Source organism: Glycine soja, chromosome 6, assembly GCF_004193775.1.
Source record: "Glycine soja cultivar W05 chromosome 6, ASM419377v2, whole genome shotgun sequence".
In the NCBI taxonomy this organism is placed as follows: Eukaryota; Viridiplantae; Streptophyta; class Magnoliopsida; order Fabales; family Fabaceae; genus Glycine; species Glycine soja.
The window spans coordinates 4337886-4401947 of record NC_041007.1 but is presented as its reverse complement, the minus strand read 5'-3'; the positions used below and the strand labels follow the sequence as shown (position 1 = coordinate 4401947).

Below are 64062 nucleotides of genomic sequence, written 5' to 3'. Positions count from 1 at the left end.
AACTTATTATAAAAAAACACTAAAACAAAATATTAAAAAAAAAACTTTTTTTATAAAGAGAGTCCGTGAGTTTTCAATCAGGCCCAATACAAAAGTGCCAACAATATTTTTGTCCTTAACAGCTCAAGGAGCAGTTGAATCGTGAACATAACAATAATTTTGCATCAGGTTGTTAAAAAGAAAAATTGGATGACTTCTAAATCTAATTAATGATTATATTAAAATTAAAGTATTAATATATTTATGAACAGTTAAATATGTATAAAGTGATCTAATTCAATATATTAATGTCCCTTTTAATAAAAAAGCCATATAATTCACATCTATTATCATTATCCATTGTTATGGATAAAGTGATAAATATGTCCGATCCATTCATTTAAATAACATTATATTTATTTTGAAAAATATTATTTTTAAAATAAATTTCAATACTTATACATATTTTTGTACACAAACACCGTAGAGTTCAGGATCCATTCCTTAAAGATTTATGCTTAACCAATGAACTTTGGATTATTTGGTCCAATAAATTACAAATTATATTAGATAGTTTAGTATCCATCCAATAACAAATTAGAATCCAATGTAATCAGGCCATTAAATTTTATTTTTATAATTTGATGAATTAGTATATCTTTTTTATAAAAAAGCCACATATAAAAATGAGTATATCTTTTTTATAAACACGAGTCAAAAATCAAACTCATGATCACGTGCAAAATAAAATTATTTACCAATCATGTTATGTCATTATTGATTAAATAGATTACATTATCACCTCTAATTTACAAGAGATTGTTACATTCCACAAATGATATCTAGGTTTTGCTGGGGAATAATGGCCAAATATACTGGTCTAAAAATTTAAAATAAAAATATTTAATAAAAAATAAGGTTTCTAATACACCGAAAACTTAACAGGATATTTTTGTTTGGAAGAATAGAACTTAACAAGTTTTATCTTTACTTTTAAAAAAACTACTAGAAACAATACTTTTTCAAGTATATATCATTACTCAAAAAGTAATTGGTGTATAATTGTTCTCTATTTATCGAGGATATATAACCGTAACCAAAAAGGACGGTCTAGGAGAACAATGACTCCCAGTACATTTATTCAAAATTGACACATTGCAACTAATTAAATCTGGTATTAATGTATAGTATATGTTAATTAAGGGACATGCAAGCGAATGGTGATGAAACTCCTAATTAATCAAGCCATTTTAAGTATTTTATTTTGTAAATAATCTATTTTAAGTATTTTAGTATAACTCGTATAAGTATTCAAATTTAACAAAAAAATAAAATAATGGTTTGGCCAAGAACGTACACTCGACTTGTCATGTGAAATATATTACACAAGCAGGTCCAACACAGACATATTTAAGAAGTTGATGCAACAAACATTGTCTTCTAAAAGAAGGGGTAAGGCAGATACGATACTAATGATTTGGGGATACATCCATCCATCTACCTTGAAGAAACACTAATCTTCTTTCATATATATCAACTTTGATAGTGACAGACAGCTTGATGAACATATGGCGGATAATCAAAGATAATTAATTTAATTATAAATAAGAAAATAATGATATTTGAAAATATTTTATTATATATAATATTAACTAAATAAAATATTTAAAACTTCTATTTAGTTTTCAATAATATTTTTTAAAAAATTAAAATTATTTTATTAAGATAAAGTTATATAATCCCGGCCCTAACTAAAAAGTGAGGCTGGTTATGAAAATCATGAATTGCTATACTACTGGATAGCACACTAGCAAGGCACGTGTTAACATTTGCTACAACAATAGCAGCTACGAACCAGCATTGAAGCATGTTATAAAAAAATTAATTAAAATATTAATAATTATGGATGTTGGGATTCGAAAGTGGCTAAAAAAAAAACTCTGCTTAAGCTGTTAAGCCATAAAAAGATTCTTAAGTTAGCTTTCTTTTAAGCTCTTTTAAGTCATTTTTTTTTTCAGAACAAAAAGAGCTACTTATTAATTTACGAACTTAGTTTAAAATCTGTTTTGCCCAACTTCTGTTTTAAGAAGTTAAACTAAAAATAAATTGGATCAAACATACTCTTAAGGAACAATTTTTTGGCCGTTAAAAAAACATACTCTAAATGTTTAACACACTATAATGGATTGAATGACCCCCTCGGGTTGCAGACAATTGTTGTAAGGTAAAAATTAAAGAAAATGAAAGCTTAATATATGATAAAAGGTTAAGGATTGAGGATAGTCAATTATTGATGTTTCATCATGTTATGGGATGAGCTTGTCCATTATAAGCTTTTGTAAATAATATAATCAACATTACTATTTAAGATAGACATCTATTTTAACAATGTTATTCTAGTGTAATACTTTATTTGACTTAAGGGTCAAATGTTCATTTTGCTTATAACTCTTCACTTAAGTGCTTCAGCCACAATGGAATTCCTTCCGAAATGGGAGAGCCCAGACATCAAACAACAACCAAAATAAAGTAGTTTAAAAAAAATAAGTGTACTATTTTATAAAATCAATTTGGTTAACTGAATTATTTATACAAAATCACTTCGATTAACCAAACTGATTTTTATTTAAATCCGATCGACTATTTAAATATAAAATTGAACTGATTAAAACAATTCAAAATTAATTTAGTTTAGTTTGTTACTGAATTAGTTTTTGTACATCCCTACAAGTTAGGATGAGTTAGCACTCTAGTATGATCATTCATCCTCTAATCCACCGTAGACACCACCTATTAACATAAATATTCAAACCTAAAATGGCAAATCATGTCTCTCTTGAAAAGGCAAAAACTTACATTACTTAACATACAAGCTCAAAATATAAACAGCCAATGAGTGAGTTTAACAAAAGCACATCAGATAATATGCATAAAACAACTCGTATACTATATATATGTCCGTGAAAACAAGAAATTATTAGATGGTTTAAGATGAATATTTGTTTATAAACTCAATCATTATTTATGTGACATATTAAAAAATTTAATTTACGAGAAAAAAATAAAAACAATCAAGATGACCTAATAATTTCTCTATAAACACATCACTGGCTACTCACAGAATGTATGAATTCATTTGATATAATATCAACAAACTACTGATGATGATGATGCAACCATTCACTTCTAGATGGGATCATTCTTTTGGATCAAGTTTCTTTACCTTTAAAGTAGTTAAATTTTATGATGAAGATGTATCTATTCGTTCTCTGTAATGTTTTACTCCACACTTAATCTTCAGTCAAACCTGTACTAACATGTGTTTTAGTTAATTTTATTATATATGCCCAAACCAAATGCCTATATAATCTTTTATGGAATAAAACTTGATGCGAGATCATGTTTGGCTATTATAGTACTTTATAACATGTTACGTTCAGAAAACACATTACCCCACATTCAAAATGTCACAGGTTTTCGAAACATCAACACCATACAGGCTACTCTACTTTTGAGATTTACTTAGCGATGAAAGTAGGAAAAAAAAAGAAGCAATCCTCAAAATTTGATTGACATTAAGATGTACAATTTCACCTTCCGCTGAGACCTTTTGAAGTTTAAATTGAAAAAATTATATCTATGGTAAAATTGATATGCATAGGTAATTAATCTCTCCAATATCCGTTTGAGAAACGTCTCCAAGTAAAAAAAAAATTAAAAAAATTATCGTAATCCAAGGCAAGGCATTCAATTCACATGCAAAGTTCCCCACTTGAAAATAACTCTGGATCAAACCATCATGAGTTCATGACCATTTATTTTTCAATGAGCTCGAGACCATTGAAAAACTAAACCTTTTCATCAACCACCAATTACCCATCACCATCACCAACCCAACCTGGGCACGACACTACTTAGACCAGAAACAAGAGAACAACATTAACAAGAATTTGCCAAGGTTCGAAGGCGTTGCTAACAGTAACAGATGAAGTAAGGCCAGAACCAACGTTATTGGGCCTTGGCCTTCAATTGCTGCGTTAGGCCTGGAGTATAAAATAATTTTAAAATGAGTAATTAAAAGGCTTGAGATAAAATATAAATCTTTAATATAAGAAGTTAAAATTATTAAAGTTAAGATTTAAGAATTAAAAAGCTTAAATTTAGAGAAAAATTATACGTAAATGAATTAAACATAAATATAAATTTTAAAAATAAATAATAATTGAAAATTTGGTAAGAGAAAAATAAGTGTTAAATAACAATAAAATTACATGTTATAAAAAGAAAAAAATAGTATAACATACATTTTTGTTTTAAAAATGAAAACTTAAATTTATAATAGATAACTTATACAAATATAATAAATGAATTAATTAAAACCAAGTTGGTAGCTATTGGAATTGCAAATTATATAAACAAATGCATGTTTTCTTTTTTACAATGTTATACCTGTAAAATATCCATCAAATTTATTAATAACTAATTTTTGTCAAAAATCTAATTGATCCGCCTATAATGAATCTTTCCTCCCAACCATGTTTTATAAAAGATTTAAATAAATGAATGTTTGATTAAGCTTTTCATTTTATATTTGTATAATAACTTCCTTTATTTATATGTTTCTCCCATCTTAAGCTTAAAGAGCCTATTAAATTACTGTACTTATTCAGAAAAAAATCTAAATCGAATGTGTTGTCCACTTAAACCTAAGGCTATCATATATTATTTAGCTGTGCGAGCACTCTTTGGTCTAATTTATAATTAAAAAAATTCTAAGAAATATAATAATAATTTGCGGGATTCGGCTAAACCTACAAAATAATATTATGGTTATTCTTACGTTGAAAATATTTTTAAATATGCACTACTAAGTCTATTTGAAGATGATTAATAAGAGACTACTAAGTCTCTTTGAAGATAATTAATAAGTGATAGTGAAATAAAGTGACATGATTCAAATTATAAATATTAGAAGTATATATGGTCCAACAACAAGTTTTATCCAATGGTTAGTTTGATTATTTTTGCATGTCTTTCTTAAACTCTCAGCTCGTGTCTTTTATTTTGCATAATTCTTTGTGATCCTGAAGTTGTATCTTTGTCATTTCACATGTGTTCTTCATAAGAATATTAAACTCTTTCAAATCTTTATATATATATATATATATATATATATATATATATATATATATATATATATATATATATATATAAAATTTAGATGAATTGTGCCCAGAGATTCATCAGGATCAAGGGCAAGTTTTTAAGTTAAAAAAATGCTTAGATACTTATATATTATTTATCAACGAATTTCTCATATCGATAACAAAAATTAAATCCACATCTTTTTGTGTGTTAAGGGTTCATTCCTTATCAATTAGACCAATCTTTGTTGGTTTCAAATCTCTCTCTTAATTAGACTTAAGTCTCCTTAAGACATTTGTATTCTTATAATATCATCAATTTTTTCATCAATGAATTTTGTGTTGTCTTAATTAATCTCCATTTCGTCATTTTTGTTCGCATCCAGGCAAAATAGGTTATGTTTGGTTAAATTTGTAAATTGTTGTGTACTCGATGAAAATGGTTATATGTACACCTCTAAAGTAGATATATTTGTTCTTTTTAAAAAACCTACGGCTCACTCTAAATTCTATTTAGGATTAACTTAATCGCCTCGAGTAAATAAAGTTGAATGCTTATTGCTTTATCTTGATTAAAACTGGAAAATGCATAATTCATAACATCATTCTTGAAGTTCTCACTTTTCTTTTTTTAACAAATGTGTATGAATATTATAAATCTTTTGTGTTGAATATCTACTAATAAAAAAATTATTATATTTTTCTTTTGTTAATTAGATTTTAGTGCACTCATCAATTATTCCTCTCTCATTTATGATCGTAATGTTGATTATAGTTGTATTTGATCATTGATAATATATTATAGTATTTATCTTTTGTCAACCTTGATAATTAGTTCCTTTAAAACATTCAATCATGATTAAATGAGTAGTGTATCTTTCTTTATTGTGAAAAATTATTTATAATTCACTAACCGTTAAATATGCTATCTTCTTTTATTAAACAAAAAAAGTCAATCTAAAATTATAAGTATTGATTTTCACACAAAATACTCATCATAATTATTTTGTGTTTTGTAAAATAATTATGTGTTTTAAACTGGTAGAAATGCTTTAAAATTTTGCAACTGTGAAATACTTTAAAAATATTATTCCAAAAATATAACTATATATATATATATATATATATATTAATCATCATGGATTAGACTTTACTTATATTTCAATTAAATTTAGAATTAATAAAAAAAATATCTTCTAATAAATCAGAAGATTAAGAGAAAAAGAAGTCTCCGAAGTAAAGTAAGAAAAAAGCATCAATTATACTCTTAGGCAACCTATCAATAATTAGTAGGTCCGTATGAAACTGCTCTCAGTGTCAAACATTGTATATTTACTATAATTGCTCAATGGACCAACAGCAACTAAGGTGTGTTTGGAATTTAGAATTATTCTAATAAGGCAAAAACAGATATTTGACACCGTACCGGTGCAGAAAGCATGATGTGACCGGCGAGGTTATCTGGTTAACAGCGTAGATGGAGGTCGGAGGACTTGCCAAATCATATGTATGACATATTTTAAAATTACAAAATCAAAATTAACTTGTAAATAAGTGCTGAGAAAGAATATAAAATATATACAATAGCAGATAAATATGTGGTATATCGGTGGACTAATCTTTATGAAAAAAAAATAAGTAAAATTATGTTTGAGATAGCTAAAATAGTTAAATTACTTAAATAATCAATTATTATTAAAAAGATATAATCAGAATTCATTTTTGTTTGAAAAAGTAAATTGAAATGTAATTTTAAGATGATTAGTTTTGTTTGAAATTTTGAATGCAACAAAAAATTTAATTTTTTCATAGTAAAAGAATATGAAAACAGCTGCCAGAAAAAAAATTATTAGAAAATAATCATAAGCTATAAATTTCTTATTAAAAAAATAATTGATTTTTTCATAAAAATCTTCTTACAATATTAAGTTATTTTCGTAAAACACACAACTTATTTTCCATCTGTCTTACAACAAAAATAGCTAAAATCTTCCTCCTTCCATTCAATAATAATCGTCATATAACAAAATAATTTTATTTTAAAATAATTAGTATTTTAATTTTTTAGTGTAATATTAATTATTTTTTATGTCTCTTATAATATTAATAATTAATAATATGAACTAAAAAAATAAATTAATAATGATAAAATTAATTTTATGAAATTATTATTATTTTATTTCTTATTAAAAAAAAATTCCGTAAAATAATCTAAGACAATAATTATAATAATAATGAGAAAAATTTAGTAAAAAATATTTTTTCAAACATGCTCTAGAAAGATAAAATTTATGATGCATTAGTGGACTAGTCTAATTCTTATGATGTCCATCACCGTAAGTGCCACTTAAAGAAGGCCGGTGAAGATCGAGAAGTCTCAAAAAAGAAAATGCAGGATACATGTTTAATAATTACTTTATCTGTAGTTGTTTTCATTGCGCTAGATTATTGATCACTTCCAATCATATGATATGTATTGACAGAAATTATATATGGGAACTAAAAGATTGTGTTTTTTATACAATTAAGAATCTTCAGTTATTGGAGGCGCCATGTGGTCGGATATATACGTCGCAGTCCTAGAATGAAATTTATCTTTTTTTTTCCTGCCTCTTCTAGTCTTCATGATGGAAAGTCAAGTATTACCAAAAATATTCTGATTAGGTCATCTGTGATATCAACTCGAAATAATTTTTAAAAGCAACTTTTAGCCTTAAATTATTAATCAGGATTAGCAATTATGGACTGATTATTTAGTTTTTATTTATTTATTATTTCGAAAAAGTAGTTGTTCATTTATGTTCAATATTAATTTCCATTTAAAAAATGCATCCTTAATTATAAAATACTTACATTTTTCATCTATAAGAATAAACAAATAAGTACTAGAAAGTTTATAATAAAATAAAATAATTACATTAGCAAATAGGTTATTAAGCGATGACTATTTTCGTAAAAAAATGCTAATTTTTAAATTCATATATTGCTCCCTTATATCCAACTAGTATTTTATTTTATACAATTATTTTTTTTTTTTCGTTTTGAGTGTCGCTTTTGATGTTGTGCAAGTTGAATTCATGTTTTCTCACCGCGTGCCTACCTTTTGACTTATATTTTTCCTATGCTATACATAACTAGGGGCAGAGCCACTTGTCATGATTTATCAAAAGAATTTTTTTAACAAAATCACGAAAAAAATCTAATCAAATACATAATCTGCTTTGTTTGTTTTAATTTATATACCATTGTAATAGTTGAGGAAACTTATATAACTTTGTAATTTATCATGAGAAATGTGTTAAATTGTGCCAATTCAACTGGTTCATTATGACTTCTTTTTTATGAGCTAAAAAATATAACCCCAACTTAATTCAACTTAATCCAACATGAGTTGTTAGATTAAGCGAGTTAATTCACTTAATTTAAAAAATAAAAGAAATTAAAAGATACAAGAGAAATATAAGAAAAATAAAAGAAGAATAAAAACATAAATACAAAAGGTCTTGTTTGGATAAAAGTTTGAATAAACACTTATAAGAGAAGAAAATAAGAAAGTAAAATAAATTAAATTTCTCTCATGTTAAAATTAGCTTATGCATAGATTAATAAAATATATTATCTCCTTTAACTTCTCACAAAGCCCTATAATTAAACTTTCAACATTTCTTACAACAAAAATTATATGCAACAAATGACAAAATTCATTATTTTTCTAAAGTTTAAGACTAACTTGATCAAAGTACATGAATTAATACCAAATTTTACCAAAAATACAGAAAATAAAAACATATGTTATCCTTATAATTGTCATTTGTATATCAAAGAAACTCATTATAAACCTAATGATTAAGTATTATTGTTGGAATTTAAGATGTAGGGTTATCCTTTTTAACATTTTGATAATTTATTCTTCTATTGGCTATTATCACATGCTACATTCTCACACCATATCACCATGCACTAATAGAATAATAATAATGTGGACATTGTTATGTATCATACAAGAAATTATAAAGTTAACTTATTATTAAAGAGAGTTATATAACATGAAAGGAAATAAATCGTGAACTTGAATTTCTATCACCAGCACTCTAACACAATAAATTATTAATATTTATCGATAAAAAAATATATACATTTAATTCTATTGAGTATTGACATATATATATATATATATATATATATATATATATATATATATATATATATATATATAAATTCTATTATATTTATACTTATCTTTGTTTTCTTTCGCTAGATGTTAATTTTAGATGGAATCGGCCAATATTTCTCCTGTGTATAATGTACACCTTAGAAAGTCTATACCATATTAGACCCCATTATAGGTCATCTATCAATCAGTGAAGCCATTTTATCATCTCATAAGGACCAAATTCGTGACACGATCGAAAAATAATTTAACAGAATGTTTTCATGACTTAGAATATTATTCCTTAATTTTTGAGTGTCGCTTTTTTTATGCTTGCATCTCGAATTCATGTTTTCTCACCACGTGCATACCTTTTGACTTTAATGTTTTTTCCTGTGCTATATTCATAAGTCATAACTAGGGGCAGAGCCATTTATTATGATTTTTCCAAAAACACTTTTTTTCTTCAGTGCTATTGTGATTTTTAAATTTTTTTTTTGGTTTAAATTAAGGATGTTTTTCATCTCGTTTTTGTCGTGTTATTTTTTCAACCATAACATATATGAAAAATTATTGTATTGTTCGAAACCGTATCACATATATTCACAATTCACAAAACAAACGTTAATGAAACTCATCTATCAACAGATGCCATAGAGACGTGGTCCGAGAAAGATACAATAATTTCTCCATACTATAGACGTGGATTACCTCTCATCACTTGTGCAACTCTTTATTTATTTACTTTTATACGACTGATCAATGGACCGGGAGCCATTTTCACTCTTCCAATATACACCGCCTCCTTTTGCCGTGAATCGTTTCCTTAATTTAATGATCTATAGAATGAGTGTGTATTTGGCACCATTAAACAAAGAAAAGTTCAGCGTTTGTACATAATATTGGGGAATGAATGTTCTTATGGAGATGGATTTGCTGTTTTGTGTCAAACCACACCTATACAAATCTCATCATGTTTAAACTTAATTATTCGATAATTAATATTACAATAAAGTAATTAATCTTTTATTTAGAAAGTATAAATCAGTTTATTCTCTCACTTTAGTTCTTATCATTTAATTTTTTTTATCATTCAGAAAGAGGCTTTAGTTATCATTTAATTTGATTCTTAATGTCAGAAGAGAAATTGACTAAATTGGCAGCGAAGGTGAGCATGTTGGGATGGGATGTTTTGCTATTAAGGCCACGGGTTGGTTTCTTGATGTGGCTGATCTTGGTGTTTATATGATGGGATATGCGTGTTCTGATGTATGTGCATGGGATTACAACTGTTTGATGTGGCCAAATTAGGGAAGGGTGACTCTTTTGTATGGGGTGTTTTAGTCCTCTCTTTGTAATCCTTTCTAAGTACTACTGGTACCAGTTTAATATATTTGTTTGGCTGATCTAAAAAAAGAAGAGAAGTTGAGTTATACTAATAATATATGTTCAATATAGACCTCTTGAATGAATTACGTGGGGGCGCACTATTTTCAACATGGTGCTTTGGGGCGTGGCATGGTCGTATGGGGAACAAAATCGGTGGCAGTGGTGTACATTGAGTGGGCGAATTATCAATAATATATATGTGCTTTGTGGAGGATATAGGTTCTTCATACAGCATGATAATGGCATTTTAGTGTTGCAACAATGATGCTCAACATTTAATTAGCACGGGTTATGTTGTTTTTTCTTATGAGGGTGATTCAAATTAACTTGCATGGAACTCGCTTGAGCCAATTAAAATATTCAAGTCAATATTATATTGGAAGCAGATGCGAAGTGCTGCATTTTCACGCTACGTACTTCTGTTAGGAATTTGGTTGAACTTAGCTTTTGGCTCGGATGTTAATTTGTAATCTTTTACAGCATGCTTTTCTAGATGATTCTTGTTTCCTGCTAATCTTATTCAACACATGTCATCCGGACCTTGTTTTCTAGCCTTATCGAGTTTTTTTTGTTTAGAAATATATTAAAGAACCTAGAAACCTCTAAAAAAAAGAAAGTAAATACGTGCAGCCATCAACCATTCAACCCTTAAGAAGAAACTACATACCTAGAACGAGTATTAAGAGAAATACCAAATTAAGTATTGGCATCAATATTCAATACTGTCATTTTATTGTTGTTGATACTTTTGCTGGTGTTATAGAATAAACACTCGATTCTCCTTTCAATATTGTGTCATTTGTCACATGTTTCCAAATGCCAATTTATTTAATTTTCATGTTGTCAGTTAATTGGTAAAATTTATTCTAATCCCAATATTGAAACTATTTACTTTAAACGTTAATTTTGCTATATATATAATTATGAAATTGCTTTCATAAATTGTTTTCAAAATGTGAGCAGTATAGTACTGTACAGATTACTTATATGACACATGATTCAGGAAGAAACTTAATTCTGATCTTACTATGTTGTAGGATACTAGGATACTAACATATAATAAATATGATGTTATAGCATAAACTAGTTCAAGAGAGATCAACAAAAAAATTAATTAGTGGATCAGGACGTCATTTTCATGCTATAGCTATAGCTACACTAGTTTATTTTGTAAGACATTAATTTCGTAGAATTTAAGATAGAATAAAGCAGTGTACGTACCTTTTTAGAAGGCCCCGGCCCGAACTCCAAATAGAGAAACTCAGCAATCCTTAAATTTGACATGTGAACATATTATCAGTGACAACGTATACGGCAATATATTAGTAACATGTTATGCATCTAATGCAACATCATTAAAATATTGGTGATGAACACATGTCTAAAACATTTAATAGGAATTACTAATCATCATTCGTATATAGAACTCGATTTACTACACGTTTGTCTGTTAGTTTATCACTTGCCACTGGTGACCTTTATTTGGGGCACATGTCTAGATTTCTCTGTTAGTGATTTTTGATATGTTGGTATCACCGAGATATGGAGATTAACAATATTGGCTGGAAGTCAGCATAAGTTTGGACATACTTTTGTTGTCTCGATCAATCAAAATTAACAAATCATGAATTTAGCGAATATATATCCAATGATAAAAGAGTGATGGAACTATAGCAAAAGCGGCGATACCTTTTCTCCTAGAATATATAGGATGTATATAGGTGGAAGGTGAACAAATTAAGAAGGATAAGAAGGCACTACATGCGGAAGTGTTCCTTTATTTAGGGAAAATTATATACACCACTTAAAATTTTCACAATACTTTTTTAAGTGAGAAAGTATTATGAGATTGTTAAGTACTTAAGTCAGAATATTAATATTGTAAAAAAATGCCTTGTTGATCACTCTTTAATAACATTTTTTTATCTATTTAAAAGCTTGTTGAATTATTACTACAAAATAACTGTTATATATATACTAACCAAAAAATTAATGTTAGTCCTTATATTTATCGTTGAGTGTGAGACTTTGTTCATGTAAATTAAATTATTCATAAAATTTAGCATAAGTTAATATATGCAATAAAAGTATAAAATCTTTTCACATTATCATTTACTACAAAATTGAAATATATTTGTTGATATTTACTTTAACTATCTTAAATTTTTTTTATCAATGTTGACTAAAATAAGTTAAAAAAACAAAATAAAATTCCTTTGTTATCATTTTTTTAATGATAAAATTTATAATTATCATTATCATCAACATAATAATAAAATGCACAAAAATAATAAAAAAATAATGATAAAATACATGAAAATTGAAAAATTTGATGATAAAATTTTAAAAAAAAAGTTTACAATTTGTTAAATAATGATAATGGATTGATAAAATATGTTATTAAGCCTAAAAAAATGTTGCTAGGTTGCTAGCACTCCTATATATAAAATCTTGAAAATATTTAATATATATATCTTAATTGGTTAAATAACCATTTTAGTCGGTTATCTTATTTATTTTGTTTAAAATGATCATTTTTTTTAAATAAATTATTTTGATCATTTATGTTATTTAAAAAGTTCAAAATAATTATTTATCTTTTAAAAAAGCTACTTTCGTATCTTATTTTATTTAAAATATTCAAGATGATCTTTCAATTATTTAAATATATTTAACTTTATTATTTGAATAACACTTAAGACAAATGAACATTATGAATATATTTAAATGATTGAAAGATTATTTTAAAATTTTTAAATAAGATGTGATACTAAAGCACATCCTTTAAATCATTTCGAATCTTTTAAACAAAATAAATGAATAAAATGAAATATCAAATTCAATAGAAAAAAGATAAAAAAAATCAAAATAATCATTTAATCTAAACTTTGTCATAAATATTTATAGAAAAAAATAAAAAGAAGAAACAAAATAAGATTCTTCATGAGTTAAAAATTAATCAATGCATGAGTTAGAAATCAATTATTGTGGGAAAGCTAAGTAAATATGAAAGAAATTTTACAAACTAACTTATTTTATTTTTACCTTAAAAAAATATTTCATTCTTATTTTATTCTCCAAAAAAATACTTACAAACAAGTTTATCGAAACAGATTTTATACTCACACTTTCTTTTGCGCTTTCTAGCTTTTACAATTCGATTTTACCTCGTTTTCATTTTCTATTTTTTTTCTTTTCTAATTATCACATGTATATTACTTTCTCAGACTAGCTTTTCTTCATTCTCCTCTTATTTCTTATTTCTATTCCAATTCAAAAAGTTTATCATTACTCTAAAATGTTTATGTCTAAAAGACTGCCAAGTTGTCGTAAGTGTTACGGGTTATCTTGTTTATTTTTTAATACAATCATATTACTTTTCATGACATTGTATGACTATTTAATTAAAAATATAACTCAAATATAAAATATGAATTAAAAATATTTAAGGAAGTATATATTAGTACTATCTGGTAGAAGATTCTTTTTATAATAAAAAATACAAAAATCAACATTTAAAATTCCAATTCTTAAAATTTGGTTTAATTGACAAAGCACCATTTTAATATTAATTTGTAAACAATTAATTATTAATAATGTTGGTAAAAAAAATTGAATATTAAATAAAAAATTCTTTGATTAAATAATTAACTAAAGAGAAAATATTAACTTAGTTTAATAAAGAAATTTAAAAATGATTTCACAGAAAAAAAAGAAGAAGAGAAACGCATGTGACAAAATAGCGTACATGTATAAAGACCGTAAACCACACAATTTTTGTTAGATGAATTCATTAAAATGATGAATCTAGTCATTAGATAGCACATATAGTGTGTGGGCATAAAGTATCCTTTCAAATTATGAATATAGTTTAATGTTTATGTCAATTATAAATTATCATTTGAAATATTTAAAAGTTAACAAATTTGTCTTTTTCTTTTCTATCTTATATGCTTAGACATGCTTATCAATATTTTATAAATTAATTATCACCTTACCCTTCATCATTTTCTTCTTCTTTTCTTTCTTGCTATAAATTCTTATTCTTTGCTATCAATTTTTTTTGTCAGTAGGATTAGGAATAGTAGAAGACACTATTAAGATTTATAATAATTTAGGTATTTTATTCCACCAATTGAATTAGACCCTTTATTATTGTTATCAATTTTATAACACCCTTAGTGATTTATGAATTATTATGAATTGAAACACTTTTATGTACAACGATAAATTTGTCAAGTGATAGTTTTTAATTATTAACATGTTTATATATAATATATGATTAGTTATTATCATATATATTATACATCCCATTATAAATTTAATGCTATAGTGATGGCAATATAAACACTTTTGTTCTAGATCATATTTATAAAAAAATTATCATTTTAAGTACAACAATAAAATAAAAGAATATTGAGCATTACTCAATTAAATTGGCCTTAAACCAAATAAAAAGAAAAGAAAATATTTTTTTTATCTGATAACTTCTGCAACTAAAATATAAAAAAAAAATCTCTATCTCCCGCACCCAAACCTCTATCCTCAACCAATCTGCCATCATAAATTCTGCATTATGTACTCCATGATCATTGTTGGGCGAACAAAAACTCAGTTTGGTCGATCAGTCACAAAACTGTTGTGTTAATTTGCGAACACTATTTTTTCTGAATGATAAAAATAAATTGTGAACACTATTGAATGATCAATATAACAGTTGTCATCATTTAAACCTCCATAATCACTCAGTGGAAGATTCTATATGTCTTTTTTCATATCTCAAACAATGCACATGAAGCAGTTGCTTATTGGAGCCAAGCCCATACTTATATGCGAAGCTATTATAGACTCAAGCCAAACACCCCTTAATTTAAATCACATACGATTGCCTAACTTCCTGTCCCATTAGGAAGTGGTGTGTTTGGAAGAGAGATTGGAAAAGAGATAGAAGACATCTGTTAGTTTTCAAATAAAATAAGTATTTCTCTTTTAAGTAATTATTTAAGCTCTTTTTTTTTATAAAAAAATATCGTTTTACTTTTAATAAGTTCTCGAACATGTCAGTCCAGTTTTTTTTAATTTTTTAAACGGGTCAAATAATTTTATTATGAGCACGTTCCGAAAGTGGTGCAATAAAAAAGATAAAAGACAACGAGTGTACAAGCTTCCGTGATTGTTTGAAAGCATTTTTTTAATCAAGAACTATTAAGTATTGACTTTTTCTATCTTTTAACGACAACGGGAAAGTATTAATATGCCCTCAATGTTTCTGAACCGACCAATATATAAGTCACAATATTAAATTATGAATATCTATATAAGTAAATTTAATAGTGGATCAAAAGTTTTTGACGTTATATCATTTGCACTGTACTATTAATTTGTTCTCATGCATTTTGAGTCTCTTGTCATTAATGACCACGATCACTTTCTTGATTTAAAATCCCCGCACCATTGATCTGAAAGAAGACGTTTCATGCACGACCTTGAAAATTTTAATTTACATGCTCAAGTTCACTGTCATCATAAAAATAACTCCTCCACCTATATACTATCCTAGCTAGTTATCCTATACACGTTATGGTGAATTTATATTCAAAGTTTTGTTCAATCATAACCGAAGAACAAAATGGATTGTAGCCGCCATGCATTGATGTAGTGATTGCAGAGATAATGGATAAATGGCACAATATTCACGAGCACTAGGCAGGCAAGTGAATTAATAATTTAATAGTGTCACGTACGTGGGAGAAGATTTAATGTTGACTTAAGGGAAGAAAAAGAGGAGGGAGAGAAAATAAGTTATGAGTATGAATTTTTTATTAACAAAAAACTAAGCATTAGTAATAAATATTTATCAATAAAAAATAGTATTGTAATGATATATTTGACTCTTGAATCATACCTATAAAAAAGAATATATGTTGAAAGATATTAATTTAATTTGAAGAGTTAATGCTTGGTTAACAACAAAAAAAACCTCTCTCATTTAATTGGATTTGCAGTGGCTAGTGTGATTGTGTTGTGTCAACTGTCTAGTGTGTGGTCCACCAACGAGACATGAGCTCAGAACCGAAAGGAGGAAGAGCCATGTTAATTTGCATGTCAACGTCATACTTTACAATATCCCCCACGTGCTCAAAATATTATTAGTATTATTAATTCGATTAGAGTTGTACAATAAAGTAAATTAGCTGACCCTACCGCGTCTCATACCAATACCAGGCATGATGCACTGTAATCCCAATGCCTCGTGCTCTCACACTCCTTTTACGCTCCTTGCGATCAACACGTTTTAGAGCTTAGACCTTCAATCTCGTTCAAAATCAAAATCAAAATCTTGCACCTGCCTCATACCACCCCCACAACCTAATTCATATATATAACACACTTGCTCATCCTCCTTTGACAGCCGCCAATTTCATTTGATTGAAATTATAAATCACACACACATAAATATTTATATGTACGTATATACATACATACACACAGAGACATGGAGAACAATAATCATCATGCCATGGCTGCAGGTGCTAGTAGTGATTCAAACACTAGTGATCACACCACCCCAATATCTTCTTCTTGTGTTAATGATAACAACAACAATAAGTTATACAAAGGGGTGAGAAAGCGAAAGTGGGGGAAATGGGTTTCTGAAATCAGGCTTCCCAATAGCCGTGAACGAATATGGCTAGGGTCTTATGACTCTCCTGAAAAGGCAGCACGAGCCTTCGATGCTGCCCTTTACTGTCTACGTGGCCGCCATGCCAATTTCAATTTCCCCAACACACCTTGCAACATGGACACTGCTACCAATGCTCCTCCTAACCAATCTCTTACCCCACAAGAGATTCAAGAGGTTGCTGCTAAGTTCGCAAATCAGGTGTCCCCGCTACTACAAAAACCTCAAGAACAACCTCAACCTCAACGTAGTAGTGATGGTGGTGGCGGTGGTGCTAATTCTTCATCGTTTGGATCAAAGTTGTTATGTAAATCAGACAGCATAGCAGAGAGTAGTACTACTAGTACTACTACTAATTGTACCCCCACCACCACTGCCTCGTCATGTTCTGCTACTATGTACGAATGTGATGGAACGGAGCAAGTGGACCGTGGGGACATGATGGATTGGACATTCTTGAACGTCTTTGATTTCTCCAATGAGGTGGTGCTTCCTGCTGTTGGATCCGACTATAATGATCTCTATAATTCTGAGCTACACAAGATGCACTCAGATTCAGGTGAGTTATTGTATTCTACTCCTTTTGAGGGTTACGAACAATTAATTGAAGCTGATCATGATGATGATGATCCTTTTTCTCACCAATCATTCCTTTGGAATTGGAACTTTTGATCATCATATCATCACTCGCTACTGCATGTGCTGCTAGAATATGATGACTACTAGTTAAAATTACTTGCCCCAGCCTAAATATATAATAAAGCATCCTTGATCTTTTGTATATATGATATGTATATGGTGTTGTCTCCAAGTATATAACAATAACAAGGACAAGACAAGACACAGGCTATGTCAGACCATATATATATTCCTTACCATAATTAAGTATATGCCTAGCTATATGGCTAGCTAGTGACCTCGGTTTTTCTAGTGCTATCTATTCCATAGATTAGCACAGGCTACCAACTATATAGTATCGATCGATAGATGTTGTCTTACTATATGTTTCCCCTTGGCAATAAAATATTTGTACTTTATAGGTTGTTTTATGTATACTGGTTCAAGTATATATTTATACCTAAGTATATATATATTGATCTGTGACATGTATCCCTTCTCCTTTCCTTATTTCTCTGTAAAATTAAATCTTAGTGGATTTGCAGTGCTTAATTTTCTTGTGCACAAATGTGCTATAGCTCTAAAGTAGTCGATTTTAGTGTGTTCTAAGTTAGTATTTGTGGATAAAAAGGGTAATAAGCAGCTTCAAGAACATTGGGAATTTATATCGTCATCATAAGTATAAATTAACCGTATAATATATATGACTTAATTACTCTTTCTTCAATATTGTTATATTTCTATGTTATATCATTCTCGAATTTCTTAGATCTAGATGGCAGTTCAGAGTAACTGCTGGAAAACAAGCATATACATATTTTTAAAAGAGAAATGAAATTTAGTTCCCACAAATACTAACTTAGAACACATCTAACCAGTATGCTTGGGAAAAAGGAAGTTAGCCTGAGAAAGTATGTTGAAGGTAGGTTAGATGATTTTTTTGATTTTTTTAAATTCAAGCATAAATTAGGGTTTCCTACTTTGGAGATTATATGTTCCTATATATATGCACCATCGAGCTCCCCTTTTTTCATATAATAACTAGATAGAGATCAGATTAAAATGCTTATAAGTTAAATACTACCAATAATAACTATTATTTTTTAATTTGTTACAAATTAATATCTAAACAGAACAACATATCTTAATTTTTATTTCTCTATCAATTTAGCTGGCAACACCAATTATTGATATGGTTTACTTTAGAAACGAGGCATCTTAAACGGGCTAATTGAATATGTGGCCAACTATAAATTTGACTCTTGGATGGGAACGGCACTGGGTACGATTAGATAAATTGTTAACCACACAGAAAGTTAGAAATCCTTTTACCTAAGGGCCCAAGCCTACAAGTTTTATTTTTATATTCCAACGATATATAGTTGAAAACCTAGTATGTATCATTTTATCGTTCTTTAGTCGCATGATAGTCCAGTTCCATCTATTCATTAACAACTTATAATATGGTTACTTACAAGGATATGTAGCACACGCAAGAAGAATATTAAAAGATTGGTACGTTATTGCTTGGGATACGGTCTTTGAATTATTTTTGTCTAGAAAGAAAGGTTAAGGTTTATTATAATTGGATAGAGTAATCGAATCCAGCAATCTTGTTATTGTTGTTGTATTTCTGTCTCAGAAGCCTTCTTTCGTTAGACAAGCATATACAGTAAGTATAGCGTTCTTAATGATTTTTAATTATTAATTGGGCACGTTAATTAATTATATTGTGTTAGTAAATGACTGAGCAATAAAGCGGTGAATCTTAACTCGCAAATTCGCAATGAAAGGGTATGTCCGGTTTTAACATCAAGTTGAGTTGTCTATATGACAATAAATATTAATTTGTAAGATTGAGAGCACTGTTAAGTATTGGGTTTATTTTTTGTTAGTAATTCCTGGTTGATTAGTGATTTATTATAAATATAGCAACAATATACTCATTGAGAGTTCAAGAGAAAAAAATGTAATACTATATGTCATTGATAAATTGAAAAGGAACCTAGAGAGTATTCAGTTGTGAACAATTTATAGTCGATCGATCTTAATTTGTGATCTCATTACATATAAATGAACACACAAATATGTAATCTCACAAACACATGACAACATAAGTAAATGCATATATATCCATCTATCCGTTTTGTGCAATCAAAATCAATATGTTGTGTGATAATATTTTGATTTCTCATTGTGATCAATTTAGCACTCTTTTCCTTCCTTTTTTTTTTTTTACTTGTGGGAATGTCTATCGTTACAACGGTTCCAAGATTGCATTAAATCGCAATAAGCAACAGTAATTAATGATGCTGAATTAGCGACTTTTTATTTGTAGTTTAATTTTAGGGTAAATAATAATTTTTGTCCCTAAATATGTAAATTATATAAATTCATTTATGAAAAATTAAAATTTCAAAATTTAGTCCCTCAAAGTGTAAAAAGCGTGACTTTTATCGTTAATAAAATAGTCTACGTGACACACAAGAACGAATTTGTCACAAAATTGGGCCAACATGGTCAATTGAACGAAAATGTGAGTAAATTACCATTATTAGATCTAAATCTCAATCATTTTTTGCTGGACGAAAATTTTAATACTTTTTTTGGACTAAAATATCAATAATTTTACCTTGGACCAAAATATCAATACATTTTCATTACAAAAACATTAGTAAGTTATTATTATTGGACAAAAATGTCAATAATTTTCTATTGTATCAAAATGTGAGTAATTAATGTTAGTAATTTTTATTTGATGTAAATGTCATTAATTTTTTTTGTTGAACCTAAATATCAATGTGTTTCTATTAGATTAATTTGTTAAATCTCAAATTTTATTTCATTTAAGGGTAAAATATAATTTTAGGATAAATTTTCCTCATTTTTTTAATTTTAATCTTTCATGGACGAATTTATTCACGATTTACACATTCTGGAACGAAAATTATTTATTCTTTTTTATTGATAACTCAAAAGGTGTGATTCATTCAAGCTTAAATTTGTGGAATTGATATGATATACACTAAAAAACTTGGGAAGAAATGAAAAACTATAAATTTCTATTTTATTTACAATATTTTATTAATTATTTTTATTATTTTATTAATTATTGAAAAAATTAAATACAATATTAAAAAAAAACTAGAAAAATTCATGTTAATAAGAAAAATTGTGATAAATATATTACAAGAACAAGAGATAAAAAAAATAACAAGAAAAAAAGAAGAAAAAGATAATTGTGATTCACTTGTTCTAGAAAATATTTTATCCACGAGACGCCGTACATAATTGAGAATTCTAATTTGTTTAAATGCAAATAATATAAATTGTATGCATAGAAACATAATTATGCCTATATTTTCAACAAGATTCTAAGGCTATTTTTTAAGTACTGAGATATTCGTGTGCATAAAAAATTGCCTAAAAACAGGAAAAGAAACAAATAATTTTAATAAATTTACGTTTATTATCCTTTAGAATGTAAATGTGCTCATTTATTTCCTATAAACTATGATAATTAAAAAATTGTAAAAAGTATTTTTAGTTTCTTTTAAAAATGTTTATTCATTTTTAGTCATTCCTTTATTTTATATTTGAGACTAATTTTAACAATAAAAACAAACAAGAAATTAAAAATAGACCAAAAAATTTAGAAGGCCTAAAATTGTTGTCAGAAAATTAATAAAAGATTAAAAGTTTAAAAAAAATTGAAAGACTAAAAAATAGAATCTGAAAATGTCAAGAGAATAAAAATTTAATTAACCTGATATCAAAATTTTATTTTTAGCTTTTATTAAAAAAAATTAGTTCTTATATTCTAATAAAACACATTCTAAGAACTAAAAATGTATTAGATTTTTATAGGAATTAAAATTAAATTTTCAAATATTTTGAGGGTTAAAAAAATACTATATTCCAAGAATTTTCATTTGTTAAAGGAGTTGAAGCTAAAGGTGTTTATCATATATCAAATTAACCTGGTGATAAATTTGATAATTCAAACCAAGCTAATCAAATTGATTTAGTTAATTTATTCATTTTACTTCAAATTTGAACCGAACCAACGATAAGTTGTTTGATTTTTAAATTCATATTTTTTCAATATGAATTATCCCAATAACTCGATCAATTATTTTTAACTTTTAGATTAATACATTCCATATCATAACATTCAAATTTTTCTTTTACTTCTATCTTTTTCCTTATTTTTGTTTATTTTAATCTTTTTATGATCTTATATAGTGTTACCAAGTGTCATAATTTAGTCTTGTTTATTATATATATACATATATATATATATATATATATATATATATATATATATATATATATATATATATATATATATATGTATGTATATATATTTATCAAATTTTGGGTAAAAAATTAATGAAATATGTAAAATGATTAAAACTATAGAAATTAAATATTAAATAAACAAATAATTATTAAAGAAAAAGGAATGTTTTTCCTGTATATATTAATATAAAATTAAACATTTATATTAAATTTAAAATTTAAAACCCGTCATCTAACCGATTCATTGAGCAGAATGAGTTGGATTTACCCCAAACACTAAAAAAAACAATTCAAAATATTTTAGTTGGTTTGAATTAAATTAGGTTAGCAGATTAACCGTACTTAGAAATACCTCTATTTATATATATCCCTCTTAACACAAGAAACATTAATGTATTGCAAAATAAAAAGTGAATGAGCAGTAAGCAATTTCATGACAGAAAAAATGATTGATCTATCATTTCCATTATTTTTTAATATTATCAGAGAATTTATTAGTTTTTCTAATAAAGCTGTTGATAAAAGAGAGAAGAGTCAAACAAAATTTTGCATTTGTACATACTCCGTAGTCCGTATTAGTCGGTGGTCGCTGACTGAATGGCTCGTGTCGTGTAAACCGCGCGGAGGCGTCTCGCGTCTCAGTCGTCTGATAAGTTGACTTTTTTGTCACACGTGTGATGTGTGATGTGTGTAGCCTTGCTTCATCATCTTCCTAAAAATTTCTCTTGACTCTAAGAATAAATTATTGCTTTATTTTATATTCAATATATAAATTATATATCCTATAGTATTTTATTAGGAAACGAGACCATAACTAATAAGTTGCTATTCCAAATTTAATGACACACAATAAAAACATTTTTTCTTCTTCTGCTGTATATACTCTGTAAAATTCCTTGAAATCTCGCTTTTGTAAAATTTAGAAAATAAAACATGATCAAATTATGATAAAAAAAAAATACTTGTTATATATGATTACCCACAAAAACAAAAACGTATTATGATTAATAAGTGTATATAAAATTTTCTATATGCATCAATTGTTAACATATGTATTCATAAATAGAAAATACTTTTTGTGAAATAACATTTACATTTACATTTATGGGGTCGAATTTTTTATTTCAATACTTTTTTAAGTAATTATTTTCAAAATAAAAATGTTTTTTCATACACAAAAGACAACTAAAAGGATTTATAACTAACTTTTGGAATAAAAATCCTTTTATATAATTATAAAGTAGATGAAAAAAGTATCTTCTACATTTTATTTTCTTTTCAAAATCTCTAAAAAACAAATAATATTTTATATGTTATAAAGGTATTTTTTTCAAAAGCTTAAATAAACCGTTCATATTAATACTTGTAATCTGGAAGTTGTTCTAGGTTGTATCTGGCCTTAGTTTTTTTTTCTCAGTTTCTTTGGATTTGAGTTCTAGGCTTTTTCCATTCTCGGCAAATTCAACGGTCAAAAACGGGGTGTTTTCCCTTTCTTTGTGTTCTCCCATTAATGCGGAATTTTAAGAACATTAATTAACAACATAACCAGGAGAGTGGACTTTGAACAACGTTCCCACACAAAATGTTGACGACGAAATTGGATACTACTATATAGCATGTTTCACAAGGTGTGTTCACAAGTAGTCAATGAATTAATTATATTTTCATATTTGTGTGGCAGTATACTACAAATAATGTCAACTTCCCAATGTTTAATTAGTTTCAAGTTTCAACCGAAGGTGAGTAGGCATGATAGCCAGAAAGTCAGGTGCTGAATATATACCAAATGCTGTTTGATGCATATCTTGAAACACAACTAGCAAAAAACTAAAACAGTGGCAACAAATAATTGAATTACAACAGTTAATTTTTTATTAGTTTAGTAGTTAATGGACAATATATAAACGAAGATAAAGAAAAAAAAAGATGATAAAAGAAGATTAACACTGTTTCAATTTCATTTTTTTTATTGTTTATTTCAAAAAAATTTATAAGTCAAATTTATTCATTGTCAAATAGTATGTGTTAACTCTTTTTCTCCGTCTAACGTTGTGAGGGCGTTTAAGATGTAATGAGTTGCTAATTTCATCAAAAGTAGTGATAGGATTTATAGATGTTGTATAATATATGTTAATTTTAAATAAGAAATTAGATTACACTTTTTTTTTATCAATGATGGAGTATTACGACAAATGAATACATCTAACCCTTCAATAATATTGTGATAAAATTTTTTATTAAAAATTCGAAGTACTTTACCAGTTGGGCACTTAAACAATAATAGAAAAAAGATAAAATTGTAAATTTAGTCTCTCTAGTTGTCTCTAATTTTAATTTTGACCTTCCTTTAAAATTATCATTTTGTCTTTTTTTATCCAATCACGCAATCTTAGTTCTCAAGTCCAGATTTAGACGTTAACGGTTACAAATGAATGCTGACGGTCACATGTTACGTTCTAATTGAATAATGACTGTCATGTATCATGTTCTAATTAGCTAATGATAACAACAATATATTTCATCATCCATAGAGTCAATATCCAATCAGAATATAACACGTGTCAGTCATCGTCCAATTAGAATGTAACACATGACAGTTAACATTTATTTGTAATAATTAACGTCTAAATCTAAACTTGGATACCAAGATTGCCTGATTGGATAAAAAAAAGGACAAAATGTGTGAATAATTTTAAAGGGAATCAAAATTGAAAATTGAAGACAACTAAAAGGACCAAAAATGTAATTTTACCTTAAAAAAAAGTATCGCAACCAATTTTCATACACTTGTGACACTTTCAGCATATGGTTCTACGTTTTAGATAAAATAAAATTTTAGGAAGTCAATAATATTAAGAGTGAAAATAGGTGAAGCGGCTAGATAGAAGGATATGACCTAATTTATATCTTGCTTAGATAATGACAAACTTAAAAAAAAAAAAAAGTAAGTAAAAGTCTTATATTGGTTATTGACAAGGCATTTAAATTAATTTTTATTAACTAAAAAACTTATTTGATTATTTAATAAATAAGTTTTTTTTCGTAACTTTTAATATTTTTCAAAATATTAATTTCTAACTTTTAATTATTTATTTTTATCTTTAATATATTTATCTATTTTTCTTATTGCCTTTTTTAAATAAATCATAATTTTTTTTTTGTTATTTTACACTATTCAACTACTTTAATAACTAATTACTTATAATTTAATAAATTAACTTTTCAACTAACATTTCAACTCATTTTCTCAAACATAATCATTAAAGTCTATTTAGCTTAAGACCAAACCCTTTTAATCCTAACAAACCAACCTATAAAAAACCATAAATAACTATTCATTGCTAGTATCATTATTATATTTAATTTGTTATAGTATATTAAAATCTTAAGTTTAATTTTCTTTTTAAATATTAATCTTCATAAAGAGTCAAACTAAAATTTATATTTAAATTCATTGAAAAATAAATTTATGTCTTATTTAAATGATTTATTGCAAAATATATTTTTAAATAAATTAACATGAATGTTATATTAAACCTTAAAATATGTTTGTATCATAAATAAGTTAAATTCAATTATAAATCTTGGCATACATATTTTTATCTTTATCTTGGTATTAAAAATTAAAAAATCATTACAAATTAAATTCTTAAACAAGCTTATAGGTCAAGTCAAACTTTTATGTAATTCAAACTCAAATTTTTAAAATAAGTATCTGACAAGTGAACGAAACATACTGAGACAATAAATATATTTTTAATTAAGGTCAGATGCAAGCCTAACAAAACCTACTTGAACACAACTTATTTTCATCATGTGAGAGTGAGAGAAATTAATTTCAATAGACCTAAGCCTAGTAAAACCTAGTTCAATGCAACCTATTTTCAGCTCTCCCGTATAAGAGAATTCACCTTGAATTCCCAAATAGAAATTGGATTATAAGTATGATGAGCACTTCTGCTAGAGTGTTTTCAATTTGTCTTCTTTTCACCCTTAAATGCGAAGAAGTTTGGCAAAATTCACTAAACCTTTATTTAAGATTCACACATCACAACAGTAGACTAAACTCCCTTTTGGTGAACAAATCAAGATAACAACAGAGAAATCATTGCATCAGAAGATTCTGGTCCATCATTATTCACACTTGGTATAATGTTATCAGGAGATACAACTCTTACAAACTCTTTGAGTTCTGTAAAGCTGCTATGCTCACTGTATGGCACTTCATACCTGATAACATGGAAAACTAAAATTAGTTCATAGTTATACATAAGGAAAACTCCCATTGAGCACCTACTAAATAGTCCAGTGAATATAACTCAAGAATGTACTTGGTATAACAAACTATGGCCACAACTAGAAAAAAAAAATCTGATCTGATCAATTAAGACAGCATTAAAAGAAATTGAAACACCACCTTATAATAGTACCCTGCTGCCATCTCCTTCCCGTTGACTTCTTTTTACCTTTGCCAAACGTCCAACCAGTGGGAGAGAAAGCAACTATAAGATTGTACTGACTCTAATCAAAGAAAAAAGGCATATGATGATTAGAAATGTAGAACTAAAGAGTTAAGACAAACTTAGTGTTAGTATAAAGATCATGCTCGAAAGCTGCACAATCCAACCACCAATTTATTCAATCATCTCATGAACAGTTCTCAAACAAAGCATTTGACCAAAGTATGAAAAAAAATATTACATTAGTGCCTTAGATGTATTTCTCTATGCATATATTAGGATATGTTTCTTGCTACATGTGTGCTAGAAAGCATCAACACTCACCTTATATTGACTTGATATGTGCTTCAATCTTTTGAAGCTCGCCAGCGTCCACATAGGGGCAACATGAATGTTGCTTTCATGTTCATTTGAAGTGAACCACTGCATATCCTCCTCCTTCAATTCCAAACATTTTAAAATACGCAACTTCGCAGCAGTAACGTGAACCTTTTTACGAAGCGAACGAGCAACCTCCAAGAATAATCTTTCTTTGCCTATAAAAACATAAGAAAATAGAGACGGAAGGAGAATATTTGAAATTTGTTCATTTTTTCTCCTTGGTAGTACTTACCAGATAAACACAATTCTACCCAAACCTACATTTTAGCAGCAGCCTGTCTACTAATTATTACCCCATTACAACATGTTATCAAACATATAAAAAATGGCAAAGACAAGCATTATGTAGCATCAATATCAATATCCAGAAAGAGAGTTGTATTAAACTGTACCAATTGTATAGCTGCCGATCAGAAAAAGGGTCTTGGGATTAAAAGTTTCTGCTTGAACAGCATCAATAACGAATTGTATTACAGACTCTTGTTTTGGAAAGTCATACTGCAATGAAACAGAGAACAAATATTACAAATATTAAAAGTGACTGTTACTAGAATTCAAAGGGAAGAAATATATGAACTATTTTAACAAACTACAGTTCAGTAAGGGTAAGAACTAGGTGCAAAGGTCATTGGAAAAGTGACATTGTACTAATTTGTTTTTTTGGAAAAGATTTGCGAAAAGGCAAAGCGTTTTGTCACTTATTCCTTTACTTATAAAACCATTCTTATACAAACAAGCTGTCATGCTAAAATTTTATTATTATAATATAAAGCATAAGCTTGCGTGCTTGATCGTCTAATAAGAATATATTACTACTGATCTCTGTCTGAAGTAAACTACCAAGGCCGTCTAATTCACACATGCATACACGTATGCTGCTAGTTTATTAAAATGAAAGCAATACTAGGCCCACTAATTGTAGCATTCATCAGTGTGTTTGGATAAACTTTTTTAGTACAAGTTTTCACAATGAACTTTTTTTTCCACAAAGCAACTTTCTCTATTTGAAAAACAACCCAACCCAGTTTTACTTTTTATAGAAAACAAACATGTTTGGTAAAAGATTAATTTACTGCCCATGTTTCAAAAGCTATTTCAAGAAGCTAGCAAAATTCTCCTGCATAACTGAATCAAACATGCACTACGATGTTTCTCCATGCTGCTACTGCCAAGTCGACCATTTTAGATTGGCTGTCAGACTCCAAGGCCTCTGACAAGCTATATATACATAGATTATAGAAAACTTGTCTGATCACAATTAGATAGAAAAATGAAAATCAGTTCATTTTGATTCAATCTCTTGAGTATCTGGACTATAATGTCCTACTTCATAAGTTATTAAACAAAAATAAACTTATGGAGCCCAGGTTCCAAAGCAAAAACTTATACGTTCATGTCATCTGACAGAGATGACTCCATTATTTATACGTGGACTCACCTGTGGGTTGCAGTATGTTGTATCAAGAATCAGAGTATTGATAGGACATATTCGCATTAAAGGATTGACAGCCATTTCTTCACTAAAGCGGAAATCACCCGTGTGAAGCACCGCCTAAATGGAGGAAAAACATCTAGTCATTAGCCAATTCTAACACAACAATGATAGTTAAGTTCACCAATAAGTCAATCGAAGCCACACCTTACCATTTGGAGGTTGAAAGAGTATGATTATGGAACCTGGACAATGGTTGGCATCCAAGCAAGTCACATCAACACCAGCTATTTCAACCTTTTGGTTCAGAGGCAAAACATGTAATTTATCATATGGAATTCCAATGTTCATATTTACAAGTCTAGCTGTAACTGAGGAGCAATAGATCTTTCCATGATTGAATGACTTGGTGAGACCTTGATAATCTGCATTAAAAAATGAGAACAAACAGCCAAGGTGACTAGAAGAAGTTTGACTCCGATTGTAAAAATCTGCTTACAAGGAGCTGGAACAAAGAACTCCATTATTTATTTACTTGTTGCTTGCTAGTTTAAAGTTTTGAACTAATGTCTCTAATAAGTTTTAAGATGACATGGAACTCTAATGTTTTCCTGATAGTGACACATTTAATCACTTCCATATATCAAGGATGCACCAAAATTACATTTTTACTAAATTATGCACATGTTTGATCTCCCAATATGAATATATGATTTCCATGGTAATTGTATATCCAAATTGTATGACCAAAGTCAAGCATTATGTAGTGAAAACATGCCAAAACAATTATTCAAAAGTAAGCTAACCATTTGATGGAGATGTGTTTGTCAAAACTAATAAGAGCTAACAATCCGTTGGCCAACTACATAGATCTCATCTTAAAGCCAAAACTTATATTCTAAACTGTAATTAAAATTGAGTGAAAAAATTAAAGGCTAACCAGATTTAAACAAATCATCAATATAACACAACAATCAATCTAAATTTATATATTAGTGTAAGATAATAATAATAATAATACATAAACACATGTGTTGCAAGAAAACAGTGACTCAGGACTGAAATTTTTTTACGATAAAGATTGAATGTTAACATGCAGAGGTAGACTTACGGTCCAAGTGGAAGTGTGTGAGAAACCAGTGAGAACAATCTCCTCTGAGATATTTGAAAGCATCCTGCATATAGTAAAAGTATTTGTCAAACACCCGGACCTACATTAAAACAAGATGGGGCAATAATGGTGATAGAATAGCCTAAGTTTCTTAGATATTGACGTTCATAATTAATTAGCTAATTGCGGATGAATATTCAATTTGCTTTTCCTAGTTCAGCAGGTCAACATGAAACGTGATTGATGTGCATGCTCAGTTTGAATTGTCGTCCAACTGGCAATAAGCATTTTCTTGAATGGATATGGAGTTCAGTTACCAAGCACCACACATGAAAAAAAACCCTTTTCCCCATAAAAAGCTTTCCTTGTAGCTAAGATATTTCCACACACAGTCCAAAAGGAATGCATAAAGGGAATTTACATTAACACAAATCAAATACACATGTATCATTTAAAATTTTAAATTGCTATTTACCACTCGGAAAGGCGTTCCTTGGACGGCACACCATTTGGGAACATCACGGAGCTTTCTATTTGTTGGCGTATTTTTTGATTTGTGCTTACGACCAGAATCCAAGCCACTGTTTTTCTTTTCCTGTGGTTCTCCGGGAGAGGCAGAAACTTTCTTTTCTTTGGAAGCAAATCCCGGAAAATATTCAGTGATTAATTTGTTTGCCACTGGTTTACCAGTGCCATCAACTTTTCTTTCAGACTTGTCATGTTTTAATTTGACTTTCTGGTTTCTAATCCTTCTAGGCTCCGCCGAAGAATCCTCATGTTTCTCATTTGCAGCAGCATCTCCTTTTCTAAGTTCACTCAGGGCATGCACAATCTTTCTTCTCGGCCCAAGTGCAGCAATACCCATGCTTAAGAGATCCTGCAGATACAGAAGAAAAAAAGGAAAAAAAAATCAGCTAACACGAAACTTTAACAAAGTAAATAGGAAGACACTTAGCACAAACAGTAGTCCATTAGTGTTTTACACCCCCATCTCTCCTTTTAATTTGGGGTACCAAAAACCAAAAGCAAACACATCCTTATATTTCCAATAACACAACCTCATTAAGTTAAGTAATCTCCTAAAAACTTAGGCTATTAGGTCAAGCTCCATGAACACTCTACTAAGCCAAATTGCAAAATACTAACTATTTATCCCATTAGTGAGGGAGAATAACAAATGTAAGTTCCAATTTTAACTTGAAAGAAATTGTTTCCTTCCCTAATTCATTAAGCATCATTCGCTTATATACAAGATTACAAGCTAAAGATATGACTAAAGATAAATCTAATAGATATAATAACTATAAAACTGAAGATAAACCTAATAGCTAAAGATATGATTAAAGATAAATCTAATAGTTATAACAACTATATAAAATCAGAATATATTATCATATCTTCTAACATAACTTAAAGCTGAAAATTAAACAAACAATTCTTGAAAGCATCAATGAACCTAAAACTGATGGAATGAATGAAATCAGGTTAACCTCTTCTGTGAGCCACTGCAAGGTGTCCCAATCAACTTCTTCCCTAACGAAAACATCTTCATACTTGTTTAAGCCGAGCCCGCGTAGCCAATCAACCACAGAAGCAACTTTAGGCACTTGTTGAGCACCTTTCTCGTTATCATCAGGAACCACCGCAACCTGCATAACATTGATATAACTTACAGCATTAGCTTACGAAATTTACTAAGTAATGAAACTGAGGGAGGAATGTTAAGCGCGTGAATCTTACGTCGTCAAGACAATTGTTGGTATGAAGATGCCGCTGTTCCTCGGTCAAGTTCGAAATATCAACCTCACACAGGGGACACCGAACGGAACTATCTACTTCCTCCAACTCATCGCACAAATTCATCAACAGATCAAGCTCCGAATCAGAGTCTGCATCTGCACGGTTAAGCGCGTTGGCTCTCGAAACCACCAGCTTCGACTCTATCGAGTTGCGAAGATAATTCCCCTTCGTTTTCAGCTCCGACAAAGACGCAGTAGAAGAAGAAGGAGAAACACTGTCCTCTTCTCCCAACGGTTGAACACTGCAAGCAGAAACACAACCTATGGTGGAAGGAATGAAATCCAAGCTGCAGCAGTTATCAATTTCGCAACCACCCTCGCTCGTTTTGCGTTTAGGTTTTTTCGACGGCCGTTGATTATTATCATCATCAATGGAAGCAAGAGCCGCGTGAAAAGCCGTTGTCGTTTGAGTGAGAGGGATCTCAAATTCATCGTTGTTCTCATCCCAACTCATGGTGGAAATCATCTCTTCTCTCAGTTCTCTCTCTGCGCCTGAAAGTTGAAACAAGACGACGCGCTTATAAAAAAAATTTGGAGGGAAAATAATCAAAATATCTAGCACTCTATATAACTCCGGGCCAAACCCACAATTTCAACTCTAGGTCCCGGCCCAAACCCAATAAAACTTTATTTTACTATTTTTTTATACAATTGTAAATATATAATAAAGATGCAAAATATTGTAATATTTTCTAATTTTTAATTTGGTCATATGGTCAAAGATTTTATTTTTTTCAAATAGTTTTATTAATACTTAAATTTTTTTTATTAACGTGAAACATATATATATATATATATATATAAATCATTTTTATCAATTAAAATTTTTAAGAACATTATAATTTTTTATAATAAACTTTATAAATTAAAAGTTTTGGATGACTGCATATATTTATATATTTAATATATCAATTTACATTTTCACTATAAAATTTTTGAATGCTTCTTAAATATATATTATTATATTTTATATGAAAATACATATAAAATATAATATATAAAGAGGGAGGAAAGATCAAATTATATCCATGTAATTATAGAGTTATATCAATTCTCATCTGTTGATTTAATCTAATGGTCCTAATTAAACTAATTAAATGAGGCACGTGATTTCTTAAGCTGAATATGTTCTGATTGTTCTCTTTAGATGAAAATCATGTCCTCAATTGCACAAGAATAAAAAAGATTGCGGAGCTTTTTGCCAAAATCCCAGTAATTAAAATCTGCCTTACAATAATTAGATAACAACTGGCTATTGTCCCAAAATCACAGCGCTTGACTTTTAATTGATTATTAAGCTGTTGGTGGAAAGTTCTGGTGTTCATATTCAAAGTATATGGCTAAAATTAACTTTGGTTTTCATATTCAAATCTTACCTTTTGGTTCAGGAAGTATAATAATTGCTTGTAAAAATGCAGTCTTGAGACTTGTAGTGCGAGGAATCAAAATTTGAATTGTTAACAAACCCATGGCTAGTGATCAATTCTCTGATGATGATACTCATCACATGATGAATACTTGACAGGATCAAAGTTTTGGAGCAGTGAATATTCAACCTCCAAGGAGTGTCTCGTTGAGATTTTTTTATTTTATTTTCAGTTTCTTGCAATTAGTTTGTGTTCAATCACAAATTGCCTATAATTATAGTGATTGGCAATTTTCTATTTTAATAAACTTAATATTTTATCCTGAAAAAATCTTAAATTCTATGAACACAGAAATACTTTGTTATAAATAGCATTAAGCAGTGGAGACGGTCTTTTGTTTAATTCATCCAATTGACGCCTTGCTTTATAGTAAGTTTTAATTCATCCGAAATGATTTAACCTGAACAACAAGTAGGAGTGCCAATGAAAACAAGAGATAAATAGTACGTAAAAGAGAGGGAATTAAAACTTACTATAAAAACTAGAGTGAAAAATGTTTTAGGATTGGAATCTTGAGAACGATAAAGGGAGGTGTGCATTATGTAATCAAGGTTTTAAGAAATAAATTAGGAAGGGCAGATCGAGGGAGACTGAAAACATAGGTTAATGATGACAATCTTTTTTTGTGTGTGTAATTGAGGTTTTGATATGCAATTAAGGAGACCATAAATACCTGAAGGGATTAATTATTAGTTTTCAGTTGAGAAGTATCCTATTTTACTAAAAAAATATTCATAATAGTAAATTTTAAAATTACATATTAGCTTTAGCATTTAATAATCATTCAATTATTAATTAAATTCATTCAATTGACTTAATTTTATAAAAGTTACAGAAGATTTGTCTTTGAAGGAGGACACTGTGAGAACAAAAAAAAAACACCATATTACTATTATTTTTGCCATGAAAATTCGTTATAGATGATTTTTTTTCTTATTTTAATTATTTTTATTGATTATTCATCAATGATGTTTTTATTTTTAAATTGTTTTAATAACTACTAAAAAAATATAATTAAATTTAAATTAATTTTGTCAAATTTGTAAAATATAAAACAAATCTCAATAAAATGTAAAACAAATATTGACCTTCTTTCTCAAAGAGTTTTCTCTACAAACTCTTATCATGACTGGAAAAAAAACAATTTGTAAATGTTAATGATTTTCAATGGAAGATCAGTAGAAGAAAGACTGCAAGTAAACTATGTATTGATTTAAAAAAGATTGGTGTATAAACAATGTTATCAAAAAAATAATACCTTTGCTTACTTTATAGGGGATTAAGGAGAAAATTACTCTTTGTAAAAAAAGAGGGGAAGAATCCGAATCACATGCTCTATATGATGTTCTCATGCTCTGAGAAAGAGAATGTAGCTAGAACGAAGGTAGAAGGAAAAAAAAAACATTCAAATTTAGAGAGAAGCAACAAAAAAGGAATTTTATTTGATTTGGTTGAAATTAAATTCAATTAAAATTGTATTCAAATAATCTTAATTATAAATCACAGTGCTAATTATATTGGAAACTATAAAATCAATATGTTGGTTTATTTTTATTTTCTATTTTGCTTTTGTGAGCAGTCTATGTTTGGTAGCAGAATTGTGGGTAGTTTAGGATAATATATATATATATATATATATGTATATAGATAGATAATTATGCGAGTGGTTAAATAAAAAGTGAGAGAAAAAATAGAAATTTACAGTTTTTTTTATTTTTATTTTTTTATTTCGTGGAAAGAAAATATTATGAGAGAGAAGAGATAAATTGAAAGTCAATGTGTATATTGTGAGATTCTAGAATTCAACATAAAGATCATGGATAATGGATAATTATGGGTGATTATATATGAAAGATACTTACTTTTTTTTGGATTTCTACTTAATTTTGTTTTTCCATTTGTATCCTTTTATTACAAAAAGAAATAATAAGAAATTTTAGAATAATAAAAAAAATATGTTCATATAAAAAAAGTAGAGATAAAAACAGTTTTTAAATGGAATATCTCCTTTTATTATATTGGAAACTATAAAATTGAATATCATTTATTTTCTTAGAATAAACGGTAATTAGTTTAAAAAATTAACGGTAAATTTTAAATAAATATTAAAAGGGAGGAAATATTGGATAAAAATAAATAAATAAAATATAAAAATAAATCAAGTTAGCGGAAATATTGGATAAAAATAAATAAATTAATTAAATATAAAATATAAAATTAAATCAAGTTAGCGGAAATAATGTATTTTTTGAAAGGGCGGAAATCATATATTGACTTTGCTATATACACTGTTTCTCAAATTCGTGCAATATTAAAAGTATGCTGAATTTAGATATTAGTTACTCACAATTAAGTTTCATCAAAATAAAAAACAATTACCTTAATTATATATTAAAAATAAAATACTAAACTTGCTTGAGTGATTTTTTTTCCTTATGTCAAACACCATGATTGTCTTTTAATCCATTGATTAGTGATTAATTTTGCTTGAAATTTCTGTTGTTGATCTAAACAAATTTTAAATTATGATAGGAATTGAACATAAGTTCTTTAGTTAAATAAATTGCTTTCATTCGATTAAATATAACAGGTCTTATTTAATGATATTTTCATGCTTACTAATGTTTATACTATAAAATTGATTGATTCTTTAATTAATTTGCGTCCAAATCCAAATTTACTATTGATTATTCTGTATGTTATAATAGCATTAAATTACGTCCAAATTATAAAATTCAAAATTAAACCCACTAATGACATTAATTTTCATAAATTAAGGTAATTGATTAATCTAATAATTTATATAGTTTGTAACCGAACAAATTTCTTAAGAAGTATCACAACATTACATGTGTTATTCGAACCATTGTGTATTTCGAACCTTGAAAGCTCATATCTAACAGTGTTATCCTAGCTTATCTTGAACATCTAATTAAATTCAAATTTGAACTAACGAATGTCTTAATTTCCATAAATTAAGGTAATTAATGTAATAATCTAATAATTTATATGGTTCATAATCAAACATATTTTTAAAGAAGCATCACAATACGACACGTGTCATATGAACCACTGTGTAGATGACATGCGTATTTCTAACCTTAAAAGCTCATGTGGGTCTAACATGTGTTATTTTAACCAATTTTGGATTCACAGATTTATTTAGATATAAATATATATTCAAATTTAAACTCACTAATATCATTAATTTCCATAAATTAAGATAATTAATCAATGTATTAATTTAATAATTTATATGTTTTGTAACTAAATAATTTTTTATGAAACATACAACATGTGACATTGAGACGTTACGTAGATGACATAGTATTTTAAATCTTAAAAGCCCAAATGGGTTGACACGTGTTATCCTAATCTGATTTAGATTCACAAATTATATATATATATATATATATATATAAACATAAATTCAAATTTAAATTTATTAATGTCCTTAATTTCCATAAATTAAGGTAATTAATGCATTAATTTAATAATTTATATGTTTCGTAACTGAATCAATTTTGTAAGAAACATCAAAACACGACACATGTCATCTGAGATGATATGTGTGTTCCGGAATATGACACGTGTTATCTTAACCTCTTTTGGATTCACAAGATTTATATAAAATATTTATATATTATTAGTTTCTATAAAAAATATTTGCTTTATTGGTGTATTGCTTTCTTCTAAACTACACTCATCTGCGATTCTTGTTGGAATGAGGTGAGCGTTGTGTTTGAGTTAGCTTGACTATGGAAGCAAAAGATAAGTGGTGCGTGGTGACCGGAGGTCGCGGCTTCGCTGCTCGGTCTTTGGTGGAAATGCTAATTCGTCACAAGGAGTACTGCGTTCGCATCGCCGATTTGGAAGTCAGCATTGTTCTCGAGCCCGCCGAGCAGTTAGGCCTTCTCGGCCAGGCCCTGCACTCTGGCCGAGCCCAATATGTCTCCCTCGATCTTCGCAACAAGGCCCAAGTTCTAAAAGGTAACCAACCAACCTCTTCTCTCAACATACATTCATTTCTCACTCTGACATGAGTAGTGCAGCGTTGGAGGGAGTTGAGGTGGTGTTCCACATGGCTGCTCCAAACTCTTCCATTAACAACTACCAGCTTCATCATTCCGTCAATGTGCAAGGTAAAAACCTCACTCACTCTTCTTCTGCATGTTTGAATCCGGCTGCTTAGATCTTCGTTTTGTTAGGGACGAATAATGTCATCGATGCTTGCGTGGAGCTGAACGTGAAGCGTCTCGTTTACACTAGCTGTCTCGTTTACACCAGCTCTCCCAGCGTCTTCTTCGACGATGTTCATGGAATTCATAATGGAAACGAAACAATGCCTTATGCGCATTCGGTACACACTTTAGCAACTCTCTTTTTACTTGAGAATAGTATATACGAGTCTGTGAGAACTGGGGCTAGCATTATATGTTTATCTTGTTATTAGATGAATTGGGGTAGTCCTGAGCTGAATTCGGTTTGTTTCAGCCTAATGATCATTATTCAGCAACGAAAGCCGAGGCTGAGGCATTGGTTATTAAAGCTAATGGGACTAATGGGCTCCTAACGTGCTGCATACGCCCTAGCAGCATTTTTGGGCCTGGTGATAGGCTGTCGGTGCCTTCACTAGTTGATGCTGCCAGAAAAGGGGAATCTAAGGTACATTTTGTTCTTGCTCCTGTTGATATGTAAAATATGTAACTTCATTATCTGGCATCATTGTTATACCTTGCAAGTTATTTAGAAACCTAAATATGGCCTATAGAAGGCATGAAATTTGTCATTGTATTGCATATGACTCAAAATAAGCTTTTGTATTGGATCTGCATTTATGCTCTAAATCCCGTGCCTTGCGGCTGAGTGTAATGACATATAAGTTAACCATTAGCTTGACTGGTTTTTTTTTAGCATATTTGACTGATGTATGGTGTGTTCAGTGGTGCTGATTCTTGGATCTATTTGTGCTAAGGGTTATATTTTGTTGTGCATATATGGAGTCTAGGTAAATAACTAATTGAACCCTAATGACAATGTAATCTTGAAATATTTATTAACCTTGGGAACATCTTGATGATTGAGAAACTATCCACAAATTGAATGAAGTTGGACTAAGACTGATAAGAAAAACATTTTGCTTTATCACATTGGGAGGGATGTGTACAAAAATGGTTGCAAAGCATATGCATATTTAACTACTTAGCGGAAACTTTCTTCAACTTTTCTTTGTTGGTGGATTCTAATATGAAGTCGTGAAATTCACGACTTCCTCACCTGTGAGGAACCATAAGTGACCGTAGGATATAATATTTTAAAATTTGACGATTCAGATTGATTACCAGTTACCGGTAAGATACAATTGTTAAATATAAATTTATTAATAATTAATTTTTTTATAAATTTAATTAATAATTTGAAAACAATTGCTAAATTTAAATTTATTAACCAATTAATTTGAAACAGTTTTGTTGTCTTCTTCCACTTCTCTTCCACATGAAATTCATCCGAGTCTTCACAATTGGATGTTATTTAGATCTGGATTTTTTAAAGATATGCACCAGTGAGTTCTCCATGGACGCTGTCGTATCGTAATTAGCCACCACACTGACCACCTCCCGTCCTCCGCCGTGAAGTTCAGCGGTGGCTTTTATTTTCCGTTTGCACTGTGTCGCAGCACTGCCGCCACTATCCCCTGTTTCCTCTTCCTTCGCCAACAACACAAACACCAACATCAAACAGCGGTGGCTTTTTTAGTTACTTATCTTCACCAACAATATCTCATTTAATTTCTCCCTTTCACATAAAACACGAATCAATCAACCAGAACGTAAGATCTCATTTTTTTTCTCCCTTTCACACCTCAGTAACCAAACGGCGGTTCAAACACAGAACCAAGGTCACGGTTTTTTTATGCAAAAAAAAAAATCATTTTTTCTCTCTTTCGCACGTTGTTGGTGCAAACATAGCACAAGATATCTTTTTTTTTTTTTATGCTCCCTTTCGCACAGTAGATGAGGTTGGGAGGGTTCCGATGCGGGTGAGGTGGAGGAAGGACAGCGGTGGCGGAAGGCATGGTTGACGACGGCAGAGGGAAGGTCGTTGGCGTGGTGGGGTGGGTGTCGCCGGAGAATTCAGATCTGAAAAAGAAAAATAAAACAGAGGAAACGAAAGAGAAAGGATGAGAATAAAAAAATATTTTGTAATAATTTTTATATAATTTCGTTTTTTTAATAAAAAATGCTTTTTGATTTTTTTTTCCTGTGACGAACCTGTTGTAACAGGTAAGAAACACTTCCTCAGCGCTGAGGAAGTGTTTTACGACTTCATATTAGAATCCACCTTCTTTGTTCCTCTCATTTATATTTATATTATTTATATTTCTCTCTTGACCAGTTTCTTATTGGTGATGGCAATAACGTTTATGATTTCACATATGTTGAAAATGTGGCTCATGCCCATATATGTGCTGATCGAGCTCTAGCTTCAGAAGGACCGGTTTCAGAAAAAGCTGCGGGAGAGGTACCACTGAAAGATTCTGTTATTACTTAGTATCTTTTGTTTATTTGTGTTCGTAAATGAAAATTAAAAGGCATACAAACATGGATAATGATGATGATATATTTCAAGGTTTGGACAGGGCAGCTTCATTGTTGAATGGTTGTTGGTTCTTCACAGGTGTATACTGGGGAATTGATTTGCAAGTTAGGAAACCTAGCAATTGATGTGGTATTTTGTTGCTAACAAATATTTGTTTTGTAGGCATATTTCATAACAAATATGGAGCCTATGAAATTCTGGGAGTTCGTGTCATTGGTAGTGGAAGGTCTTGGATATGAAAGGTAGGTTCTTATCTACTGTTAACCATTAGATGTTAACCAAGATTCAAAACACCCATAAGTTTCATGCAAAAATTTGAAAGTTTTATTTTTAATTAATAATTAATAATTTATAGGAAATACCAATTTGAATTTCAGAAAAGTAGTATTTATAATTCTAGAATGGACCAATAGTCAAACATAGAAGCTATCTATAGATATGGAAAATTTTCCTAAATTTAAAAACTTAAATATAACAAATATGAGATTATGCTTAGTCTGCATCACCCATGGGTGGCAGTTTGGAAGTTAGATTATAAATAAAATTGCTATGTGATTATACTCAGTAAACATTTGGGATGCAAATTTATACATCATTTTTCTTTGTTTTGTAAAATTGTATGAAGGATGCAAATTTAAGTTGTGCTCATCAGCAGGATTAGGCTGAAGTTGTGTCAATTTGGGATGTTGGATTATGGAATTTTTGGTCTTGTTATCGTGACTGGTGGCTATTATTTGTTATCTATTTTATTCGTAATGATGACTTTTTCTTTATGTAAATTAGAATATTGGCTTCCTATTATTAATCAATAATTCATAAGTATTTCTGTTTCTTGCTTTTATATTTAAAATAAATAAGGAACATTATTATGCTTTTTCATTCAGATAAACAAACATGAACATTATTATGGCATTATCAATGCCATTTCTTTGTTATCTGAGTCATGTTCCTTGCAGGCCAAGGATAAAGATCCCCACCTTTGTTATCATGCCCATTGCACATTTGGTGGAGTGGATATATAAGCTGCTAGGCCCATATGGGATGAAGCTGCCTCAGTTAATTCCTTCGAGAATAAGACTCATATCTTGCAGCAGAACTTTTGATTGCTCAAAAGCAAAGGATCGCCTTGGCTATGCACCCATCGTAACACTACAGGTTCTATGACGTTTTAGAAACGTAATAATATATTATATGCTTTATCATGGACATTCTTTGTGTTTTTCATACTTTGAAGCTGGCTAACTCAAGGCCACCAAAATCACTGATGATAACGAGTTGAGATTATCTAATATATCATGAAATCAAGTATGAGATGTTACTCTTAAATGGTGATATTTCAGTGCACCAAGGTTCTTACATCTATTGCAGTGAGCATACATTAATCATACTTCTTTCTTGGTGCTTCACCCATAATAATGAGATTGTAATTTATCTTGCAGGAGGGTCTGCGAAGGACAATTGAATCATACACACACTTGAAGGCGGATAATGAACCTAAAACTAAAAGAGAAGGTCCCTCAAAAGCTTCCAAATATCTTGGAAGTGGAAGAGGTGTGAATAATCAACTATATCTGTCTAACTTCTTTGCTTGGTGATGAGGATCAAACAAGGAATAAATAAATTGAAGAAGACTAATTTTTTATTAAATAAAGTTTGTAATATTTAGTGAGACATAATAAAAGTGACTGTTGCCTCACTAACTTGAATAATTACTGTCATTCGGATTTCATTATGATTAGCCTCTTGGTATGACATATGACAATTATATGTATCTCAGAAAGTTATGAATGAAATCAGATTTGGAAGAAACCAGAAAATAACTTTGTTATGTGAAAGTTCTCTCTTGGTTCTTGGATTAGAATCTTTTGATTCTCATCAAATAAATTTTTCTTTGTGGCCTCATTTCTTATTTCTTGTTTTTCCATTTTTTTATTTTTCTTTCCTTTTTGTTACAAATTCAAGATTTGATGATGCTGAAATTATGATCCAAATTGGGTTCTCATCACTCAGGCAACCTGGACTTGCTGTTTTTACAATTGATCTGGGTTTATTGTAAAGGAGAATTAAATTGTTAACAGCCATATAAAAATAGGCACATGGAATAGGAATATACTTACTCGATAGATAATTTTCTTTTCTCAGCTGTTGTGTAAAGGTTTAACTGTACTTAATAGTGAGTTCATAACTAGTTAGTTAATTGTCTACTAACTAACTAGAGTCAGTTGACAGTTACAATTATGTAACTGTCTATATAGATTGAGGTATAACTGTTTTTCTTTTCTTAAACGTGAATAAAATGAATAAATCGTAAAAAAAAAAAAGAAAGAAAATCAAGTCACTTGTCTCTAGAGTCTAGGCAGTTCTCCTCACGTTAAATGTGAACAAACTTATGACAGAATTTTTTATAATCGTGCCGTGAAATTTATAAGTAATTATCATTCGTGATGGATAACAATAATATTAAATGATTTTTTAACAAGTATAATTAAGGGCCATGTTAAAATATAATTATTTTTATTAAATGATCTTAATTTTAGAATTTAATATTAAATACTTTTATCTTTTATGTTACATTTTCTATTTAATTCATTAACATAAAACTAATTTTATTAAGAAGAATTATGTTGCTTACTTGAACTGCATATTACGTTGGCCTTGCTGATTCACAGCATGTGGCTCTACTCCCACGCATGTCCAGGTGAGATGTACGTGCTGGTTAAAGAATGATCCAAGCCATGAGCTAGCCTATTGAGATTTGAAAACTGAGAAGTTTAATTTGTCACCCTTTATGTTCGTGAGTTAAATTAAATTAATTAATTAATTTGTGCAGCTTCTAGCCTATTGAGATTTGAGAACTGAGAAGTGTAATTTGTCACCCTTTATGTTCGTGAGTTGAATTAAAATAATTAATTAATTTGTGCAGCTTCTGTTTTGAATACTTCAGACACTTGTATAGGTTTCTACCCAAAAAGAAGAATAAAAAAGACTTGTATAGGCCTGCAAATTGTCGAAATCAGCTAGAGTTAAAATATATGAATGTAGCATGTACTGTAACGTGGGAACAGTGCATATTGAACAAGCATGTACTCAACAACAATGATACATCAATATCTATAATTTATATTTCCAGAAAAATGTTATTGACACACTTTCTTACTGCTTTTTTTTAATATATATATTCTTTGTTAGACGATGAAATTTGTTTAAAAATTATAAAATTGTGTAAATTTTTATTTTTATTTAACGAGTCACACTTATTATTTTATTATTTTATAGGTTTTAGTAAATTTTAATTAATTGTAAAAACTAAAAAGTATTATTAGTATTCTTCATATTACAAATGTCTATCTAACATGTTTTATTTCTCTAACTCTTTTTTTTCTCTTTCTATCACATTATATCGCATATTATATATACACTCTTCTTTCTTTTATTTTTTTTCTTCCTCTAAGTGTCATTTAACTTTAAGGCGTCCACCAATCTTTTTTCTTCACCGAAATCCAAAGACAAAAGTAATGTTATGTTATTGAACTTGGATTTTGGTTAAATCAGCTTAATCCTCTTTGTGCAATATTTTTAATTTCTTACCATTATTCTCCAAAGTGGAGGTTAACACCTTCGTTGACTCCGCCCTCCCACTACCTTTTCTTTATTGTTCTTCTTAATTCCCTCCTTTTTGCAACCTAGGGGATTTGATCCGTTCATGTCTCCATCCATTATCATTAGGCCACTAGCTAGCTTTGGCAGCACATAAATTTGTTGTGTGAATGCGTGTGGTGGCTTATGCATTATATATATATATATATATATATATATATATATATATATTAAGAGTTCAATAGACCTATATTATCAATGTAAAATAAAACTCAATAGATTTATCAATCATGATTGACCTATATGATCATAATAATTTATTTTGGGATGATAGAGTAAAAAACCTTTATTACTTATTATCTTATTACCACAAACAATCATGACTTTAATTATGTGTCCTCCAACTAAATTTGAAGTCAACTATATTATTGTTTACTCAATTGTGATGCACAACAATTTGTTATGTGTAGATTAATAAAACAAACAGATAGTCATGGTAGATTTCAATGTAGGCAAAGGGGCCATGTTGAGAAAGGCGCAGAAAGGTATTGTTATCCGTGAGAAGAAGACGAGGGTGAAGTCAAGTCACGAGATAATTGCCAACTGCAAGCAACCTCAGTGACCACTATTGAGGTTGAGGGTGGTCCTGTAACCTAATGTTTACCTCTCTATGCAAGTTCGTGGCATTTCTTGGAGTATGCATGGCCTCAAAACTACGTGACAAAGACGCATCATGTGTGCAAAGAGGATTTCATGCACAACGATTGCGATAATACATTTTGCTAGGTTACAAAAATTAGGTTGTGACAAACATTAGTGGTAAGAATTTTGAAAGTATAAGAGTATATATAGTAGTGGGCATTGCTCATTGTTCATTCATTGATTTTAAGCAAATGGGTTAACTATCTATCTGGTTACCTGGCATGTAGGTGTTGAATATAGGTGTAGATCATCCCATCAACCGTCTTCCCAAAATCCCAAGTTTCATCCGGATGATAGATATATTAAATAATTAGGTTAAAGTTGTGATGTAGTAAGATTTATATTTTTTTTTTAGTGTTTATAGTTTGAAAGTAGTTTTTTTAATTTTTATAGTTTGTATTTTAATTTTTCTTTAGTTTTTATAGTTTGAAAATAATTTTTTTAATCCTTATAATTTATATTTTAATTAATTACCTTTTAGTTTTTATTAAAAAAAATATAAAAATAATTTATTACAAATTAGTTATAAATTATCAACTATTTTTTTATTATAAATTATCATGCGATAAATTAGTTACGAATTACTTACTAATATTTTTGTAGTTAATTGTAATTGATAATATTACTCATATTTTGATGGTAAGGACTAAAATGGAATTAAAATATAAAGTATATAAACTAAAAATATTATTATAGAAATAAAAGAGAATTAAAATACAAATTATAAGAACTAAAAAAATTACTTTTAAACTATAGGGGACTAACAGAGAATTAAAATATAAATTATAGGAACTAAAAAAAATTAGAATATAAACTATAATGATTAAAAAAATATGAATCGTCATTAAATTATAAGAATTAAATGAGTAATTAAACTAAAATATTAAATGTATGAGCTTAATTAAAAAAATTACGAGGACAGAGTGGTGGCTAAGACTGTTGAACTAATATTGCAGCTATCTATGATTTTGATGCATGACAACTAAAATATAGTTTTAAATTGCTTTCTAACAATTAGATATGTGGTGTTTTACCAATCTTTTTATAATTTTTATTCTGATACGCACGCCCTTCAATAATGTTCTTTATGTATAATACAAGAAATATTATTTCCACAATTGTTTACGTTTTAATTTGTAATAACCATTTTTTAAAATTTATTTTTCAGCAATTGCAATTATACATGCAAAAAAAATCGTTTTGAAAAATAATAATCATAAACTATAATTCACACATCATGGATTCTTTGAAAAATCACAAATTTTTCTTTGTGCTGTCAATTCAGTGATCAATGTCTTCAAAGTACTGCAACAAATTCAAGCAGCAATAATTTTCCAAACTCAAAAGTTTATGAATTATGATTGCTGAGCTGACAAAATAAACGAAAGGGAGATAGAAAAAATATAAAAAAATAAGACAAGAGATGACGAAATAAAATAAGAAATTAAAAATTCAGAGAATAATTTTTTATTTAGATTAAAATTTAAACGTGAGATATTGAGCTGGGCAAAAGAAATACTAAAATAGAGAAGATAGAAGTTAATAAAGAAAGAAAGATAAACGTGAAACACGGTAAGAAAGAAAAATGTGTTACTTAGATAAATAAATAAAAAGAAAAAAAATAGAGAAAACTATTTTCGTTTATTTAGGTAAATGAAAGAGAAAGCGAAAAAAATAAGTTGCTTTAGTTATCATAAATATTAAATTTTTAATAATGATGTAAAATGTAATTATTTAATAATGATGTAATAAGTATTTGATCATGTCATATTAGTGATTATTTTAAGATATCGTTTAATATGAGAAATTTGAATAAATGTAATATTATCAATAAATAATGTTAGACATCATTTAAAAAATTCTAAGGTTATATAAACTAAAACAAATAAAATAACTTTTAGATAATTAAAATTAAATAATTATTATATTTATAAAGACAAATACCACATTTTATCCATTTAAAAACACTGCTAGAGAGTTGGATTCCGTACGTGTAACACCAATAGGTAAAAATAAAAGAGGAGATGCCATATGTCGAAATAAAGTCTTAATCCTACAGAACAAAGTATATAATAATAAGGAACATGTTGAGTGGATATCTCGTTCTAGAATGTAAGGAGATGAAAAAAACCAGGATAGAAAGAAAAAAAAATAATGACAAATATCACAAGTGATATGATAAAATAATAAAATTTGTAAAAAAATGAAAAAATAATAAAAAGCAAGTTTATAAATATAAGAATAAATATTTTAACATCAACAATATAAAGTGTTTTTACCCTATCATTCAATTTGGTTAGACTTTTATTATAATTACTATTTTAGAAATGGCTAAAATTATGTCTTATTTAAATTTTTTGTTTCAATTTACTTTTTTAAATTTAAAAAGTTTTACTATGGAATGTTTCTATTAGGCTAAATTAAATTAGTCTTTTAAGTTAGTTTATTTCACTAACGCTCAACTTGATGATACATAGATGTAATGCAAGATGAACATCGACACCTTAGTAAAAATTGATACATTAAAATAAAAATTGACAAAAAGATCAATTTATGTTAGTAAATATACTTTAAGGAACGTGTTCAAAATGAAAAAAAAAAATATAAAGGATAAAAATTGATTTAAACTTTTTTAAAAATCAAACCTATTCACGTCCGAATCTCAAAGACCCTAAAGTTAGAGGTTGAGATCATAGCAAAATACTAGAATGCTTGACTAAATGTGACAAAAAGTTGTTTAGTTAACTAATTTAATATTTTATGTTTCTTAATTACACGGTTTCAAATTTGAATTTTAATTTGAATATGAAATTAGACCTGAAAATATCATTTTATATTGACTGGATGAGAAAAAATAGATCGAGTATCAAATAAGAAGATAGAAATATCTCCTGATACATATTTTTTAATACTTACACAAAAATGAAATTCTAAATACAATTGTCTTAATAGTAATAGGAAGGCTGGACCCTGGACGGATGAGTCGACGACATTGAATTTAAAATGAAGGTTTCATCACTGGGCTTGTTGTTGCCCACATATGTACACAACACGGACCACACAGCACTCTGTTTCTGATCACCACGAACCCGAGCGAGCGACACGGTCCTTAGTTGAAGTGTTGAACCACAACCCAGGTGAGTTTTGTCCCTTCCCTCTTACGAACGAACCCAACCATCTTTAACTCACATTTCCTTGCATTGCGCTCACTTTAAGAAATGGGGAATCCTCCAAACTTTTTCAAAACAAAAGCCTGTTCTCTCTCTCTCTCTCTCTTCTTTCTATTCAATTTGGGTTGAGTTAAGTTTTAGACTTGAGAGGTGTGATTCCCGTTACTCCTCACTACTTTGACCCGCTTTTTATTCTCTCTCTCTCTCTCATCCCACCACTTATATCTCAGACATCACATGCATTTTGCAATTTTACAAAAGCAGCGTTTTTTTTTTCTTTTTTAAAAAAGCACTATAACAGGTAGAAACTATAATGGTATGGGGGCACTCTTTTCTTTTGCGTACTCACGCAGAAAAAGAAGAGTGAAAACTCTGACTGTGACTCCTCGTCAGAGCAGAGCAGAGCACCACATTCAAAAAAATTCCCTTTTTTCATTGTCCTCTCTCCCTCTGCAAAACAAAAAACCAAAAACATCTTAAAAATTCACTCTCTGTCTCCAACTATACAACAACCCACCCCCTTTACTCAAGATTCCGTTTTTTTCTTCCTCACAGCCTTTTCAACTTGTTGTAAATTTCAATTTTGGAATCGTTTCATCCCTTCACGTGATCTGGGTTTGTTCCATATAAAGTTCAGCTCTTCCCATACCCAACACCTTTTTTTATTTCCCCTTTTAGTTCATCCATTCATTGTTTCTATTGAATTATCAGAAATCCGTTTTCATGAATTTCAATTGCTGAGTGATGAATAGATAGATGCTTTTGTTTTAAAAGTTCTGTGTGATAAAAATTTGTGGCTGTTATGGGTGGTGATGGTAGAGTTGAAGTTGTGAGTGGCAAGGGGTGTTCGAGGCTGTTTTCATCTTCAATTCCTTCATTCAGAGGTTTGCAACCATTGGAGCCAATGTCTCCTGCTTCGTCTCCTTTGCAAGTGCCATCATCAACTGCTCCTTTTGCTGGTCTTGTCATATGCGTTACTGGTTTATCTAAAGGTGTGGATTCATCATTCATCTATTCAATTTTTCATCTTTGGTTGGTTGGTTGGATTTAGTTTCATTTGTCATGGCTTGACACTTTGTATTGCTTTTTCTTTTCTTTGTTCCACTAACCTTTCTGTTTGTATCAGTCAATTACTTCACTTCAAGCCATTGGCTTAATTTTACATGAATGTTTTCATAACATTTTATTTTTGAGAAAGTGAACCTTGATTCTCTCCTCTCTCAGCTTTTTTGATGATTCATGACAGAGGGAATGGGTGGATGGTGGTTGTCCTTCTTGGCAATATAAGATGTCAAATAACACATGTTTGAACTTCTGAATTTAGATTTCTGTTATCTGTCATTTCTGATTTATCTTTAACAGTGAGCAAATAGAAGAAAGGGTTGAGAAATGAGAGGGGCCTGTTTTGAATTATCTGTTTGGTTGATAGTGATTAGTGCATGTTCTCTATGAAATCTATCTTCATCTGTTCTTTTCTATTTTGTCTTTTCTTCTTGGCATAAAACTGTTCATGTAGGAGGCTAAAAAGGTGTAGTTTTAGTTATCAGTGGAACTGATGGTAGATATTTTGTGATATCTTTGTTTTTCCTCTCTGACAAGTTGAAGAGATATTCATACAGTTGTGTTGTTTTCATTGGATTGGTGTTTTGGCAGAAGCAAGGAATCAGGTCATGGAGGCTACAGAGAGATTAGGTGGACAGTATAGCCCCAATTTGCATCCTCAATGTACCCATTTGGTGGTTCAGATATCCTTTTCTCCTTAAATTATATGAATTTTCCTACATAGTTATAGCAATAGCATGATGCTGTAGTAGGAAGATGCAATTCTCATATACTGTTATACACTGATTACACTAATGGAAATTTTTTTGTACAATTCAGAAAAATCTTTTCTTAAATTTCTTGGTTGTGTCAGAACAAAATTTAGTACCTTATCAATTCTTCCACTTTATTTAAATTTATTTATACCGAGTTCAGAAATATGTCGTTATGTTAGAGTGGATCTCTCATGATATGATCATAATGGTTGCTTGCTGTCCATTATCATAGCATTCACATTCATTCAATACATTTTGTGTTGATTGGTTCAGTGCTGTCATGAAATCTTTAACATCTAGTACAGTTTTGGTGGACGCAAGTTTGAGCATGCGCTGAAGCATGGAGCAAAAAATGGCCTCTTTGTTGTTACACTGGGTTGGTTTGTGGATAGTGTCAGGAAAACTGGTAATTGAGTTCAACTGTTTTCAATTGACATGTTTTATATTTTGGTTAGCTTTCTTGGTGATTATGATTCATCCCTCATGTTATAGAGATACAGGAACCTGATACGACTTTCATATTTTGCATCTTTTCACCACATGTTGAAGCGCTCGAAGTATTAGTCTAATTGTATTTAACAAACTAGACATTCTTGTTGTGATTACTGTCAGCAGTGCTGTTTTTGGTGATTATCTGTCTACACACTGCTGCTCATTCAGAGAACGAGTAATTAAGCTTAAATTGTTACACATACCTTTTCATTTTATTTTATTTTTTAAATCAAAAGAATCCATTGGGTTTGTCTTATCAATAGCATATTTTTGCACTTGATCAAAATATCATAAATAATCTAGTAAGGAACACACATCCTGTGGTCTCTAAGGTCATACAAATTTTCATTTTTGCTGAGTAATTTTCTCTCTCAACATCTTTAGCTCTCTCTGATTTGATTATGATAATTAAACAGCATAGTTGAACTGTTGTAGCCGGAGTGATGTATGAATGTAAATTATGCTTGTTGATATTTTTGTAGTTGTTATAACCTGAATACATTTTCTTGTATCTGCTGCAGTGAGGTTGAGTGAATCACATTATAGAGTGAAGAGTTACGGGGATAACAACACACGTTTGGAGGATTTTAGACTGCTTCCTGAGTATAGAAATGCTGAAAATTCTTGTTTTCCTGCAAGAATCCACCAAAGCAACCAAGCTAATAGTGTTGAAGAACTTCAAAGATTCACTGGAAGAGAGTCTAACAGAAATTCGGACTCAACTTTGTCTGGCTGCTCCATCTATGTTGATCCAGGCATTTCATCTGAATTGCGAAACAAGGTGAAGTTATGTATCTGAGAACAAATACCTAGATATTTTGTAATCATACTAGCTATATGTGAAGTCTTTCACATGATACGGAGTCTGTTGAACAATAGTCAGTGTCAGTTTCTTGTTTTGGTTAAGCTAGTGTGTGATTCCAGTGCTCTTGGCCAAGACATTTATTTGCTTTGCATTGTTTGATAGGTTATTGAGACTGCTTCAAGAGAAGGTGCTAGTTTGGTTGAACAATGGTTTGTTGGCTGCAGTGTTAGTCATGTAGTAACTGAAGGGACATCAATCCAAAGATATCTTGGATACTCTAGTAACCTCATTACAGTAAGGGATCCTACATCATATTTTAATATTTATTTTATCATTGAGAAAAAACTTTTGGAAGCATGCAACTTTCTGAAGCTCAGACATTTTGCTTGTCCTACTATTTTGCTTTTTTAACTGTACCAGCACCACTCCTGGAAAACATTAATATGTTATTCATTATGGCACACTAGGTATGCCTCTACTGTTTTATTTATATCACAATGAAGTTTTTTGTATATGATATGTCTCAGCCTCTGTGGATTCTCAAAACAGCTAAGGAGAAATATGTGCGAAAGCTTGTTCACATGTCCGTTGATTTGGCAAAGCAAGTTGGCCTAATGCTTGAAGACATCCATAATGACATTTCAGGAAAGGTAATGTCTCAATATACTCATTTGAAATTGGGAAATTCATTTTTTCTTTTTGCTATTGTGCTTTCCAGCTTAGTAAAACATTTTCAATCTAGTTTTTAAAACATTGCTATAAGGTGTTAATGCCCTAGGTTCTCTTCTTGTCATGAAATTATGATGAGTTTTTATCAAAATATCAGGAAGTAATAAAGCAAAAAGTCCTTAACAATCTTCCGGATACTGAAAGTGAAGTCAGCTATGAAGAAAGACAACAAATTGTGAATTCTGCCAAAAATGGAGTCAGAAATCGCCGTGGTCGTCGAATGCAGGTCATCCTTTTATTCACTCCTGTTTATTCTGTGGAGCTTTCCCTGAATACTCTACCTGTTCGGTCCTCTATATAATAAAAAAACATAATCTTGTTCTATTATTTTTCTTGTTCCTAAATCTTGTTCTAAGTTTGAAGCTTTTAGTTGTTTGCTATTCATGTGTTTTGAGTTAATAATTTGGCACATGTTACTATGTTAGAGTTTAGGGAAGTCTTCTTCACACTAGATATTTCAAGTCTGTAACATGAAACTTGGGCACCACATTGGAAGATTTAATCTCGAGCATATCCCCTCCTCTTTTATTCTCTCATCCTTTTCAAATAGGAAAATTACACTGACACATCCAGTGGTTTGTTAAATTTCACACAATACCTGCTTTTTAACGTCTATAGTAACCTCCTTAATTGTTTGAAAGTTGAAACACATTACTCCGGGTTCTCCTGTTACCTAAAAAACGCATTACACCATGTATCCCTATAAAGGGAGTTACTGTAAATGTTAAAAAAGGTATTTTCAAGAAATCACAAGGGGGTATTGCTCTTTCAAATAGGTATAAGGAAAAGTATATTGCAATATTTTGCATCAAAATGTTGAGCTTGGAAAACTTTGATTCATAAAGTGTTTAAAACTTGAAAGTATGAGAGGACACAATGTGATAGAATACCCATTTGCTGACAGTTCATGATTTCTTCCATAGAGGGTCAACTGATCAGTCAACAGATGTGGAAAAGACGCATCAGTTTGTTCTACTGCTTGCTATAGTTGGAGCTATGGATTGATTGCTTATTTGATTTGAACATGGTTTTGCAGACTTGTCAGACTCCAATTCGTCCTATAACACCCAACAACCTTCTAGACTCTATCTGCTGGTCTATATCCGAGCCAACTTCAACTGCTTCCATTTACACAGACTCTTTCAGTGTTGAAGATCCTAGTGAAAATCATACTTCAATATTTTTTGACGCAAAAGGGGATGGCAAGGATTCGGAAGCTTCGTTTTCAAACTCCACTCGTCCTCTGACAGAAAGGTTGTTGTTAACTCCCTGTGGCTTGTCTTACATCTTTTCCTTACGTAAAAGATATAACAAAATTATTGCCAGTCATGTAATCTTTTCTCAAAATCTTTTGCAGCGAGAAATCCGAGTTGATATTTAAAAACCATTTCCTTACCATACTATTACCAATCGACCGATTTGCTGAGATGGGTCCTTCTTCAAGAACGTTTTTCAGCCATAATGGTTTTACATGTCTTCAGGTGTTGGATCATATCCGTGCATTTTATCAGGTACAATATTTTATTCTTTTGGAAATGTGCATGCATTATGTAGCTCTCTCTAGCTAACAGTTTGGTTTCTGTTTATATCATACTTTATGTTATGATAGGAGAACATGTCAAGGCAAGAAATAGAAGCTGCAATTCATAGTGATTCAAGACACGCTGATAGGCTTAGATCAGTGTACTCAAGTAAGGAAACAGCTGAAAGTGGCTATGTAATGTTCAAAAGGGTTGAATTCTTGGGTAGTCGTACAAGTTTTGAAATGTTGAAGCGTGTAACTGGGGACAACAATTCCAACGTTTATGAGCTATTACTTAGGGCCTAAGGTAATTTTATTTTGCAAGGATTCCCCATATTGGTATGAATGGCCTAAAATGGGGAAATGTTTAGCTTGTCCATAGAACAAATGAGAAAAATGATGGTGATATTTTCATTAATATTTTAATATTATTTTTGGTATGTTAGTTAGAGGAAAGGGTAAAAGATTATATGGTAACTGGTAAGAAGTTCGAAACTTGGGCATCATTATCAACAGTCAACACCACACCCTATCTTAAATATTTGGGTTATAAAAGGGACTATAGGATGAAAGTTTTGAATTATATTTTATACTCCGTTCATGTAAAGATTTTTCTGCTTTGTGCATTGAAATTAATGATAAATAGGATTATGATTTTATTACTCTTTTCAAGATAGGTTAAATTATAATGTTTTACTGAATCTGTCTATTTTTCTTTTTACCGTGAACATACAAATTTTCTAATTATTAATGCGTACGGGAAATAGACACATCGATTTAAAAAGATGAGAGCTGTTGAATTGTTTTAAAGGGTATTCATTATGTGGAGAAATTGGTCATTTTTATCTTTACAAAAATTAAGTATATGATCAAGAAATTGAATTTGAGTTATTTGTGAAAACATGCCGATTGTTAGAATCCTTGATAAAAAAAAAAAAGATGTCTGTGAACTGCTTAATATTCCATTGAAATTTGATGGGTGTGTGTGGGTGGGGGGATAGAAAGTTTATTTTGTCAAATTTGAAGATGTTGTGTTCATTAAGAGATACAAAAGAATACCCACAGAAAGGTTAAAATTCTGAAGATGTTGTATTCATTAGTAAGCATAAAAATATGAAATTTAGACTCAAGACAAGCTATGGCTCTAGGGTCTAATTACTTCCAATTTTAGACAAAATATATAATTTTGATCCTAGGTAAACATTGAATATAATGGAAAAAAGCAGAATATTTGATGGAAGAACAAAGAATTCTCTTGAACAACTTAAACTTACTATAATGGAAAAGCTTATGTACTTATTGCGTAACAACCCCAGAGGAATGGCCAAACAAGGAAAAAGGGTAAGCAAAATAGAGATTTGGAGTTGTTAATCTTCATTCTTCAGTGAAAAGTGAACCTTTTATTTAGATTAGAAATTTTATATTAAAGGATTTATAGAATTTAAAAAGTGAAAACTCTTTACTTTATTTTAATTTGATGTAACTACTTGAGTTGGATGAGAGAAAACCTTCACACCCCAGTTTTAAAAGGGAACATCTTACTGGAGTGGATCCATTCTAGTTTTTCATTAGTTAGCTAGGTTAATTTTATAATTGTAAATATACTATACACCATAAATAATTGTAAATATAGTATACATCATAAAAAATCTAGATAAATACTTCCATGTATTATAAAAATAAGAAATAGCACACAAAAGATAACAATAAATAACTAAAATTACCATATTCATACTTCAAAGGTCCACCCGGCCCACACGCAGCATTTAAATTGCAGCAGAGTCAAAGGAGCTCTTCTTATCACTTCTAGCTTCTCCTTTGCATTCTATATTACCATAATTGGGTATGCACAAGGTAATTTTCGACAAAGAAACAGTTTTGTCCCTTGCTTCCTTGCAGCCCTTCACAGGATTCAAATAGAGATCTGTGACAAAATAAAAACTTGTCCGATTCACATGTCACAGCACTACCGATTCTAGAACAAAATATTATCTGCAAATCATATATAAACAATAATATCATTTAAAATCCGTTTTTTGCCATATCAAACCAATTTTTGAAATGCATGATGTAAGGTGGTGCAAACAATTCCCTAAAAAAAGAAACCCCATGCTTCAAATACATTGGATTGTCAGAAATCAGAATAAGTATGAGAAATATTATATGACATTTTGAGTATGATCTATATTGTTTGATTTTGTAATACTCTTTCATTCAGTTTCTGTAGCTAGTTGATTGTTTCCTTTGCTAGATGATTTCAGTCCTTTAAGTTTAGGGATCAATTCTGTTCTCCACATATTACACACACAAATCCTTCATGTAGTACTACATAATAAAAAAATCTTTTCAGATTAAAGTTGCTCAAGCAATTAAAAGTACAAATTAGTTGGCGGACTCACCTATCTTTATATTCTCTTGAATCAAATGCAGGCACTGGCCACTGTAATTTCTTACATACATCATATAGTGTGGTCCGTGGTCCTCCCTTTCATATTCATTGATCAATTAACTGTGTAACATGAATCCAAAATGAAGTTAATCTATAGGTAGATAATAAATTAACTCATTGCCCTTGGATTTGAAAATAGCAGGGAATAAACGGGTTTAAAATGACAAAAAGAAGACAAGGTAGAGAGACCACTAAGCACCAATCCTTTCATTTGCAGCCCCTTAATATATTATATTTGACAAATATGATGATATCTGAATTGAATTTCTACCAATTTAACTAGGTGCAAAGAAAAATATCTACTCTACTCTCTTTCTCTTCTTTTCACATTAAGCTGAAAATTAAAACATATTTGCTTTGAGATAGGAACAAAACCCCATCAAACTAGCTTCATACAACACTCATAGCATTATCTATGATTTGGTTAATGAATGCTACAGCAGGAGTGATCAATTCAGATGTCTCACAGAACTGAATAGCTGATATTTTTCCATTCTTCATAAATAATTTTAGATAGACCAAAATTATATGCATGGGTAAAATGGAACAAAAGAATAAGAAAATTGCATGATAGACAATGGAAATAAACCCATCACTTCAATTTGCTCTAATTTGTCTGTTTCTTCTCAAAAACTCAAAACACTTAACAACCATACAAAGAAGCTAATGGAGAAAATTTCCCAGAAGTGGACACTGTCACTGGGAAGACAAAACTTGCTATCAAAACCAGAGATGTCACTGCAAGAGTCTTTGGGACTTGGGAGGCAACTTACATGCAGTTAAGTTAGTTTCATCCAATGTGTGCCTTTTATGTGATGCTGGCTCTGAGGAATGTTCTTCAATTAGAGAAGAACAAATACTAGAATCCCTTTTGAGATGAAATGAATCATAGATATGGTCAGGATTGTCTCTTTTTCCCTTGGACATGAGACTACCATGTAAAATTCCCCGCTTCTGTAGCATCACAAGTATAAGCCAAGTGGTCATCGAAATATATACAAATAAAGATAGCAGTAATATGAAAAAAAATTAAAATAACTAATCAACTTTACAAATCAAGTTCCTCATAAAAAAATAAATTAAAATTCATGCCCAAAAAATCTTATTCATTTCAGGTAAGGTAGACTGGACTGGACCAGAACACAATCATTAAACAACAAACCTCAAGATCCTTCAACAAATGAAAAGCAGCTTCTCCTTTTGCAGTTTTTTTATTTGGCCCCTTTCCTTCACGAACCAATAGGGCATTTGGAAGCTGTACACTAACCTCAACATGCATTGCTGATCCCATTTTTTCACAATTTTCTTTTACTTTTACAAAATGCCCAAGTGAATCACATAATTCATTTAATTCACGAAATGGAGGCAATTCAAGTTTATCAGGAGTAACAATGGGAGATAATAGAGGATAGAAAACGTTCCACACTTGGTCAAGACTTAGCTTGGTACCAATTAGTATAGGCCCGACAATACTTTCCACTACATCTCCAAGTGCCTGACATTTATAACAAAAATAACAATGTTACAACTTAAAAGAAGTGCCAGGTATATGTTTGGAGCCACATGCTTCAGGAATTGTCTCTATTTATAAATGATAATCTTTATAAAATAGGACTTGCTTTGATTTTGTAAATCGCCTTGATTTGTGTTGTGTGCATGTCGAAAACCAACAAAATTTGGTTGCATTTGTGTAAATTTGATTTATTTCTAATCCTAATTTTAAATAATTGATTAACAATTTTGCCTTTATTAGTTTATCCATTTGATCCATTCCAAGTATGGGTAATATAATAAAGTCATTGAAATAAAATGAATTTCACTCATCTTCGTTTGGTGTTGAAAACATGGAAAACAATTTGCAAATCAAGGAAAATAATGTTGTTGATTGTAATTAGATAAGTAGTTTATCTTTTAGATAAGATGGGTTTATCTTTTATCTTTTAGATAAGTTTGGTTTATATTTTACTTTTTAGATTGGTTTATCTTTTAGATAGCATTTTTGTTGTACATATTTGGGTATACATGGTGCAACCCCAATACACTGAATAATACAGTTAACAACCAGATTTGGTAAAATATGTTGTAACGAGTTTCAAGCATTGTAATTGGTTTCTAAATCAAATATATTCCAATTCAAAACATAATGCAACAGAAATTCAAATAAGTAATTACAATCATATAAGTAACTTTATATTATAAAAAATAAACCATAATGATCAACAAAACTAAACCTTGGGAGCTCTAATACTTGGAAGTGATCTGGGATCTGATTCAGAAATGACCTTCACATATTCTAATATCTGGCTCACTAATAATCCTGAGCTATGTAGAAGGTGCTGGTGAAGGTTATGTCTAACAGCAACTTGAGCAAAATTGTCATTATTGACAGAAGCAGAACGTAAGTCAGCCAACACCCCTGGATCAATATCTGTGTGACTCTGATAAAGATGCCATGTGATAAGCAGGTCCAATACCGAGTCACCAAGAAATTTAAGCCTCTGCCATAAATTCAATAAATCGTACTATACTTTTACAAGTTAAATATCAATTACTTAAATAATATATGAAACTTCGCAACTACCTCATAACAGCAGCCAATCCCAAGTTCTTTCTCAGACAAATGTGTGATTGCCTCCAGTAAGAGTCCCTTGACTGAAAATTCATACTCAATTTTCTTTTCAAGGCTTGCAATATCACTTTCTATTGGCACACATGTACTCAGAGATGCAGCAGTGATTGCTTCATCAAGTGATGATAGTTCAAGTTCAACACCAATCCCAAGCCATTTCATCACATTAAGTGAAGCAAAGAGTCCACCATCTACATAGTATGCTCCTATCAGAGCTTCAACACAGTCAGCAATAGTCTTAAGAACACATCCAGCGAAAAACTTCCCAAGATAGTCATTACTCCTGAAAGCAGTCGAAACAAATTTTCGAGATCTCGAAAAAGGCTACCTACAGAGGGTTCTGACCAATAAGAATGTTGAGTGAAGTGTCACCGTGTGAAGTGTCACCGTGTGAAGTGTTGTAATATGTAAGCCGCCAAGAAGACGACAATCAAGGGCGTTACAGTTGATATAACTAATTAACTATTATTCAAGGCTAGGAATTCAGAACAATTAAAAAATTCAGTAGTTGAATTAATTATACACTTTTCAGGCCGAAATATCACATAAAATAAAATGGAGAATCAATCAATGTTGAGCAAGGATGGAGGGCCATGGACCAAGATAGTGGCAAAGAAAATACCACAAGTTCTTAATTATGTAATATCTTGTGTCCCATGATTAATGAATGAAAATATGTAAGCTATATAATTATACAATAAATTAACTTTAATAAGACTATAAGAGATCTTAAGGTAAATGCCATTGGGCCCAAAACAATACTGCACAAATCAATGAAAGTAAAAGCCACCGCAAAAAAAGTAAGACAATCAATTAGCAGGTTAAACAATAAACATACATCATTGTTACTAATCACTTTCTCCCACATCTTCAAACTCCATGTATCAACTCCTTTAGCTCCATAGTATTCCTCAACTTGAAAATCAGTCAGAAATTTCATATTCTTGAATTGCTGCAAAGTGGACACAAACAGTCAAACACCAAATAAGTTTAACCTGTAACTGAATAAACCACACACTTTGTTATGAAGGAAGAGTACATCTCATCAGCCACACTTTGTTATGAAGGAAGAGTACAACATCTCATCAGCCACATGTTGGACCTCTATGTCAACAAGACTTGTCATATTAAGATCATCTTAATTGCTGTTATGTTAATAAAGTCCTAGTTATAAGTAGTTAGTATAGCTTCTATTCCTTGCCAGATTTACTTATCATATCTTTAGGTAATGTAAACATGGATGTTATATTTTGATTTTATTCCTGTTTTGTAAGGCCAGCATAGAGCCACAGTTTTGTTATTGAATAATAGAGCTTTTGAACTCCCATACTGAGATTTCTCTGTTTTAAGCTTTCAACAAATTGGCATTAGAGCTCCACATAAGTGGCCCGGTTGTGTACGTTAGGAACTGTGGTCCCCTAATGTGTGAGAGAAACATTTGGTGAACAAAATAGGGGAGGGTGAGATGGCAGCAAAAGGAAGCAATTTTGTGCAACCAGCCAAACCTAAGTTTGATGGCCATTATGACCATTGGGCTATGCTCATGTAGAATCTTCTTCGATCTAAGGAGTATTAGCATTTGGTGGAGACAAGAATTCTCACGGTAGCAAATGGGGTTAAGCCGACAAAGGCTCAGAGGAAAACCATCAAGGAGCAGCAACAGAAAGATCTAAAGGTGAAAAAGGCGTGGGTGAATGTGTACTATTTGTGGATGACTGAAGAGAGTTGCACACTTAGGAAAGGGTGGTGTTGGTGACTTGTACCTTCCAGCTGGGTGCCCCACAAAATGTTTATTTTCAAAATGTGTTAGGTCATTTTAAAACTGAACCCATTTCTTTTTTGAAAATATCAAAACTGAAAACTAAAACCGGATTTAAATTTTGAAAATTTTAAAACTAAAAACCTAAAAACACTCTGAACAGGGCCTAAACTTTCAAAGAATCCTGTTTACATGGTAGAAGTAAACACATTCACATAAGATTTTATCTTCTTTATGATTTAACAAAAGATTGGATTGTTGACTTGGTGCACTGTGATTCAAAAGATCAAATTGCTGGCATTATGACTGAGCCCTTGAAGCTGTAGTTGTTCTTGAGATAAAGAGATCTGCTAGGCACCAGAAGTAAACTGACTGCAGTTTGCAGTTCAGTTTAAGGGAGGGTATGTAGGACCTCTAAGTCAATGAGACTTGTCAAATTAAGACCATGTTAGTTGCTGTTATGTTAAAAATTTGAGAGCTTTAAGCTTTCAATACCACATTTGTCAAAGAAAAAAACTAACAGGAAGCAAAAACAGAAAGGGAAGAAAAAAAACTGTGTAACATGCCTGGTTGACAAGATGAACTGTGGGAGCCAAGAAAAGAATCAGCTTCTTTACACCACTAGTCTTGATGGCTTAACCCACCTCTTTCATGAGCATTACAGCATTCAAGGTCTTACCAGACCCTGTATCCAACACAGCTATTGTGTTCCTTCTCCTTGCAACTTCATACACCTCTATCTGATAGCTATAGGGAAAACCCAAAACGCATGATTGATAAAAGAAACAAAAAAAAAAAATCTGTCAAACTCGGTCAAGAAAATAGCAAAACCGCAATCTTTATGATCAAACTCGAAGAGAAAGAATCAAGAAAATAACAAAAAAAAAAAAAACGCAATCTTTATGATCAAACTCGAACAGAAAGGACCAAGTAAATAACACAAAAAAAGAAGAAGCAATCTTTATTATCAAACTCGAAGAGAAAGGATCAAGAAAATAAGAAAAATGCAATCTTTATGATCATTCTTCCCAAAAACCCTTATGCCTAAAACACCAACAACGTAAATGGGGGCATGCATGCATATTGCAACATAAACCACACCAAATGCAAAACTCAAAAAGGAGGGGCAAACAAATAAAATGGGAATGAAGAAGATACAAAATTCATGAAGTGTCTGCCCCCAAAAAAAAAACGGAGAAAAAAAAGGCACCCTCTGGGGTTCGTGTTGGAACAAGGCGATTCCAGAGACGCATAATTATCAGTATGCTTTCGTTTTTTACTTTGGTCCTGTCTATGGTCTGGTGAATCAATGTCGAAATCCAACGATGGAAAATCATCGCCATCGGGTTCCATTCGTTTTCTACTTTGGTTCTGATTACTAGGTAGGTTGCAACCTACGCAGAACAGAAACTGAAAAGTGAGTGTGAATGTGAAGTAGTCAAGTATTCACTCAAGTGGGTTTCATGTTGGGTTTGGTAAAATAATCATAAGTTTTGTCCCATTGTTGAATCTTATAAGAAAACACGAAATTATAAAAAAAGAAGAAGAAAATAACCAATTTATACCTGGAAATCTAATACGATAATAATTTATGTCCTCAAAGAATATTAATTTTGATTGAGTCATTTATTTGTTATATAAGAAGCGTGATAGTTATGTTATGGATATAACTCTATGATAAATTAGTTAGAAATTTTATAATTTAACATCAAATTCATTATTAAATATTATAATTTAATGAAAAATAATCATATAAATTTAACGGCAGACTAAAAGTGGATATACAGATCAATCTAGTTCAATTTAGTTCGTTTAAATCACACTTGTGTGTCCTGCCATCAATGAGAATTTTTTTAATATTATAATACCAATTTATTGTTAATGTTATTTTTTTAATTTAATTTTTAATTATATATATATATATATGTATATATATATATTCACTAAGGTCGACTTAGTGTGACTATTGTATATAATATATATATATATATATATATATATATATATATATATTATGTATAATTTGAAATTTAATATTTATATATTAACGATGTAAAATAATTTTTTTACATTATCATCCAATCACAAATTAACATTTAAATTATTTTGAGATAATTATTTTAAAAATCAATAAATTTATCATATATAATGAATGAGTTAAAAATTTTATATTATGCATAATTTTTTCCCATTTATTATTACATATGATTTTTTATTATGTTCTTTTTTATAGTTATATTTTGAAAATATTACTATGATAATTAGTTGTGCATATATATATATATATATATATATATATATATATATATATATATATATTCTAAAATATAATTTTATTTTATATTTTTATTCAAGTTTGTTTTAAGATTTTATATTTTAAAAGATTCATTCTATTTTTTTATCAGTGAAGGAAAATAAAAGACAGCAAGACCAAAACTAGAATCTAACAAAGGAGATGCCTAGGATATCAGCTAAACAACATGGAGAGCTACGGAGGACAAATGTTCCAGACTCAACAGAGAGTAGATGAAGAGGCTCCGTCTTTGGCAAGCCAATTTGCACATTGGTTGGCTTCTATGTAAGTATGCTTGAATCAGAAAATATTTCAATATCCAAGGCTGTCAAATCTCTAATACAAAGATGCATTGACATTTTAGTCCCTTAATAATAATAAAATATCAATTCCATTAACAAATTTTTACAATAATGACTCGGTATTAAGTGTCAAATAGTATGAAATTGTTTCATGATCAATGAGTTTTTTTTTATCAATCAAATTCAAGTATTAAAGATTTATAACAATTCACATGTTATTATATAATTGTCCCATAAATATATTTTAATAGTATGTAGTCGTCCCATGATGAGTATATTTTAATAGTATTCATAATATATATTTTTTATCTTTTATCTTTTCACTTTATTTTATTTTAATTTTTTATCTTTAAAAGATTTTCATTTTGTTGTTTTTGTTTTTTTTCAATTTGAATCAATGTTATCTTTATGAAATAGTGATCCTTTTTTATTTGAGTTTAATTGTTATACACGGTTGTGTAAGATTTTTTTACACAGTTAATAAATCATAATTCATGATATATGTGACTTTTAAGGTAATTAGGATAATACTCACATTTTAAAATGTGACATTTTGTTATTAATTGATAATGTAAAAAATATTTACACTGTTAGTGTATAATAATTAAATCTTTTTTTATTTTGGGACATAATTTTGAACTTTTTTTCTTTTACTAATTTAAGATAGATATGATACTTGTTTTATTAGAAGTCCCTCATAAAGCATATGGAACCCAACTAATGTTTTAATCATAAAAGATTGTAAGCAAGTTGAAAATTACAATGAAAAGTGATTTTTTACAAATTAGAAAAAAAATGATATTATATTTTTGAGTTTTCTAGTTACTTGTATGATTCATTTTTTATGTTATTTTCATGATGTTTGTAGTTCTTTTTTATTCAAACGTTAATTGGACTTCTAAAATGTTTTATGTAGATGACTTTAATGTGATAAGTTGTATGAATTAAAAAAAAGTTGAAAATTTGAAAATCATTACAATTTTAAAAGGATAACGTTAACCTCAATCTGAGAGATAAACATCAAAATAATTTTTAAAAATAGAGAATCAAAACAAATTTTAGTAAAAATATAAGGAATAAAATGAGCTTATATAGGAAAATAAACTCCTCCCTTGATTGGGCAGGTGTCATAATTGGGATTTTTTTTTTCCTCTCATTCATTTTCTCTCTTTATTTTTTTTTCTTTCCATTTTAATTTTGTTAATTACTTGGTACTTTCACTACTTTTGTTTAACCTTTTCTCTTTCCTCCTTTCCAGTTTTTTCTTTTTAAGTTTTTTTTTTCTTTCTTTTTTATTTTAGCCTTTAATTTTAGAAAGATAAGAATAACTTTTTTTTAATACTGACGCAATATGTGAAGCCTTTTGTTTTCTCTATCTTTCCTCAGCCCTTGTCTTGTACCCCCTTTCTCAGCTTCTTTGTCAACCCTTCTTCCTCTTGTTTATCATTTCTCCAATATAAATACCCAACCCCCTGACTCTGATTTGTGACAACAAAAAGCGTACCCCACCATCAATGCCAACAAGTTTCACTTCGAGCTTGTCCACACACAGCTGATGTTATATATCACGAGTACAACGGAAACACCAATAAGAGAGAGAAAACACTATTAATATTCTGTAGAAAATGATATCTCACACTGTTGACAGTTCATGATGTCAAATTTATATACGCATAAAAATGATAATTGTAACTAGTATTAACAGAAAAGCTAACTGAAGTAGCCAATTTCTTCCTAACTCTAATACTATGCAAGCCTTAGATCGAAAGCATATATCCAAATATGAGAAGCAAAGTGGGTGAGGGCACCCCTCGGGCTCGGTCGTCCATGGTAGGCCGCATTCCATTGACAATAATAACCTTAAAGCTTACATAATTAGAAGCTTAGAATAACATTATCAAAAAGGAAACCGAATTCCTTTCTGTACACAAACACTTGACTTGAACTGGTCCAAGCACACACATGGTGCATAGAAACACAAATTTCAAGCAGCACTAGAAGCTTTGGTATATATTGATACGGGAGTACATGGTTAATTTCCATACAGTTCTCTCAGTTTGGCATCAGAAAATTTATGATACCAGTTAGGTTGACTTGGCAGGAAAGTGAGCTTTTAAGCCTTATTCATTATATTAGCCACACGTCAATATATAATGATGGCACTCATATAGACATTGGATGTTATATCACTACACCAAAAGTGACTTTTAATGGGAATCATTTTATCTTTTAGCGGCAATAAATATAGCCACTAATATATTAATCGGCAATTAAAAATAAGGGGGCATATCCTAAGCTATTACCGGTGATTAGATTACTATG

General features: G+C 29.7%; 5 protein-coding genes across 7 annotated transcripts; 3 read left to right on the top strand and 2 right to left on the bottom strand.

Moving 5' to 3' along the window:
- The first annotated feature begins 17014 nt into the window (after positions 1 to 17014).
- Positions 17015 to 18486, top strand: LOC114414876 (ethylene-responsive transcription factor TINY-like). The gene has a single exon (XM_028379316.1). The coding sequence runs from the start codon at positions 17159 to 17161 to the stop codon at positions 18014 to 18016; it is 858 nt and encodes a 285-aa protein (XP_028235117.1). The 5' UTR covers positions 17015 to 17158; the 3' UTR covers positions 18017 to 18486.
- Positions 18487 to 25987: 7501 nt separating this feature from the next.
- LOC114414875 (DNA cross-link repair protein SNM1) lies at positions 25988 to 31973 on the bottom strand. Its single transcript, XM_028379315.1, has 10 exons — positions 31389 to 31973; positions 31139 to 31297; positions 30124 to 30525; positions 29649 to 29712; positions 28745 to 28962; positions 28544 to 28657; positions 27498 to 27603; positions 27049 to 27260; positions 26682 to 26785; positions 25988 to 26494 (listed from the first exon to the last, which is right to left on the bottom strand). The coding sequence occupies exons 1-10, from the start codon at positions 31911 to 31913 to the stop codon at positions 26350 to 26352; spliced, it is 2049 nt and encodes a 682-aa protein (XP_028235116.1). The 5' UTR covers positions 31914 to 31973; the 3' UTR covers positions 25988 to 26349.
- Positions 31974 to 36549: 4576 nt separating this feature from the next.
- On the top strand, positions 36550 to 41309 carry LOC114414874 (3beta-hydroxysteroid-dehydrogenase/decarboxylase). The gene is made up of 8 exons (XM_028379313.1): positions 36550 to 36864; positions 36927 to 37016; positions 37083 to 37234; positions 37369 to 37539; positions 39271 to 39396; positions 39637 to 39716; positions 40431 to 40629; positions 40914 to 41309. Exons 1-8 carry the CDS (start codon positions 36633 to 36635, stop codon positions 41067 to 41069), a joined length of 1206 nt encoding a protein of 401 aa, XP_028235114.1. The 5' UTR covers positions 36550 to 36632; the 3' UTR covers positions 41070 to 41309.
- Positions 41310 to 46778: 5469 nt separating this feature from the next.
- LOC114414873 lies at positions 46779 to 52757 on the top strand. 2 transcript variants are annotated; one of them, XM_028379312.1, is made up of 11 exons: positions 46779 to 46910; positions 47763 to 47935; positions 48597 to 48688; positions 49064 to 49166; positions 49774 to 50033; positions 50220 to 50351; positions 50585 to 50707; positions 50884 to 51012; positions 51823 to 52040; positions 52144 to 52297; positions 52396 to 52757. In XM_028379312.1, the coding sequence occupies exons 2-11, from the start codon at positions 47848 to 47850 to the stop codon at positions 52612 to 52614; spliced, it is 1518 nt and encodes a 505-aa protein (XP_028235113.1). In that variant the 5' UTR covers positions 46779 to 46910; positions 47763 to 47847; the 3' UTR covers positions 52615 to 52757. The 2 variants fall into 2 exon arrangements, with proteins under 2 accessions (XP_028235113.1, XP_028235112.1); XM_028379311.1 differs by lacking the exon at positions 46779 to 46910 and having other exon boundaries at positions 47001 to 47935.
- Positions 52758 to 54134: 1377 nt separating this feature from the next.
- LOC114414871 (endoribonuclease Dicer homolog 3a-like) lies at positions 54135 to 60604 on the bottom strand. 2 transcript variants are annotated; one of them, XM_028379310.1, is made up of 6 exons: positions 57339 to 60604; positions 56989 to 57255; positions 55920 to 56252; positions 55531 to 55711; positions 54708 to 54817; positions 54135 to 54232 (listed from the first exon to the last, which is right to left on the bottom strand). In XM_028379310.1, the coding sequence occupies exons 1-5, from the start codon at positions 57546 to 57548 to the stop codon at positions 54810 to 54812; spliced, it is 999 nt and encodes a 332-aa protein (XP_028235111.1). In that variant the 5' UTR covers positions 57549 to 60604; the 3' UTR covers positions 54135 to 54232; positions 54708 to 54809. The 2 variants fall into 2 exon arrangements, with proteins under 2 accessions (XP_028235111.1, XP_028235110.1); XM_028379309.1 differs by lacking the exons at positions 54135 to 54232; positions 54708 to 54817 and having other exon boundaries at positions 55391 to 55711.
- Between the last annotated feature and the right edge of the window lie 3458 nt (positions 60605 to 64062).

Excerpts from the sequence above, each read along its gene's own strand:
- LOC114414875 (XM_028379315.1), bottom strand. The coding sequence starts at position 31,913 with ATGATTTCCACCATGAGTTGGGATGAGAACAACGATGAATTTGAGATC. Across the intron at positions 29,713-30,123 it reads AAGGAACGCCTTTCCGAGTG|GATGCTTTCAAATATCTCAG; the intron begins GTAAATAGCAAT and ends TACTATATGCAG. Across the intron at positions 27,604-28,543 it reads CAACATACTGCAACCCACAG|TATGACTTTCCAAAACAAGA; the intron begins GTGAGTCCACGT and ends GTTTCATTGCAG.
- LOC114414871 (XM_028379309.1), bottom strand. The coding sequence starts at position 57,548 with ATGAAATGGCTTGGGATTGGTGTTGAACTTGAACTATCATCACTTGAT. Across the intron at positions 57,256-57,338 it reads GGATTGGCTGCTGTTATGAG|AGGCTTAAATTTCTTGGTGA; the intron begins GTAGTTGCGAAG and ends AATTTATGGCAG. Across the intron at positions 56,253-56,988 it reads CAAGTATTAGAGCTCCCAAG|GCACTTGGAGATGTAGTGGA; the intron begins GTTTAGTTTTGT and ends TATAAATGTCAG.
- LOC114414874 (XM_028379313.1), top strand. The coding sequence starts at position 36,633 with ATGGAAGCAAAAGATAAGTGGTGCGTGGTGACCGGAGGTCGCGGCTTC. Across the intron at positions 36,865-36,926 it reads CAAGGCCCAAGTTCTAAAAG|CGTTGGAGGGAGTTGAGGTG; the intron begins GTAACCAACCAA and ends TGAGTAGTGCAG. Across the intron at positions 39,397-39,636 it reads CAGAAAAAGCTGCGGGAGAG|GCATATTTCATAACAAATAT; the intron begins GTACCACTGAAA and ends TTTGTTTTGTAG.
- LOC114414873 (XM_028379311.1), top strand. The coding sequence starts at position 47,746 with ATGGGTGGTGATGGTAGAGTTGAAGTTGTGAGTGGCAAGGGGTGTTCG. Across the intron at positions 49,167-49,773 it reads GGATAGTGTCAGGAAAACTG|TGAGGTTGAGTGAATCACAT; the intron begins GTAATTGAGTTC and ends TATCTGCTGCAG. Across the intron at positions 50,034-50,219 it reads CATCTGAATTGCGAAACAAG|GTTATTGAGACTGCTTCAAG; the intron begins GTGAAGTTATGT and ends ATTGTTTGATAG.
- LOC114414876 (XM_028379316.1), top strand. The coding sequence starts at position 17,159 with ATGGAGAACAATAATCATCATGCCATGGCTGCAGGTGCTAGTAGTGAT.